At 33.7% G+C, this 72,089-nt stretch overlaps 2 protein-coding genes across 11 annotated transcripts; both read right to left on the reverse strand.

Annotated features, from left to right (window-relative positions):
* Nucleotides 1-4,648: 4,648 nt before the first annotated feature.
* On the reverse strand, nt 4,649-7,345 carry LOC114284157 (uncharacterized). 3 transcript variants are annotated; one of them, XR_003636795.2, is made up of 2 exons: nt 7,215-7,345; nt 4,649-5,281 (listed from the first exon to the last, which is right to left on the reverse strand). XR_003636795.2 is itself a non-coding variant. In XM_028227047.2 (2 exons), the coding sequence occupies exons 1-2, from the start codon at nt 7,300-7,302 to the stop codon at nt 4,825-4,827; spliced, it is 519 nt and encodes a 172-aa protein (XP_028082848.1). In that variant the 5' UTR covers nt 7,303-7,341; the 3' UTR covers nt 4,649-4,824. The 3 variants fall into 3 exon arrangements, 2 of the variants coding, with proteins under 2 accessions (XP_028082848.1, XP_028082849.1); XM_028227047.2 differs by having other exon boundaries at nt 4,649-5,255; nt 7,215-7,341; XM_028227048.2 differs by having other exon boundaries at nt 4,649-5,271; nt 7,215-7,336.
* A 5,629-nt stretch (nt 7,346-12,974) lies between these two features.
* Nucleotides 12,975-34,281, reverse strand: LOC114284159 (Protein kinase superfamily protein). 8 transcript variants are annotated; one of them, XM_028227049.2, is made up of 12 exons: nt 33,899-34,281; nt 33,657-33,785; nt 33,147-33,341; nt 31,948-31,995; nt 31,754-31,882; nt 22,838-22,962; nt 20,281-20,391; nt 15,307-15,415; nt 14,944-15,062; nt 14,254-14,407; nt 13,549-13,693; nt 12,975-13,442 (listed from the first exon to the last, which is right to left on the reverse strand). In XM_028227049.2, the coding sequence occupies exons 1-12, from the start codon at nt 34,010-34,012 to the stop codon at nt 13,369-13,371; spliced, it is 1,452 nt and encodes a 483-aa protein (XP_028082850.2). In that variant the 5' UTR covers nt 34,013-34,281; the 3' UTR covers nt 12,975-13,368. The 8 variants fall into 8 exon arrangements, with proteins under 8 accessions (XP_028082850.2, XP_028082853.2, XP_028082852.2 ...); XM_028227052.2 differs by lacking the exon at nt 20,281-20,391 and having other exon boundaries at nt 13,287-13,442; nt 33,899-34,253; XM_028227051.2 differs by lacking the exon at nt 31,948-31,995 and having other exon boundaries at nt 13,287-13,442; nt 33,899-34,228.
* Between the last annotated feature and the right edge of the window lie 37,808 nt (nt 34,282-72,089).

Here is a 72,089-nt window from a genome sequence, read left to right on the forward strand (position 1 = left end):
GTGGTGTTTTGAGTCCTTTGTGCTTGGTGGTTAGACGGAGTTGTTATACTCTTTTAAGTGATATCGTGTAGGTTTGGTGTGGGTTGTTAGTCCGTGGACTAGTATGTGTTGGTATATAGTTCTGATTATTGTGTTGGTAACAGGAGGTTAGTATTGTGGAGTGTGATTGGTAGGGATGTGAGTTGTTGTTTGACTTCCCTCAAGGTTGGCCGAGTATGTTGGGTCATTTAGGCTTGGGGTTTCTCTTTATAGATGATGTGTGATTGGAACAGGTGAAGTTGTTTTCTATATAAGTTAGATGAAGTAGTTAATTGAATATCTAGCAGGATTGATAGTTGCTTTGAGTAATTAGTTTTGGTTATCTTGTTTTGTAACTCGGGGATAAACGATTGTAATTATTAAATGATTATTTTGTTTTTGTAATCAGTATGATGTGAACCGTTAAAATACTATGACTGTATTCATGCATGTATGATGGGTTATTTATTTTATGAGTTCTTTTCTTTCCTTTCTCGCTTAACCTTCTGAGCTCGCCTCCCTTTCTTTCGTTGAGCCGCCTTCATTTTATAGTCAAACCTGCAAAGAAACAAACAAAATTAATAATAATATAATATTAATAGTTATTATATAAAATATATATTTTTTTTTTTAATTGAGCAGGGAGGTCGGCAGCCGGCGGCTTCAATTATTTTTCTTTCTTTATTTTTTTTTATTTACTTTATTGATATAATACAATATATAAAATATTTAAAATATATTATTTGCACTAATATTTATACAAATATTCAAAATATATAAATATATATATATACAAAAATAGTAAAAATAAATAGACTAATAAAATATATTTTAACAGGTCAAATATGTAACATTTAGGTATCAATCAATTATTAAATTCATACTTTTTATGTTAGACAACCCAATTCATTCGGATTTATCATACTCAATTTTTTACGTATAAACATTTAATATTTGGTCAACCTTAATAAATTGAACAAAATAGTTTTGTTCACATGTAAATATTTGAATAATGTGTAAATTTTCGACCCTGGTTAATCCGAACATATAATGAACAAAACCATCACTCAAGTGATTTTATGAACAAGAAAAACAAAACGAAAAACAAAATAAAACAAAACAGAACAAAATTGCCTTCGTCTAGTTAACTACAATTTTCATTGATACATTCTTTCAAAGCAAGAATTTGAGTGTCATCCATGGGGTGCAAATATTCAAAACCGATTGATTCCAATGTTTTTAAATCCTACATGTTCAAAGATAATAATATTTTGAGTTGGGAATAGAAGTATAATGAAGATGAGAATGAGGTGAACTAATTAATAATTAATGATATCATGAGTGTGCTGTGTTAGATGATAATGGAGAAGATTATGAGTGTTGAACGATGATGTGTAAAGAGTATTTTGTGTTTTGATGTATGAATTCTTTGGATTGATAGAATACACACCATTATTGTCCTTAATAGTTCTTTTACTTAAAGATATTATTATAATATAAATTTAATGTTTTAGTGGTGTGTACTGAGACAATTTATGGTGTGTAACAGAATTACCCGTTACTAAAATATCCTATTTCCGAACCAACCCTTGGTTTAACTTTCTTATCATGTTAGCGTGTGTTTGTACCAAAAAATGGCAACTTGGCGTCAAAAGCAAGAAAGGGCCATTTGGAGCTTGAACTTTGAGGAATTGCCCACATATATTCACGAATTGAGGCCTTCTAGCTATAAAGAAAGCCAATTAACAATGACTAACCATTCTTGCAAGCTTAAAAGGCCTATTGGCAAGTCTGTCTAGCCTTATAGAAATCTGGAATCCTGCAAATTACAAAAATTTACATTCGGCCTAGAGCATGGTGCAGGAATTCACTCACAGAAGTTCTAGACCACGGTGTAGGAATACATTCGACCTGGATCATGGTGCAGGAATTTACATTCTGCCTAGATCATGGTGCAAGAATTTGGAGTCTTCCTAGATATGACGCAGAACTTCATGGACAAGTGGCATAACTTGATTTTTTAATTCAATATGAAAAGTCCTAGTGTCTCGAGTCCATTAGTTTCATAAGCATATGTATCAATGTCGGGACTTGATTGCTAAATACAATAGTAGCCCATTGTACAACTTCGCCTATCCTTCATACTTTCTTTTGGGGCTCGAAGCGATTTATTCTGCAAGTCTAATTAGGCTTCAAAAAGCACCAGATTAAGCCAACTCACCCACGAAGGCTAATTCAGCCTGCAAGTTAACAAGAAAAACATTAGACCGTTGGGTAACACAAGTTAATGGACTAATAACCATTTGGTTCACTAGAATGAGATTGAATGGAATGGAATGGTCATTCCTTAATTTTCCTATTCATTCCCTTGAATTGGTGAATGATAACTTTATTTATAATAAATTTTTCATTATTGTTTTAGTCAACCAAACATGAGAATGAATATTTTGAAGGAATGATCATTCCATTCCACTCCATGTCAAACACTACCTAAAAGCATACTAAGGGGAGCCAAAATATGTAACATTTCAGCACCTATCTAAATATTCTAGAGGGGATTCAATCCTAGGTCTTTAGTAGCACACTAAGGCCATGTTTGTTTGGGTGGACATGAGCTTGGGATTGGACTAATAGTCCAATAAAATTATTAATTCGATGTTTGGTTAAACAATTGAAGTACGGATTAATTATTTTAAACTTGACTATTAGTTAAGATAGGATACATAATCCAACAGATTGGTTGTCCTAGGACTATTAGTCATGGGAATGTTAATTTAGTCCGCCCAAACAAACATGGCCTAAGAGATTTTTTCTAGTAAGTTAGCTGGAACCTTCCACACTCCCATCTTATTCCAAGCTCACCACCCATAACATTTGATTGACTAGTTTGGAGTTTAGCTAGCAAACTAGATTAAGTTGGTTTCAATTATGCATACGTGGCCTGTCATACAAGTGTCTATATACATATATATAGTTGTCTATAAAATTTGACTAGGCTGAAAAACTATATGGAACTTGAGTGTCGGTGTTTCATCAACTTTTGGGTACATCAATATCATGCGTTGGACAACAAAGAGATGATAGGGTGAAGAATGGATTATGATTGATCACATGGTCTAAACATTATTTCGTTTAAGAATGGTTCTAGAAATAAAATAAATAAATCAACCACTTAAACAGATGAGAAAGCCACTTTCTACTTTCAGGCAAAACAAGAGTATGATAGCATTCATTGTGTTGCTGTTACTAGTGTATTTATTTACTGCAGAAACTGCCTAAATATCAGCCCCTCTTTGATTGAACATGCCTATATGCATAACTAATGAGATTATGTTTTTGTTCTGTCTAAATAATTTGCTTTTGCTGCAGGTCTTTGGTTCAAAGAAGGTGAATTATGTCAATGGACACCAGCTAAAGCACCATAGGTGAGGGTGTGATCTTTTACCATCTTATAGATTCATTCACTTTTGTAGATTTCTTTCAACCATCTGTGGAAGATTAATTCATTTGATGTGATTTCAAGCAATATGCTGACAGTTCATGAAGTGGGCATATTCCACCAGTAATTTCATCGGAGAAATTGTTGGATAACTTTAATACTTCATGCCTTTTGTACCTTATTTCTTCTGGAATTTTTGACTCGTTAAATTTCCATCAGAAACCTGTTACACTGCTAGGGCTAAGGACATTATCCTTGAGTTACCCATCAGTAAGGAAATTGTATATTATTATGGTGTGTCAGATATTTGAGTGAATGATGTCACGGGGCTTAGTGTTCATGAACACATTTTGATCATTTGATTTCATTTTGCGACTCCTAGTTAAGATTTTCTAGCATGATATGAAATACCATTTTCCCACTTAAATGTTTGCATCAAGTCATGCTTATGCTTCTTATGTGGTACGTTGATGCCGCCAAGTGCTTCCATTTTCCTTGAATTCCAATCAATAACCTTCTTCCTTGGTGGCCGCATTGTGGGACTTTTAAGTGGAGAATTGGAACAAATTGCATTTTTCATTAATTACATTCATTGGTTCAGGTCAGGACATTTTTTTTTTTTTTCTTGTTCGAGGCAGATTATTAGTTGGTAAGTATATGTTTAAATGAGTATTGAATCTTCTACTGGTATCCGCGTGATGTCTTTGATGAAATATTTTGCAAATAGCAGTATTACAATCAATCACAATGGACAAACATTTTGCAAAAAGGCTTGTGGAAGAAAATGAAAAGAAAATCAACAAAGTTGTTATTGAAATGAGACTGACCTAAGAACTTGTTATGTATGCATGGGTAATTAATTAGGCAGTGAATACCCCCTTGGTTAAGATCTTGGTATGTGAAGTAACCTAAGTTATGATACAAAAATGTGCTCGAAGTTATAATCAACAGCTCAAAGACATGAAGCTTAGCTTGCCCAAAATAAGAAAGAAAAGCTTGTAAATCATAGTACTTGTCCCAATATGAAAAGGGCAAAGAAGCAATAGGCAGTTATATTATTTGCATTATGAAACACTTCTAGATCTACCTTCTATATGCCAATGATATATTCATGAGAGAGGACCTGCCTGCATATATAACACCAACCTTAATCTGTATAGGTTAGAAATTAAACCAGAGGAAAAAAATTCATTGAATAAATGATTACTTTTATAAATAAAAATATATATATATGTATGTGCGTACAACAGCAATTATGTGTTTTTCTTCTACACAAACAAAGATCACAAACAGCGGGAACAAACTGCGCAATCAAACCAGCAACCCCTCTATTATTAGTTCACTAGCAAGGGTATTTTACCCAAAATTCAAATCTTATCTAACATTTGAAAAGCAGGGACAGAATCTACACATTCCTGTTGCAATTGTAGTCCTGTTGTATCACTCCATCTATCCGCAGTCTTTGCACTCAGTGAACTACTGGCTGAACAACACTTATTCTCTACCATAACTGCCTCAGCAGGCAAGCTTAGAGTGTGTTGAGAACTCCTATATCTGGCAAACAGGTAAGTAACAGACCTCATTTTGTTCTGTTGCTCTTTCAAGATGCCCATAGGCCGATAATCACTACAATTTGATGAAATGCTGTTGGAAGAGCAATTTGTATCTTCTGTCATTGCCTCATCATCATAGGGTGAATTGCTTGCAAAATCGCAGCTGACATCTATTTTCATTGCCTGATCTGAGGGTGAGACTGGGTTACATCGAGAACCGTGTCTAAGCTTCACAAGTGTAGCCTCTACATCAAAGTGAAACTGAATAAACCTTCAAGAAGTCATCAGTTAGCACCTACTGTCATAAATGCATAAACTCTTATTTTCTTATGAACTTTTGTGGGGGCTTTTTTTTTTAAAAAAAAAAAATCATGGCTGAAAAGCAACACTGTGTTTGCATTTCCTTATTCCTGTTTGTCACTCTTGATAATAAATTATAAAAACTATTCAAAAGCATCACTATCCAAGCACCAAACACTTAAAAAGAAAGTGAATGTACTTGCAAATTTCTAGTTTAGAATCCGACAAAGGCACATTTCATTGTAAGTAAATTGTAGGATAATATTATTTCCCATGTACCCCCAAAAAAAATTAGGATAATATAAACCATTTTGATTTGTTGCCATCCCCAGCACAAATAAATAAATAAAATAGAGAACTTGTACATAAATTTATCTCCCAACTGCAAAAATATATATATAAATAAATACACGGTTTATATTTTTTCTAGTTATACCACTTTTTTCTTATCCTCTAAAATCAAGATTCATAGTTTAAAATGGCTATCAGTGGCAAAGCATTTTTCTTACAAATGGAGACAGACACCAGTAAATTTCAGATTGTCAGATCACAGTTTGCACTTGGTGACATTAAATTGATTACCATGGAATTTATAGTTGGAGTTGGATATTTGAAATATGGAAACTATATGGGAATGTTTGGTTATTAGGATCATAGCATGGGATTGGAATTGTTAGTCCATGGACTCACAATCCCATGTTTAATTGCAAATTTTATTAACTGAATTACATGTACAGCGGACAAGACAAATTTCTAATATTGAAAAGAAGTAGGATCATAATTTCAAGTATGAAACAAAAAATATTAAAATAAATAGTTATCTCACCAGTTTAATTAGATAACTAATTCTACACTAATTCATGAGATTATTAATCCTTTCAATATTAATCATATGCCTATATGTACAGTGGAAGGAGAGAATGAAACAAGATTTTTCACTTTTATACAAGAATAATTGTATTTGTGCAGATACAATAATACTAACAGAGACAACATCATATCTTCCACACTGTTGTTCTCCAATCAACAAGGAAAAAGCAAATGAGTTAATACATTGAATAAGCTGTCTTAAGAGGGATTTCATTTGTTGTCAATATCATTGCAGACTTTTGGATTGCTGTAACTTAGATCATGCTCTCTCTGTATACTATGAATATGGTGGGTATGGCAAATAGATGTTTGCATTGCATGTATGTATGTATGTATTAAGTAAGGAGGTGCCTTACAATTAATTAAAAAGTTTCCAAGTGCACGGTATTCAGGCTACATGACCGTTGTGTTTGGTTGGGAGATTTGGAAAGTGATTTGAAAAGGAAAAAAAAAAAGTGTATGAAACTAAATATAAATATATTTTATTCATATTTCACCGAATTTTTTCCTTTTTTCATTTTTCTTTCCAAATCCATCAACCAAACACAGCGGACAAGTTATTAGTTTCTCAAAGATTTGTATTCTCACTGAAATCTAGCATTTGCAGCTCTCCAAATACATAGAATACAGATTTAAAGAGAAACGTGGTAGGTGTGATCAGCACAAGTTTAATTGTCAGATTAATAATGGTTTAAAACAGAACATATAAATGCAGAGTATTATTGCAGTCAGTCAGTATGTTTATCAGAATAAATTAAAAAGGGCATGTGAAGAAGTGCAATGGGACATTTGGTTTTTAAGAAATTAAACTAAGATATTATTATGATATGAGTAATCATCAAATTTAACTAAACAAAAGGAGTGATATTGCATATGATAATTTCATCATTACTTTTAACTAAACACAACGATTTGAATCAACACAAGACAGACACACAACACAATTAACCAAACCAACACATTTCTGATTTAAAAATCAAATGCATATGGTGGAGAGAGAGAGAGAGAGAGAGAGAGTAGTTAGTAAGTAGTACCATAGATGGAGAGAGAATCATCTTTGATGATCTTCGAAGGTGGCCTCTCCAGCGAACTAGACGAAGGTGGTCTCACCCTTCCCAGCATCTCTTCTCTCCCTTTAGAACAACTCTCTCTCTCTGTGTATATATATATAGAGAGAGAGAGAGGGTTTCTTTGTTTGAAACATTTGGAGGGAAAAAGGAGCCATTGACGCCGCGGCAACTAAAAAAGGGAGCGGGAAGCAGCTACGAATAAAACTATTATTCAAAAAGTAATTTTAGGAAAATGTATTATTTAAATTAATTCAAATCATTCAAACATATATATTTTGAATTACTAATTTAAATTTTGATTAAATATTTTAAACATTTTTCTCATTTTAAAGATTTTATTAATACCTTTTAAACTATATTAATTTTATAAAAATTAAATTTATATATTTTTTATCAAAATAAAATAAATTTTTTTTGCTTTGAAAAAATATCAAAAAAATAGAAAGTTAAAAAAATAATCATAAATTTATGAAAGTACAAATAATTTATGCACTACATAGTGCACATAAGTGTTGTACTTCCACAAATTTACAATTATTTTTTTATTGTTTATTTATTTTTTTGATATTTCTCCTTTTTTTTTTATTAAAAAATGAGATGAGAGGTAGATGTGACAGGTGTAAGGTGATGTGTCTATGTGTATGGAAAAATTATTAGTGCTCATAGGGATTCATGTGGTGGTTCTCCTCACCAATCATAATTTATTATGTTCTTTTTTATTTTTCAATCACTTAATACAAAATTGTGAATCATATTTCTTTCACAAATCATAATACCCTTAAGGCATCACCTAGCGATGCCCCAAAAACAACCAATAACTTCTCATGTATATGTTGCGCACAAAGATAGAGAGCGGTAATTATATAAGTTTTGCAAAGTGTGTGTGTGATGTGTGTATGAGTGCAATAGGGGTGTAAAATGGCTCGTGGCCCGTTAGCGGCCCGAGGCCACCTGCAACTTGAGGTAGGCCCAACCCAGTTAAGCTCGGCCAGGCCCAAGCCAAAGCCTTGCCCGAGATCTTGGTCTTGGACTTGAGCCGTCTTTTTGGAAGCCCCGCTCAACCTAGCCCAAAAAATTTCACACCCGACTACGACCTACCCCCCCCTCAATGACTCTTTGCCAACAATCACAAAATTCAAAAAATAAATTAAAAAAATTTGAATTCAATTCAAACGGTCAAATGACCGTTTAACACCAAACGGCCAAAAACAAATTTTTTTTTTTTTTATAAATCAACCCCCTCCTTTCAAACTCTTATAAATATCCCCCCTCTCCCATTTTATTTCTCACAAACAATTCTCTCTCTCAAACTCTCAATCTCTCTTAACTCTCAACTCTCTCAATTAATTTTGAAGTCACATCTCTAAGTGACAATTGCAACTATGCAAGAAGAAGCTTCTATCAGAAGAAGATAGTTTTTGCATCGCATTCGCCAATCGGTAACATTAATCAGTTGAATTAAATTTATTAGTTACTCATTTTTTTACGTTAATTATTTCTTAACATGTATTAGTTATTATTATTTACTCATTATTTAAATTAATTGTCCGTTCTTATATATTATTTTACCTACATTATTATGAATCATAATATTCCTAATATTTATGTCTAAATTGATGCATATGCTATACAACATGAATTTGTTGATTCTCCTTCTCATGTACCTAATATTCATCTTCAAATAGTTGAATCATCTTCTAGTTGCACGACTAGTAGTGTTTGGGAGCATTTCGAAAGAATATTTGTAAATAATCTTGATGGTACAATTATAATTAAAGAAAAATGTAAATATTGCACATATTTACTTAGTGTTGCATCTGTATGGGGTACTAATCATCTAAAAAGGCATGCTAACAGACATTTACAAAGTCAACAACCCGATATTAAAAGTCAAATGCAATTAGGAGTTTCATCAACTGGTCATTTGTAAATATTTTTATATGATCCTATACATGTACAAAATTTTGTAATTGATTATATTATTAAAAAAATAAAAAAATAAAAAATAAAAAAAAGAACAACCTTTTACTACTAGTGAATGTCCTGATTTTTTACAAATGGTTCACGAAGGTTTTGCATTTCAATATCAAAAATTTTCAAGAAATACTATTAGAAACAAGATTTTGAAGAAATCTGAGTTGGCCTGGCAAGCCTTTTTTTTTATGAAAAATAAACGATAAATATATTATGTATATATATTATTTATGAGGGATAAAAAAATAAAAGAAAAATTGTACTATAATATTTTAGTTAAGATTAATGAGATGTTTAGTTATGTTTCATGTGTGGTGGTATTTAAATTTAATTGTGTATGACTCAAGTTTTTTTGGTTATGATTAAAAATGTATGAAATTATGTAATTTTCTTATTTTGAAATGAATAATTTTATATATATCAAAATGAAACTTGCAATATTGCAATCATTAAATTAAATAGATAATATTTATTGAATGAATAATTTTTATTTTAAAATAAAAACAAATAAAATATTACAAAAATTTATATTATTAAATAAAATAAATGTAGATTATTAATGATGGTAGAGCAATTGCATCATTATAGGTCAAGTGCATCCCAACTAGGTTGCAATCTACTAGCCTACCAATCATTTGCATTATACTCCATCTCAATAATCTAATAAAAAAAACAACAAAATGAAATAGTGAAAAATAAATTGTTGATCAATCATCGAAGGAGGTAGACAATTCACTCGCGTTGCCCGAGGATATGTCATCTAAATCGGTTTGAATTCTCTCATTTTCACCATAATTTGTCTTCTTGTAAGCGGATATATATGATCTGTGAATATCATCAGTGTCTCAACCATTTGAGGCAAAAGCTTGCTACAATAATCACTCAACACCCATCCACCTGCACTAAAATTTATTTCTGAAGCAACTATAAAAATAGGAACGGTTAGTATATCATGGGTCATCTGTGAAAGTACATGCCACATAGTTTCATTTTGTTTCCACCAATCCAAAATGTCAAAATTTTCGCAATCATCCACTGCTAGACTTTCCAAATAACGTTGTAGTTTAGATTTACTTATGCTTGTATATTGAGATATTCATCTACTTTTTATTGCTGAAAAAACACTTAATCTTCTGCTTTGAGATGAGGTTGTTGGTGTAGTGTGTATAGGTGTATTTGAAGATGCAGTTGTCCTGTATTCTTCAAATAATGTTTTGCGTGTTTTTATAATAAAGGCAAATTATTCTTGATTAGCAAAAATATGTCATAAAAATTATTGTAAACCAATTTCCTTACGCCTAGGATAAATTATTATGACTAAACCTAAAAGATGAGGCAATGGATTAAAATATTAATCAATTTTTTTCTTTCATTGCAATAATAAGGTTATATAATATTCATTACCCATATATTTTACGAAAACTTTTATTATTTCTACTAACATATGTAAAATAAAATGGTGAAGTAGGAATATATATATATATATATATAAGAAAATAATTTTATTGTAGTATCAAAACTTTTAGAAAATTTTTATATAAGGTTACTTGGCACCAATTAAGTTTTGTGGGAGTTAATACTTCTATTGATATTGTTGCAAAAAATAAATATATTTGTTTTTCTTTGTTTACAAGCTCTTCTTAACATATTATATTTTGAATTTCACTTACTATCTATATCTAAAATTAATTTTTTAAATGACATACCTTCTTATTGACAAATTTTCCTGTATTCCAAAGTTCGATTAGCAAAAGACATAATAGTAACAACCGCGCTTTTTTATCACTAGTGCAGAAGTCTCATATACATGTATAGCTTCTTTAACAATCAAGTTTAAAATACAGGCACAACAACGAATATGAAATAAATCATCACCAACAAATAATTGTAAAATTGATTTCAAATGGGGAACAGTCTGATTGTAATATGTTGCCTTATCTAAACTAATGGTAAATATTTTATTTTGCAAACTCATGTAATATATTTCTTATTTCTACACCAAACGAATGACCAGTGTGAGGAAATTCAACTAATCTAAATGAAATAATTTTTTTATTTAATTTCCAATCATTATGAATAAAATGTGCAGTGATACATTAATATTTTAAACCATTGTTTGACTACAGATCAGATGTTAAACAAACTCTTCCATTCAAATTTTTGAAGATGTCAAATAATTCATTTTTAATATCCTCAAATTTCTTTAAAATCCTATTTCTAGTAGTAATATTTCTTGGAAATTTTGATATTGCGATGCAAAACTTTCGTGAACCATTTGTAAAAAATCGATACATTCACTAGTAGTAAAAAGTTGTTCTTTTTTTTATAATATAATCAACTACAAAATTTTATGCACGTATAGGATCATATGAAAATGTTTGAAAATGACCAGTTGATGAAGCCTCTAATTACATTTGACTTCTAATATCAAGTTATTGATTTTGTAAATATTTATTAGCATGCCTTTTTAGATGACTAGTACCCCTGCAGATGCAATACTGAGTAAATATGCATAATATTTACATTTTGTTTTAATTATAATTGTACTATTAGGATTATTTACAAATATTCTTTCGAAATGCTCCCAAACACTACTAGTTGTGCCCCTAGATGATGATCCAACTGCTGAAATAGGGATATTAGGTACATGAAAAGGAGAATCAACAGATTCATGTTGGGTAGTATATGCATCAATATCGACATAAATATTAAAAATATTATGATTCATTGTAAGTAAAATAATGTATAAGAACTAACAATTAATTTAAATAATGAGTAAACAATAACAACTAATATATGTTAAGAAATAATTAATGTAAAAAAATAAGTAACTAATAATTTAATTCAACTTATTAATGTTACCGACTGGTGAATGCGATACAAAAATTAACTTCTTCTGATAAAAGTTTCTTCTTGCACAATTGCAATAGCCACTTAGAAATGAAACTTCAAAATTGATTGAGAGAGTTGGGAGTGAGAGTGAGAGTTTGAGAGAGAGAATTGTTTGTGAGAAATAAAATGGCAGAGGGGGATATTTAAAGGAGTTTCGGGGGAAAGGAGGATAATTTTTTTTTTAAAAAAAAAAAAAAAAATTACCGTTGGAAGTAAACGGTGAAATGACCATTTGAATATTTTTTTTAATTATTATTATTATTATTTGAATTTTGACTGCTTATGACAGAGTCATGGGCGGCAAATTTTTGGACTAGGTTGGGCCAGGCTAGTCACGGGTTGGGCAAGGCTTCAAAATGACAGCTCAGGCTCAAGATCCCGAGCTGGGCTCGGGCCCAGGCATAACCGGTCCGGGCCTACCCCCTTCCGCGGGCAGGTTTCGAACCGTCAACGAGCCACGTGCCAATTTTGCACCCCTAACTTCCACTTCTATTGAAATTTGAGAAAATACTATACTAACTACTTATCCTTTTCATTTTCCACTGGGAAGTAATTTCCCAAACTTCTTAGACCCTTACTAATTAATTTTAAATTTAATAAAAAAAAATTAAGTACCTCACTTAATATTAAAATTAGGACTAGGCTTGAATTTGGGAGGCCTATGGGATTCATCACGACTTCCGTTTTGATAATTTAAATTATTCATTTTGTAGGACCTTCAGCGTATATCATTCATAAAAAAATTAAAGTCAATATAATAATCGCAATATATTCATTTTATTGAGTTTCTCTTTAGAAAAAAGGACAACACCTATATTTTGAAAAGTAGACCATTTATTATTTTTAGAAACAAACATATGAAAATAAAAATATTACAATTATTGAATCAATTTAATTTTTTCACGAATAATACAGACCGAGAGTTTTACAAAATAAATAATACAGTTCATCAAAATTATATTTTTAATGGGTCACACATGACCCTCAAGTTCAAATTTAAATTTCAAAATATCCCAACCCTAAAATAACCATCATCCCCTCAAATTTAACCATCCCACCCCACCCACCTTCGACTGCCACCCCTAACTCTGGCCACCCTCCCCTACCCCTCTCCAACTTTTGGTGCCACCTTACCCCCTCTCGACCTTCCCCCATCACCCTCAAACCCCTATTCTTTTTATTCCGCCACCACTAAACAATCTCTCTCCTCTTAGTCGCTAAGGCTTCCTGGTCAATTCATGCCTACACCTCTTCACAAGGCAACCACTCTCCCAAATACTCTTCTGAAGAGACCACATCTACGTCTTTTAGTCTTGAGATCCTCCCCTGAAACAGTATCAGTTTTTAAAATGTTACAAAACATACTAACTAAAAAATTATAGAACAAGGAAGTTTGCTTTTGAAAATCAAGATTTAATATGAGCCACCTTACCTTTTAGTCTACCAGCAAGATACAATGCTTCTTCTGCAATCGGTCTCCACTGCTCCGCACATGAGTAGTTGATTCCAAGACCAACGCTAAGTCCTCTCAAAATATGCACCGTTCGAAGAATCGAAAACAATTCTTCTGGAAAAACCTACCATTGCCATAACACAATAAGGAAATCTACTGTTATAAGATCAAGGAATATAGTGGAATGAAAAATCCATCGTATAACATGTTTCTTGTTATTAACAAATAAAACAGAGCTTCAAATACGCACTCAACCACACTACTAGAACAAATGTTTATATTCAACAATATTTGGGGTGATATTAGGAAACAAGCATGAAGATGAAACTGATACTCAAGGAAAATACAACCGAACAAAAAGGGTTTTACCTCAATTTTAAAAATTATAAGGAATTGATAAAAATAGCACATCTTCATGAAATATGAAATACTAATTTCTAATGTCACCACACCACAAGAACACAGAATTGTTTTGAATCCTTCGCAGAAATAATGGGTTCCTTTACATCTGGTATCCGTATAGCCACAGAAGGCGCAGAGACACTAATCATTGTTGTTGTTTACTAATAAACAAGCATATAAGCAATGATGATAGGTTCAAGTCCTTTGGTGGGATGTCAAAGAACAGGAAAATGGGAGATATTGAATACCTCATAGCTAATCAATCCAAGAAATTTTGCATACCGGAACGGAAAACTTTTTTATTGAAGATTCATCTGAGAAAGGTTGCAACATTGTTACGCCAGGCGGTAGCTTTGTATCAAACATTGTCTGCGCCAACTTAAGCATTTCCTTCTGTTCATCGTCACACTTGCTTAAGGTATCTATGCCTAGCTCCCTAAGTAAATGAATAAAATGTAAATAATAGTCAAACCCAACAAAGTCAACATTGATATTAAAAAGAAAAAGAAAATCAATCCATTTGTTCTATTGAATAGCTACATCACACACATATATTAGCTATACATATAATCATATACTAATCTGGATTGATAAAACTCGCCTCCCATCCTTTCTCTTTCTTTTTCTTTTGTTCTTCTTCCTTGTTTCTTTTTTCTTCTTTTTTTCCCCTTTTTTTGATTGGCACTAGCGTGTCCGGATCAAAGCCCGACTAATCCCCAAGGATGCACAGGCCCTCGGCAAGAAGTTTCCCGCAAGTACACTACGGTTAATTCAAGGGTTTTTTCCCAGTCCGATGGCCCCAAGGAATTGTTAGCACCTAAGAGATTGCAATCCCTAAACCTTGGAGGAGCACAACCCCAAGATCCAAAGCCTTGCCACCAGGCAAACGCCTTGGGGTTTTTTCCCCCTTTTTTAAACTCTCCCTCTGTGCCAAATATGATAAACAAGGAATCTATGGGCAAATTTTAGTACCTGTAGCTCTTTGATACCCTTAAGGAATCATTATCAGCAATAGCAAGTACCAGATTTGCATATCCAAGCCTTAAATTGTCAGGGAGGTCCTTCACTTGCCCATAGTCAAGCAAGGCAACCTGATCAGGGAGAAAAGGAAGATTCAAATTTAAGATATTTGAATACAAGCATGCAGATAAATGATATTGGAATATGAAGCAACCAACTATGTAATCCATCTTTCTGGCTAAATCATCTAATCATTAAGCTAAAATCACTAATTTGGGAACAGAATTTAGACTATCAACAAAGAGTGAAGAAAGAGAAAATGTTGGGAAGATGGAAGCTCGGTTTTAACGTAGTAAAGTTCGGTTGCTAACTTGCCTCTGACCCTTTACAGATGAGAATATTTCCAGGATGGGGATCTGCATGGAAGAAACCACTCTTCAGTATCATTTGTCCATATGCAAGTGTCAAACTTTTAAGGATGTTCCTGCGTGTGAGATATTTTAGTAAGAGTGTTGAGCTTTTCATCTACTTATGGCATTGTTAAAGGATCGGCGATACCAAAAAGAAAGAACAAGAAGCCACTTTAAAGATGCTTCTTAAAAGAGGAATGATGGCCAGTGGAACATTAAAGACCACATTCAAGAGGGAAAAAATTCCCTTGGTCTAGGGTTTTTTATGCAATGTGGTTGGTAATCTTGATTTTCACCATGAAATTTGCATCCAGAGAATACTATCAGAAATGGCACCTAGACAAAGCAGGCACATTTACTGAGGAAAGGGTGCAAGCTAGGAAGCACGAACACTTCTAAAAATGTAACATGTTGTATCCGACACGACATTCGCTAGACACTTCTCAACAGTTAGACGCACATGAAACACATTACAAGTTTTAATAAAAAAAAACTCCATAATAAAACAAAAACAATGTAAACTATTGACCGAAATATTCCTATATATGACATATAATAATTATTTATCCTTATATATGACATATGATAAATATGGATAATTGGTGAAAAGTCCACACCGACAGGGCCATATGTTATTTGGTCCAAGGTTTAATTCTTTTTTGTGGTAAAGACATGTTTAATGAAATTGTTTGATGAGAAGGACAGATTATTGTTTTGAAGGAATCTTTTTTTCAATTTTACCTCATCACCGGCTGGTTACTGGAAAATTCGTCGGCAGCAAAAAAAATTTCGAAAAATTCGTCGGCGTCTGAAAGCTTCCCAAAGGTGGCCAGCAACGACAGATGATGGTGGTGGTGATATGGACATATAGGTAACACATGGACAAATAATGGACAGCACGTGGGAGAAATAGATGACACTCAGACAAATAGATCAGGTGGACAGATAGATAGGAATAATATGGTCTTTCAAATTATTATTATCCTTTTGGTCCAAAAAGAATAGAGTTTGGGGCTATTGCCCCAACAGTTTTGAAATTGGACCCATGGTCCGAGTACCCTAATAAATATATAAAATTATATATTTTATGTGTCTCCCACATGTCATATCCTACATTTTTTGAAAATTTTTGTGTTGGCATGTTTGTGTCGTATCTGTGTGTGCTTCTTAAGGTGCAAGGGCCAATCTCATGGGTATTTCCCAAGCGAATTACCAAGTAACAACTTGCATTCAAAAAAGAAATCTTGACAGATGACACCTTTTAACTATTTGAATACCTCCTTCACACTTCTAGCCATTACATATTAGAGCATCTTAAGAAAACTTGCCAGGGGTGGCATCACTTAATGAAGAGTGGTGTAAGCCAAACCCCTTCAAAATAATATATCTTTTTTATCTAAAAATAATAATAATACAATTGTCACCACCACTGAAAAATGGGTTTGAACCCCTATATATCTTTAATCTATATGACATTACACAACAACCTTTTGAAAATGTCTTCCTTAGAGCAGTAGTGTAATATTTAGGTTTAGTAGAGGCAAAATAGCAGTGTGGTAAAAAACACTCACTCTAGCTATATGTTTTGCTCGTATCAATCCTATGCCAAATTTTTATACTATACTTTTTGACCAGCAAACTTCTTTCTTCTTCCTTTTTTTATTTATTTATTTTTTTTTATATATATATAAAAATTACATCTATGCATTATTTTTGCAATTTAATTTATCACTAACTACAACTATGTCATGTGCAGATAAATTGAGTAAGAATTAATTTGGCACAAATAAAATTAAGATAAATTAATGTAAAGATAAAAAAAAAAGTACATCTATGCACAAGCCCAATTATTTATTTTATAAATTTGACTTAATAAATTAAAGCATTATTAAAAAAATGGTGGTTGATTGTTTAATGAATAAAAAATAGCATAAAAAATATTACATTGTTGAAGCAGATGTGCTATTTTAGCACAGTAAATACTACACACTACTGGAGTAACTTTGAATAAATTTGTATAAAGTACATTTTTGTTGTGTATAGCACAAACGTACTAAACTACTAGAGATGTTCTTATAGTTTGTAGCTAAGGTTGTTAATCTGGGCCGAAAGGTACCACATTGAGGCCGTCTAAGTTACATTTATAGTCTCTGAGGTACGGTTACTTGCAAATATGATGTATTTCTTGTGTGTGCAGGTTTGACAGCCAGTTCTCAATTAAATGGTTAAAAAGTGGTGGAACTAAAGAGAAAGAGATCACGGAGTCTCTCAGCACGAGCAGCAGGATCTCGGCATGAGCAGCAAATGCAAGATGGTCACTCTCACTGCAGCACTGCTGAGCCGCCGCACGTGCGACCATCCACTGCATGAGCAGCCACCTTAACCGCACGAGCGGCCATTCCTTAAATGTGTACTGTCAAAGTTTCGCATGTGCGGAGAATTTTGACTGCCCTCAAAATGCATGCGGAAATGAGAAATGAGCTTAAGAGAATTCAAGTATAAAAAGAAAAAGAAAAGAAAGAAAGAAAAAGGGTTATGATTTTCTTTGGTTGAAAGAGGGAGGCAACTAGGGCTAGTGGGGAAGCAAACCTTAAACATCCATGGGGCTCACCATCTCCTCCATTTCCTTGTCACTCCTACCTATCTCCATGAGTGGCTAAACACCATACTTAGGCTGCGTTTGGTTTAGTTTTGGAATTGTGATTCTTTTTTTGGGGTTGTGATTTGAGTGTGGAATTGTGTGTTGAGTTTTGAAAAGAGAAAATTTGTTTAGTTATGAGTTTTGAAAAGTGTTTTGAAAGGTATTTTTGAATTTTGAAAAGAGTGGATTGGGTCTACCCGGTCGTCCGCTCGGACATTCTCCCGGAAGTCCGATCGGTTGACCGGAATAGTGAATTTTTTAAATTTATTTATTTATCTTTCCAATTTCAACTTGTTATTTGAAAAAAAAAAATATATATATATATATATATATATTTGTTTTAGATATTTTTTAAATATAAAAATTATTTTTTTTAGATTTTTTATAAAAATAATTTAACAATCCCATCACTAACCATTTTCAACACTAAATCATCAAAAGAGTTTAGTGCTGTGTGTTTGGTTATGAGTTTTGAGATTAATTTTTTAATTGAGTTCTGTGTAATTTTGAGTTGTGTGTTTGGTTATGAATTTTAAAAAGTGTTTTGAAAATTTTTCCTTCCAAAGGCAAACCAAACGGAGCCTTAGGGTTTCAATGAAACCCTACCCAAGTAACCAGATTTTCATCTTGACAGCTTTGTATTGTATTGTTTTAATTGGAATCAATTGTAAAACTTTTGAGTTCTTGAATCAAATTATTTCTATCTTTACTCTTGCTTCAATTTTTGTGATTGCGAATGAATGTTTTACTTTAGTTTTCATTGTTGTTGTATTTGGAACTTGAGACGGACTATGCTCTCACTAGACAAGTTGTGCCACAAACCCTAGTTTAGAGTGGACAATCTGTGCTGGTTGAGATAGGCCGTACTCTTGCCTCGAACACAACATTACTTTTCTTTTCAATTTCCAACTTGTAGTTGAGAAATTTGCTCATTCCAATCAATCATTCGTATAATTTAAGATGAGAATTTAGGTACGGAACTAGAGGTGGATTTGGATCCCTAAGTTGCCATTTCTTATTATTTAACTCAAATGTCCTTGCTTATTTAGTTAGGGTTTCATTATTTGTCTCAACAAACAATTCATCAACAAACTAATTTGGGAATTGATAATTGAAATAGTTATAATTACACAATTGTCCCTGCGGATACGATACCCATACTCTACCACTTTACACATTTTAACACCTTTACGGGAAGATTGATTTGAGACAATCAGTTGTTCCATTTTAAAATTCAAAAATTAGATTTGTTTGCTCCATATTTAAGTTCTTGCCCTTCACAACAAAAGTTCACCAAATAATTTGACTCCTTACCATTTGTTTGTGGGGCTTGATTTGCATACAAAAATTGAGAATCATTTTGTCAATCATTGATGGATTGCTCTTTTTTCACTTGGTTTATATTTAAGCGTTGCTCACAAGTTGTTGGATGAAATAATTTACAACACGGTTTTTTATATGTAGCAAAACAAAATTGGTTGAAATAAAAGGTTTTTTGAATTGATTTATTGCTTGATTGAGAATTTATTTATTTCACTTCTATATCTGTCAACATTAGTTACTCAAAAAGATTGAAGACATAGTGTTTGCCTCTAATGAGTTTCTATCTTCCAAAAAAAAAAAAAAGCCTGATCAGTGGACTTAATTTAAATGTCTAACTATAAGAAATTGACAAGGTAAAAGGGAACAAGGATGCAAGCCGGCCTATCGTAAAAGTTCACAAATTTACATGTCTTGTTAAAATAAAGTACTTATATTAAAATTCTCTTCATATTAAAATTCTCTTTTTGTTTTGTGATTTGAGATATTTAATTTAGTTTGTCGATTTATTACAAATATGTTATGAAATTTAAGAGTGAATTTTCTAAAGAATTTCTAGAATTTAAAATTTTAAATGTCACCACTGATAAAAATTAGCCCCAATGTAATTTGGCAGGCTCTAATGATTTATTGAAAGAATATGTAATGCAAAAAAACAAAAACAAAAGCATTATAAATCATCCTAATGGCCATGCGATGCAAAACTTATACTATGACTCCCTGTAGCCATTGGAAGCTACTCATAGTCTACCAAGGTAAGCAAAGAAGAAACTAAGACTTAAAGCTACCAAGTTATTGAAAGAATATGTAATGCAAAAAAACAAAAACAAAAGCATTATAAATCATCCTAATGGCCATGCGATGCAAAACTTATACTATGACTCCCTGTAGCCATTGGAAGCTACTCATAGTCTACCAAGGTAAGCAAAGAAGAAACTAAGACTTAAAGCTACCAAGTTATGGGATCAAGGGGCTCACTGCTTCGCTGCTGTTGCGATCATACCACGAGGATTTATGCCTCTTTTATCTATTTCATCTCCAAGCTTTAGGATTGGGATTCCATCAATATATTCCATTACCAAGACCCTCCTAACCAAACAATGAAACTCTTAATTACCAAAAGGTGATGTGAAATCACAGCATCAACAATGGTGCAGTATAGAATTTGGAAAAACACAATAAACCAATGTATCAGTGGCCAAAAGAGTAAAGTAAATTCATTGAAATCAATCTAATTGCAGAAGGTGGCATTAGTGAGGTTGTGACAACAGATGATAGCCATTAAGATGAAGGATTGTGGAGGAAAGAAGTGCAACTGCAATCGCTCTCTGTTCATTGTTTGAATTACCAAAATTACTGGCGTAACAGTGTCAGATCATTAAATACAGCAATGCAATCATAGAAACAATATATAACATGAAAAAATGCAACAAGTGTTTTAAACAAAGAGTGGGTTGATATATTAGAGCCTTTACTAGAAAAGACAACGTCATTTTTCATCCATATTATTAACAGTATGAATGATAGTACAGGTAAAAAGTGTTACTAAAATTAGAACTTTAGGGGAGCATAATGTAATTATATCAAATTTGTTGAGCTTATTGTATTTTTCTTCAACCTTTAGGGAGGTTAGTATATTTACCCATTAATAACAGTACAAATATTCTCTTATTGCTTATACCTGTCCTCTCAGTGTTCCAATATTGACTTTTTGAAACTGGAACTATGAAGTTTCATCCACCACTTCATCTTGTCAATAGTTTTTTTTTTCTTTTCTATTTTTTTCTTTTTTTCAGATTAAACATAACATCTCTTCTTACAAACTACATTTTTTACCGCATCCCACTGTTAAATTTTAGCACCTTCTAATATGCAATTTTTTTCTCACTACTTTTCTGCATGTATGTATAGTGAGAAACACAGTGACCTGTAACCTGCCTTTGTGTTCATGTGTCATGCTTGTTATGCAAATGTTAACATGTTCATTTCTGTGTTTGTGTATTCATTCATCTATTTTGTATTAATTATTAATTCTAACAAAAAAGTGAGCAAAACTAAAAAGCCAATTCACAAAGCCCAAACTAAACAGAGAAATCCTGTACAGGTTGAACACACAATACCAATTCTTATATTAGAGATGTGACAATATACAAGATTGGAAGACTTTTATCCATGTCAATTGGTGGACAACCTTACTCCAAATAACGTGAAGAAGACACGAAGCATGAAAGATGTGACACACTTCCAACTTTACTAAGTTCAATTTATGTCTGTGAAATGTATATTATATTTTTGGTATATTATAACATCACTTATAACAAGAGATTCAGAGAGAGCAAACCAAGGAAATCGATTGCAAACCAAGGAATCAGAGAAGAAAATGTTGCAAAATCGGAAAGAACAGACCGAACTAGAGAATTCAGGAATACCTCGAACCAAAGAACAACCAGCATACCAAAGAGCAAACAGCGAACCAGCGACGAACCAGAGAGAAAGAGAGTAGATCGCAACCCAATAGTCCGATCAATCACGACCTGGAGCAACAAACCAGAATTACGGCGAAAAAGATCCCGTCGAACTGAACCAGAGTCAGAAAAACCAGAAACAGAGGTAGGGTTTCCCTGGCTCTGATACCATGAAAGAATCCTTTTGGAGAAAGAATGTATTATTTCTGAATGAATGATTACATAGCTATTGAGTCTCTTAAATATAGACAAGCAAAATCGGAAGAGAAAAACTACTGAATAGGGAACTTCTAAGTTCTAACCTAAATTACAATAGGAAAGATACCAAAAATATAATATACGTTTCACAACGTGCACCTCTCAACCACACCTTATGTCATGCTTGATGCCACCAATATCCTACATTGAATCTCACAAAAATCTTTCCTCGCAAAGAAGATAGTCAACTTCTTCATTCATATAGTAGAAACTAGGTAGAAGATAGAAGGAAGGAATGATCATGGATTGTGTTTACTCTATACCTTTGAAGTCCATATTCTTAAGCATGAAGCTTGAAGCTTACTCAAATCAAATTTTTCCAAAAGGCACAAGGCAACCAAAAGTGGCATGATCATAAACAAAGTTGCTACCTTGTAATTAAATCCACATTTATCATCATCAAATAAAGTGCAATATTAAATTTCCATCTCTACAGCATCAAATATTTATTTTCACAAACATTTATGCATTGGTTGTTGTACCCAAAAGGCACTATTACATACGTGGGCACTAAAGAGTGACTTATTGCTACAGTTTAAGATGTAATGAAACTCAAACATTCACTCATGAATCAAATTGATTGAATCAAGTTAGGAATAAATTACCAAAAAAGCAAGACCACAAAAAATATATATATATATATACCCAAAAGATCCATTTGCACATTCTGGGTGTAATGTTTGATAATTATTAACAACGTTTTTCTGATACAAGTATCAAAAAGTTTCAAAATTAAATTAACATTAAATACTTTGGTCCTAGCTAAATACCACAGAGCCAGCTAGAGGAAAATGAAATACACCACAACATACCTAGTGACCATATCCCGCATCACCCTTGGCACCATGACAGGAGCTTTTTTATTATTCTCAAGCATAAAACGTTTAATTCTTTCCATAGCATCAGCTTCTCTCTTGAAGTCAAATTCAAACCCAATCTTCAATGATATAAATGAAAGCTACATTATCATCTAAAAACAGGATCTGATAAAGTCTCACATAAAGAAAAAGTTTACATTTACTAAATTAGGAAAGAACAGTAACAGTATAAATTTCTACCAACAAATGGGTTTAAACTTGATTTTATTTAGCATTGCTATAACTTCGAGTTATACATATGAGGTCAAGGAAATATTGAAAATTATAAAGTTCAAGATAACCACAGACCTCACTTTGAAACATTAAAACAAATAATATGACCCAGACAGTAGAAACACTGTGTGGAAGAAAATTTGTTACCGGTGGAAGGAAAATCAGTTTTTTCTTCTCTAAAGGTGGTAAATTACTTCCAAAATGCTAGCCACAATGTTTAGAGTTTGGCAGTAAGAAAAAAGATCATTTGAGATTCATTTGAATATCTACCATACCATGATCAGCTCTAAGCGTCAGCTAATGTTTTAAAAGCCAATGTACTTGTACATCTGACTTGTCATGATATGAGAAATGTAGTCACCACATCCACTTTGAACCTGATTTTAAGTTGGCAGAAACTTACCAAGTTAAATTAATCAGATTCCACTATGAGATTTGGATAAAAGTATGTATTGCATGGAGGCTTAGAGCAAGACATATTACCAACCTTTACAGCCACCAAAAAGGGTGTAAGGGTCTAAGTATTACAGACAGTTACAATTCTCTAACAGCCCTAGAAACATATTGGATAATACATCTTGGACATTCCAAAAATATGAAAGTAAATATCATCATTTGGGATACTCGGCTAACACTTCTCAGATTTTCCTCCTTCCATGTCAAGGATGAAATGGACACAATTTAAAATGAGGAAAAAGTAGAGTCACAAGACAACAAAACGAAAGACTACAAGGGTAGTCTATTATAAACATGTGATTATGTATATCATAGTTGTTGAGCTTCACTTTCTACATAATATGTTGTTGTATTCAATCTCTAGATATATATATATATATATATTTGTGTCCTCATTGTATCCATTCCTACTTTTTTATTGGAGTATCTGTTTTTGGTCATGTCTACGTCTCATGTAGGTTTCTGTCCTCATAAGCAAGTTTCATATAAATGATAACAAACATTCAACAGATGCACAACGACGACTTCAAGAAAATTTGGTCAAATTATGGAAAATGCTTTTTCTTTTTTGATCAGCGACCAACAAAGATTTTATTAAGGCACATAGCCAAAAGAGAAGAGGATAAGGCATCCTCTATAAAGAAAAGTACATATAGAAAAGACAAAGCAGTGCGAAGAGACGAAACTCAAAACAAATGGGACACTACATATCACAAACTGACACCCAATCTGCTGCAATCAAAAAAAGAGGAATTCCTTTGATCAAAGGATTCGCTGACACCCAAAAAGAAGCTAAATGTCGAACTTTTTCAATAAAAAAATCAATATCTCGAGATACTTCTTCGAAGACACACCCATTTCTCTCCAACCAAATGACCCAAAAAATCGCAAAGATAGCACTAAGCCAAAGCACCTTGGCCCTCTTTGACCTGCCCAATACTCGAAAATCAATTAAAATCATTTGTACACTATCTTTTGGAGCCACCCACATAACATTCCCCAAACAAAACAACCTTTGCCATAAACTCGCTGCTACTGGACAATGCAGAAATAAATGGTCCAATGATTCTCCGTTCCTCCGACACATTATGCACCATGGAGGATTTAGAGAATGGGAAGGTCTCCTCTTTTGCAATGTGTCATTTGTTAAAGTGCCTCGATGAACTAAGGTCCACATGAACATCTTTACCTTAAGAGGATCACAAGCTCTCTATAACTTCTTGTGAAAAGGAAACAGAAGTATGTGAGGCTTATCAATGAGTTTGTCAAAAACAGATTTACAAGAAAAGGAACCCGAATAATAAATAGCCCAAACCCACTTGTCCTCTAAAGTTAGAACCAAAGAGACATGTTCAAGCCTTGACAATAGATCCATCAATTCCCCAACTTCCCTATCATTAAGATTTCTAGGAAAATTAAAATTCCAAGAAATTAGGGCCAAAGACGAGCATGCCATGGATGCAATAGAGCAATCATGAGACTGAGACACTCTACACAAATGCAGGAAAGACACAACAAAGGAAGAAGAACCCACCCAAACATCCTCCTGAAATTTGGCAACTTCCCCATTACCCACCCTCACAAAAATGAAACAAAGCCAGATTGGATAAATATGAGATATTCATTTCCAAGGAGCACGACCATTACCCCTAGTGACCACCTGTGAGTCTCTACCATTAGCATGAATCTCATACTTGCTTCTAATGACCTTGTGCCATAATGAATCACACTCATTTGGGAATCTCCATAACCACTTGCCAAGTAGAGCTGTGTTTCTAGCCACAGTATTATCGATGGCCAAACCCCCTTTCTCCTTAAGAAAGGAAACTGTCTCTCAATTCACCAAATGATCCTTTCTGCCCCCCCCCCCCCCCTTCCCAAAAAAAAAAAAAAAAAAAAAAAAAAAGAAGAAGAAAATCTCGTATCAATTTTTCAAAAGATCTTGCCACCTTAACTAGGATCTTAAACAAAGACAAAAAGTAAACTGGAATGCCACTTAGAATTGTCTTAACCAAAGTGTATGTACTTGTTGAGAAAGTAAAGCCCTATTCCATCCTTCCAACCTCTTTCCTATCTTTTTCACAACTGGAATCCCAGATGATTCATTTCTAGGGTTACCTCCCAAAGGAAGTCTCAAATATCTAATCGGAAGTGTCTCCACACCACATCCTAGAAGCACAGCCACTCGCTCAAGCTTACTACTCTCTACATTAATACCAACCACACTACTCTTTTCCAGATTATCCTTGAGACCTGAAATCACCCCCCAAAAGTTTCACCACTGAAAAAAGATTTAACTAATTCTTTTTCATCCCCCGAGGAAAAGAAAGCAGTGCCATCCGCAAACTATAAATGTATCAAACTAATCCTATCTTTACCAACATGTAAGCCCTCAAACAAACCTGCCTCTCTAGCCCTATCCACCATCCTTTATTAACATGTCTACCACCAAAATAAAAAGAAAAGGAGATAAGGGATCCCCCTTCCTAAGTCCTTGCGAAGCCTTAAAAGCTCTCCCCTAGCTTACCATTGACTATTACCGACATATTGCAAGTCGCCAAACACCCCCTAATCCATGATCTTTGTCTCTCTCCATAACCTTTCCTTTCTATTACAAAATCCAAAAAATGCCAATTCATGTGATCATACACTTTCTCAAAATCTGCCTTAAAGACAATCCCTTCGTTCCCTAAACTCTTATATTCATCCACCACCTCATTTGCCACCAGAACCACATCTAAAATCTGTCTGCCTTTCACAAAAGCCCCTTGAGATGGGGAAATAGTAGCCCCCAATGAAGACAACCACCTTTTTGACAATACTTTTCCCAAAATTTTATAAAGTGATGTAACCAAGCTAATGGGTCTGAAATCTCTGATTTTGATAGCTCCCTCATTCTTAGGAATTAAACAGATGAAAGTGGCATTTGAGCACAAATTAACCACCCCCATCTCATGAAATTCCGTAAAAACTCTAAACAAATCCTCTTTCACCGCCTCCCAGCAATCTTGAAAAATAGCAATGGAGAAACCATCCGGGCCTGGGTTTTATCCCTCTCACAATCAAATACCGCTTCTCTAATCTCCAATTCCTCAAAAGGTCTCTCTAACCAACTTGCATTTGCCAGATCAATAGACCCCCACTCAAATCTTTCTATCCCTGGTCTAACCATCTCATCCTTCGAATACAACTAAGAATAAAAATCTAAAAATTCCCTTGACTATATGATCCTCCCTTGCCTCCACTATCCTCAGGCTTTCTTTTTCCCATCTGCCACATTATGAAAAACTTTGAATTAATGTCCCCCTCCTTTAACCACTACACATTTTCCTTTTGGGCCTAAAAAAGCTAAAAAAGCTACTCCCTAAAAATCAACTCCTCCAATTTCAATTTTAGCTCATTTCTTTCACTCATTGACCCATCTAGCTCCCCTTGCATCTCCCTTGCATCAATTTCCTCAATCCTATGCTTAATCTGAGATTTTAAATCCACCAAGTCCCCAAAAACCTCCATATTCAAGTTTTTCACATCCTCTTTAATCAACTTCAACTTCCTCATAAATTTAAAACCCTCCCACCCATGACATCTAGCATTATTCCACAATCCCGCAAAATTTTCCTTGATAGAGTGATGATCCAACCACAAAATTTCAAATATGAAGGGAGTCAATCCCTTACCTAAAAGGACAACTCTCTATCATAATGGGACAATGATCAAAAACTAATCTTGGTAATGTTTCCTACCTCACATTGGGAAAGACCCCCTCCTATCCCATAAGAGAATAAAAACCTGTCCAATCTACAACATACCAAATTTTCCTACAAATTTGACCAAGTGAATCTAGCATTAAAGAGAAAAGGATCCATCAACTCACACTCTCTAATAAACCTGTCAAAATCTGTCATTCCTCTATTGATCCTATTCCCAGTGATCTTCTCCGAAATCTTTCTAACCACATTGAAATCCCTCCCTAAACACCAATTTGGAGAACACAACCCATATAGCCCATATAACTCCTCCCACCAATCTGTCCTCCTAGAAGGACCGTCAACCACACTCAGTCCAGATTCCTAAACCTATTGATAATGAGAACTATCCTGCTAAAGACTCACACTCTGAAACAACCCTCTCATCCCACATGATTAAAATACCCCCAGACCTTCCAACTGAAGGTACAAAAGCCCACCGCCTGTGCCTAGATCCCCAGATACTTTTAATAAAATTCCTATCGCACCCTTCCACCTTAGTTTCCTGAAAAATGACAATATTTGGTTGATCTTTCTTTAAAAAATCCCTAATAGCCCCTTCTTCTTTCGAGAGCCCAAACCTCGCACATTCCAAGTAAGAGGGGGATTTATGCCGAACAACGGGCCAAACTATAGCCTTGGCCCGAACTGAAACAACACTAGACACAATGTTGGGCTGAACTGAATCAACATGAGGCACTGTGTTGGGCCGAGCTAACCTAACGCTTGGTGTGGCGTTGGACCGAGCTAAACCTTCACAGTCTCCAGCTTAGTGCCGAAATAAGTCGTGCTTGAACGCAAGAGTGGCTCAAGCAAGGCTTGGTTTGAACCGCAAGCATGGATTGAGTGGAATAATGACAGGACGCGTCTTTGGCCAAACGAGCGACTGGTAGGTTGATTGGTCCAGGAGTATTGTGACCTCGCGGCACTGGTCGGGAATGTAGCCAGCCGGGGAGCCGGCCTGACTTAGCTCAGCACAAGGTGGATCTAAGCTAGCAGTCTAGGGACGCCACAAGTTATTGCTCAGTTGAGACTCCACGTGATCCAATGGCATGAGGAGAGGAATCCACTAGTATACGTCAATACCGTTTGGCGGTTTAGCCAATATTGTTTGGCAATATTGACGCGTACACGTGTAGGGAAAGGAGAGGGCAGTACGGTCCAGGAAAGAACAACAGAGGTAGTGCACACACAATCTGGGGCTACATGGCCAGCCTAAATAAGAAGGGCGCACAGAGTCCGGGAAAGGTATGCAAACTCTTACAATTCTCTCCCTTGCGCTCTACTTTCTCTTTTTTTCTCCAAGAAAGCTAACTTGACCATCGAAGGAGTTTTCAGGCAAACCACCCGTCGGGTAGCTCACCTCTGTTCTATTTGCAGCGAGTCGGAGTTCTGTTAAAGGAGACAAGCTTGGTAGCAAGGTGTACGGAAGGCGATGGATATTTCCTCTCCATACAATTGGCGTCGTCTATGGGAAAGAGGGAATCGTGCTCACAATGATGGTTGGAATGGCACTGAGAGCAGTGATAGGGTTAGGGTTTGATTTCGAGAAAAATGAACAGTGGGGCACATATGACGCGTGAATGGCATATACGTAGGCAAAGATGAAAAGGCACCAACTTTTCAAATTTCGAAGATCGTGTTGACAGCTGGAGAGTCGCACAGAACTAGTAGGAAGATGCCACGTGGCGTGATGCGATGGGTTGTTAGCACGACAGACTGATGGGATGGACAGGTGGCGGTACAAATATCAAAAGTTGACCAAAGAGATAGCTCGGCTATGAAAGGTAATCCCAGTCATGCCAAGGCAGACGAAATTAAGAGGCAATTGAGAAGAGGATTTATGCCGAACAACAGGCCGAGCTATGGCCTTGGGCCGAACTGAATCAACACCGGACACGATGTTGGGCCGAACTAAATCAACATGAGGCATTGTGTTGGGTCGAGCTAAGCCAAATCTTGATGTGGCGTTGGATCGAGCTAAACCTTCGCGATCTCTGGCTTAGTGCCGAAATAAGTCGTGCTTGAACCGCTCAAGGCTTTGTTTGAACCGCAAGTGTGGACCTAGTGGAATAATGACGGGCCGCAGTCTTTGACCGAGCAGGCAACTAGCAGGTTGACCGGTCCAGGAGTATTGTGACCTCGCAACACTGGCCGAGAACATAGCTAGTTGGGGAGCCGGCCTGACTTAGATCGGCACAAGGTGGATCTAAGCTAGCAGTCTGAGGACGTCACAAGTTATTGCTCTGTTGAGACTCTCCACATGGTCCAATGGCATGAGGATTGGACCATGTGGAGAGGAATCCGCTATGAGTATAAGTTAATACCGTTTGGCGGTTTGGCCAATACTGTTTGGCAGTATTGACGCGCACACGTGTAGGAAAAAGAGAGGACAGCCCATGCATCCAGGAAAAGACAACATGTAGTGCGCGCACAATCTGGGACTGCATGGCCAGCTTAGATAAGAAGGGCGCACAAAGTCAGGGGAAGGTATGCAAACTCTTACAATTCTCTCCCTTGAGCTATACATTCTCTCTTCTTCTCCAATAAAGCTAACTTGACCGTCGGAAGGGGTTTTTTGGCAAACCACCCGCCGGCTAGCTCACCTCTGTTCTGTTTGCAACAAGTCGGAGTTCTGTTAGAGGAGACAAGCTTGGCAGCAAGGCATATGGAAGGCGACGGATATTTCCTCCCCATACACCAACTAATAATCTTCATTGAGAAACATCAACACCCCTAACCTTCTCATGTCGCCTATCATAATTAATGGTGCTCACAAAATGGGAAATTCTATTTCCACACACCTAATTAGCTCAGTACATATCTTTTCTCAATACACACACCTATTAATTTGATTATCAATTAATTTTCTCAATTCACACACTTCAAGTTACAATTACACCCTTCACTCATAACCATTATACACACATCACTAACCCTCTTTCCACACACTTTTGATTGACCCTACTTCCACATTGGCCCACCTATGCCCTTGAAGACTATGGTCTGAAGTGAAATTTCCTCCATAGAATACTTACATAGAAGACCTCCATTGAACCTCCATTCAAGACCATTGTAATTCCTCTAAAATACTTTCCATTTTCTTATTACATTTATTATTTTGTTATTGCCTTTATCATTTCGGATCTATGTGCACTCCATTGGCATAAAACCTTCAATTTCAGTCTTGTGAGTGACGGTTTGGGGCTTTCAGCATTGGGTTTCTGAAACAATAGAGTGAATTCGGAACATAACTTCCAAATAAATTGTATTATTTCGACAAATTACTACTAGAAAAAAAAAAAAATTTTCTCAATTATTAGTTTCCGAAGTTGATGAATTTTTTCGGTTCTGTAGTTCTGAAATTATGCCATGTTTTTGACAATTTAGTTTCGAAAATTATGTGTGTTGAATCAATTAACTGAATTGTGAGTACAAAACATTCTTATAGCAACAAAGTAGTCTTAGGCGGTTTATTTTGTTGATTTATTTGATTGATAGCGTACCGTTGATGGAATTGATCATGGTGTGATGATCTCTTTGACCAGGAGAATTAGTGGCATAAATAGAAAGACTCAGGAATTTCCTACCTTGAGCAACACTACAGGCCTAGCAATAGAAGAGTATAGAGTGTGCAACAAGTAAAGTGATAACAATGAAAAAATTAAAGTTTAATTTTTTTTTAACTCAAAAGGTGTACATTGAGATTTTCTTGTTCTTAAAGATGTGTACAGAAAAATTTTTCATATAATTTTATGAGTGTTATTGGATGTCTATTATAGTCATTTTTACTTAGGATATAATTGTCATTAAATTAATATTTCATTAAGTGTGTGCCTTGAGCTAATTAAATGTGCGGAAATAGAATTTCTCTCACAAAATTCCTTAACTCCTTCACACCCCTCCTGCCACTAACCCCTCCTTTTCCAGTTTCCTTTCCCCTTATGACCCTATTTTCCTTAGTACCTAAATGCTATGTTTGAAATAGCAGAAACCAGCAACACTCAAATGAACTTTGTAGATAAGAACACACCTTACTATATTCAATTCAAATAATATCCAGTTCTACCATAGAGTACCTTCAAGGAAAGAGGTATATCATCCAACCCTCTCCGTATATTAAATACCACACCCCATTGGGCTCATTGGTTGAACAACTATCATGTCATCACTCAATGATCACATACATTATTCAAGGTTTGTTTCAAAAGACCAATGGATCTTGTAGTAATATAAGTTCACAAGTTAAAAAAAACATTTAACATATACTCAGCTTTTTAAATTTCTATGTTTTCAATTTTTCCTCCTTTTTATTCTATTTATTTATTTATTTTGGAGGGCTGTATGAACAACAAGCACAAGTTGTTCCACAAAATCTTAGAAAAATAGGGTTAAATGTATCTTCATGGAACACCAACACAGAAACAATGTGCACCTGTTTCTCCATTTCCTTAGCTATAGAGTGGAGATCAAATTTGATATCTGTCTTTTGGATGTATAATGCAAAAGCTTTCAAGTTACGGATATCTGTCATCATCAAATCCTGAACACCAGGATGTTGCACCTGCATTACTGTAGCAATTAGAACCTGGAAACCATAGAGAGGAAGCAAAGTTAAAGCATCCTTACCTTGACTACAACATCAGTTTTATCACCTTTTAATCTCGCTCGATGCACCTAAATTGACCATGAAACATAGGTACCATGTGAGTGTGACTCTCTGTATGCATTATTACAAATTTCCATCCTAAATCCTTCCACCAAGGAAAGCAACTTTTACAACAATGAAATGCAAAATGAATACAATAGCAGAGCGAAACAACTTGCAATTGTGTGGGATTTATCAGAAGATTTTGTTCACAAGTTTGAGTTGAATTTCAGTCACTAAAGATTTAAGAATTATTCATGGAAAATATAAAATTTTCGAACTGGAATCAAAGAATCAATTTGAGTTGTGCAAAACTCCAGCATGCCCCAGCTGGATCTTCTTAGTCTGGGAAGGGTGGGTGAGTTTTTCATCTGTCATGCGAAAGTTTTGTTTGGTTTGGTTTGGTTTGCCTCGAATCAATTTGTTAACAAATGGATTGAGCTCAGGATGACCTTGAACTAAACAGGCCATCCGGCTAGCTTTTTCCTTTCACAAACAAATATGTTCTAGTAGCATCCCCATCTAAATACAGATTTCAAGTGACTAAAAACTTATCAAAAAGTAAAAATTGAAACTACAGGGAAACAATTGCCAGGTCTTGATCATTCAATGAACAAGGAAGATATGAATCAAGCTGGATACAATTTTTACTATATGTTTTCAATTACATCAAATTGCACTAATATGACCAAACACTTGTCAGTAAATAAACTTTCTTCAAACCAACAGGAAGATTTACCTGTGGAACTGAACTCCAAGGCATTTTACTTACATTTAAAATCATGGATCTAACTTCATTTTGGTAAATGTTAGGTTTTCATAACCATATAAGACGCTATCACACTTTTAAATACCAATGACAAATTAACTTCTCCATATTGGTATGCAACTTTTGGTTTGATAAAATCTTACATCACGTGACCTTCACCTCCACACCATTGTTTTCTCAGAAAGTTTTGACTTTTTGTGAGCATCCTACTGCTTATTTTCAAGGAACTTGTATCAATACGAAACATTTACACACACAGAAATCATGGGTCCATGGATGTTGTGTCATGTCTCTTTTCAAGTTCCTCAATTCTTAACATCCTTTTTTTTTGGGTTTTGGCAGAGCTACTCAAAAAATTAAATTACTTCCAACAGCATGGCACTGATAGAAATTTAGGGATAGCTGAGTCACCTGTGCAATTGAAGCAGAACCAATTGGATCAGCATCAAATCTTTCGAACAATTCATCAACACATTGACCCAACTCATTTTCAAGCACAGCTTGGATGACATCAAGCCGGGTTGCAGGAGCTTGATCACACAGCGTAACGAGCCTTCTAACCCATGCAGCTGGGGCCAAGTCAGGCTTCCCAATGACTTGGGCAACCTACATCAAACCCAAACCCAAACCCCATACCATCCCACTAATAAGTAAAATTAATCTACACCACACATACATAGTCATTAAATACAAACAATCAATAATGTCAAGTTTCTCAAGTAACCAAATTAGTATATCAGAATCAGCCTAAATCGTGAAACCCCATTTGGAGAAATAGAAATTAAATAACAGCCAAATCCAATAAACAGGGAAGAAATCAAAATACCCACTAGCATTAGAGCATTCAGAACCCAGAAATGAAGTTAAAAAGAACAACCCATCCCATTTGAGATTGAGATTGAATAACACAAATATATAGACCTTGAGAAAAAAGCCACCAAGGTCAGAGCACATGTGAAATAGCTTGTCAGCAGCAAACTCATGTTGTCTTTCCCACATAGCCTCTTGCTTCCGCACATCTTTCTCGAAACTCACTCGAAGCTGAAACACCTATAAACTCACAACAAAACCGAACATGCCATAAATTACATTTTTACAAATACACACAAACACACACACACACACACACACATATATATATATAGAGAGAGAGAGAGAGAGACCTTGTAACCAGTGTAGATATCAGTAGCTCGAAGCCAGAATTGAATGGAGCGTTGCCATGGCCTGAAGTGGGTGGAGAGCTTCTTTTGAAATTCATTGAGATCAAGACAATCCATTCTCCCTCTCTCTCTCTCTCTCTCTCTCCCTGCCTCCCTCTTGCTAGTACTAGTAGTAGCGTTTCGGCGGCGCTATATTTCGTTTTCAATTAGCTTCAGTTCCCCCCACGCACGCGTCCCTGGCCGTCTTGCATATTGGGTTGCTTTGAAAATGGAAAAGGTTTGGACCCACGACAGAAGATCCCAATATCTCAATAAGATATTGATTGTTAATGCGTTTGAATTTTTTTTTAAAGGTGATATAAATAGATTAGATTATTTCGAAGATTGTAACGATTGTGTTTTGTGAAACTCTTTATCATTATTATTTGAAAAATTGATTAAAGTTAGTTTTTTAATTTTTTTTAAATGTTTAAAAAATGTAAAAAATGATATGATTTAAAATAAGTTAAAAAGTAAGAGCGACTTTAGAGTTGAGAAATATGAGTATACTTTTTGATTTTTTACGAAAAAACGTGAAATATAAGTTGGATTTAAAATGATATAATAGAGAGATGATGTGATTTAAATGAAATGATATCTATACTATATATTAAGTAAAATGGGGTTTTTAACCCCCAAAGCCTGTGGGAGTTTTAATATCCCAATCTGAATTTTTTAAATTTTTTATTAAAAAAAAAAACTCAGCATTTATTGATTTGGTCAAAATCTCTGATCAGCATTTATTAATTTTTTTCAATCTACATATCTTTCCACATGCCTGCATTTATTGATTTGGTCAAAATCCGTGATCAACATTTAAAATTCTCCCATACAAATAATTTTAGATATACTCGTGCATAGTTACTGCAGTAGCATTTTTAATTTCTCCTATACACTATTGTTAGTGATAAGATTGTTAAATTATTTTTAAAAAAAATCTTTAAAAACATAATTTATATATTAAAAAAATTTAAAACAAATATAAATATCTATAATTATCCCGTGTATAGCACGAGTGATAAGCTAGTAAGTTAAATAGGATAGTGACTTTTTAATTTTTTTATATCATGCCAAACTAAACCTTAATCTATTTCTCAAATGAAGCCATTGCGCTTTTCCTTTGCTTTGGTCACAAATCCCTCCTCTCTCTCCCTTCCTCTCGTGTATGAACTGGTGTGGTTTATAATTTCAGTGAGTTATTTTTAGCTTATTTGAAAAGTGAGTTAAAAGTCACTTCTCATCTTTTAATTTATTTCTTCTCTCACCAAAAAAAAAAAAAAAGTCTAAAAACTATAAATAAAAAAAAAAACTAAAAAGTCAATTTTTAATTATCTTTTCAAAACACCCCATAATTAGTATTTTAATTTGGTTAAAATAATTATATTTAAAAGTTGGTTGATTTTTTTTATATAATTAATTTAATAATTGTAGCAAAAAAAATAAAATAATTATAATTTATTTTAATTTATTAATTATTTTATCTTATTAATTATTTTAGTTTATTTTATTTTTAAATAAATTATTTTAGTCTAATCCCCTCCCAATCACTCCATAAGTTTTACGAGTTGTGGCTCTCTGCGGTACCAAATAGTGATTAAAAATTGATTCGATCTGAGATACCAAAGAGTGATTAAAAATTGATTCGAAAGTGTTTTATTGCAAAAACGAGTTCACTGGTGGAGGTTCTTCTATGTGTATAGATTAAGAATTTTTTTTAACAACAGGAATTTCCTTCGCTACTTGTGTGCCATACACTTTTTAGGTACATGTTGACATGATTTTTAGGTACACTTTTGATAATTTGTGACCAAAAAATAAAGGACTATTTTGAAAATTTGGTTAAAAGTCACTTTTTTTGGTTTGTAGTAAAAGTCAAAAGTTGACTTTTTTGTCTTTTTTTTCATTTGGGAAGTTGGTTTTTAGCTAACGGTGAAATTACAATTTTACCCTCATGGATCAAAATGTGTTACATAGGTGAAGTCGTAAATATTTTAAATAAATGGGGGTAGTTTGGTCATTTTATTATGATTTGACATCATAAACAAATATTAATCAAAAAAGTCAAAAGTCACTTTTTACCAACTTCTCAAATCATTTGTCTAAAAAAGCCAAAAGCTTGGTTAAAAGCCAAAAAGTCACTTTTTACCATCTTCTCAAAATAAGTCAAAAATACGTAAATTGTGATGATTAATAAATGTTTCAACAAAAACATATGTAATATCGTCACGTAATTTTTTTTTTGAATTAAAAATTAATATAATTCTATCACAAAATTACATAACACTTGAGCCTTATTTGGAAATAAGTTATTTTAATAATTTTTGACTTTTTACGAAAAGATATACAAAAAAGTAGAGAGAGTGATGTAACAACTTATAGTAACTTTTTAACTAAAACATGTCATTACCAAACAAGAGCTTATCATGAAAAAAAAAAAATATATATATATATATACCAAAAAAGCATAACACCACCGTTATAGAGTGGGTAATATCGAAGGATTTCCTAAATAATAGTTATATACATCTAGATAAGTTATCTAAAATAATACTTAAAATTCACAAACTAAGGATTGGTTTGGTATGCTTTAAAAAAGTACATTTTTTGATTTATTGGTTTATATGGGTTGGATTTGATGTGATGTGTTAGAAAAGTGGTGTGATTTAAATAAGATAATGTGATTTAAATAGGATAGTGTCTTTTTTACTTTTTGTATTATTTAGGTTATGTCAAACTTGACCTAAATTTATTTTGGATTCAAAGGAGATTAAGTTCATTGTAGATTTCAAAGCTAATGCAATTTTCTCAATAATTTTTAAAATAGTAATTTTTTTAATTTTTTTTTAGTTTAAGGCAGAGAGGTTTTATAGAAGTCCCCATATTATTTGGTTTAAGTTATGGATGTCTATGCATATTTAGGCTCCGTTTGGGGGAAAAAAACCAGGTTTTTTGGGCTAAAATAGTCATAAAAAACAAAATAGATTTTTTAACCCAATAAAACAAAACATCATATCCAACCTATAATCATTACATTCTTTTTCTCTCAAAAAATCTAAAAAAGTCAAAAGCCCTTCCCAAACGAGGCTTTTTGACCCCAGACTAAACTAACCAAAAAAGTCAAAAAGCCAACCCACTTCCCAAACGAACCCTTAGTATAATTTATACTGTTTCATAAATCATTTTTAAAGCTTGTTTGATAACACAATTCAGCAATCATTAAAATTGAATCAATTAAGTAAAAATGAGATAAGTTGATTTGATAAACAAAATTTGTACCACTTAATTTAACAAGTTTAGCTTAAAATTATTTTAAAAAATTAAGGTAACGTTTGGTAGAGTTTTAGAATTAAGAATATAGTTATATTTTGAGTTTATGAGTTTTGGAATTATGATTTAAAAAAAGAAAATTTGTTTGATTATGAGTATTAAAAAGAGTTTTGAATTGAGTGTTAAATTTTTTAAATGAGTTTTAAAATAAGAAGTTTGATTATGAGTTTTAAAAAAGGTTTTCAAAACTTAATTCAAAAACTTACAACTCATAACCAAACACACAACTCAAAACTCTGTTGAAAATTCTATTCAAAACTCATAACCAAACTCTTTTTAAATTTCAATTCTAAAAAATAACTATTGAAAAAATTTACTTAATTTTTTTTTTCACATAACAGCTGCAACAAAAAAAAAAAACCAAATTCAAAATTCAAGTACTCTGTCGACCACCCATATTCTGGAAAGAGTTTTCAAACATGGGTGTAGAATTAATTTTTGAGAATTATATCCAAACACAACACTCAAATATAAATGTGAAATCATGATTACAACTGTACACCAAACACAGTATCTACTACCCTACTATGCTAAATGTATAAGATTTTAGTATTATTTTTGTGTATAATGTTTTTCCATCAAATATTTTCCTGATAAACCTCTATCATCACTGCCACAACTGCAACCACCATATAACCACCGCACCTCCACCACCAAAGCATCGCTACAATTACTATTGCCACGATTACAACCACTATATAATCACCACACCTCCACCACCAAAGCACCACCACTACAACCACCATTGCCACCACTTATAACACCATCACTTGCCAAATTATTTTTTTTTTTTTCAACAAAATAAAAAATTTCATTAAAAATATGAAATTTAAAGGTGTAAGGAAAAAAAAGATACATTGAGAGAGATTCAAAAAGTGCAAACTCTCCTATTATTACAACTCGCATCCATACAACTAACCCTTTAGTCTCACAGTTATTTATTTATTTATTTATTTATTTATTTTTATATATATATTTTAGTTAAGAAAAGAAAATTAAGAAACAAAATAAAAAAGATCAAAACTACTGTGACGACCCCGACATAAGTATTATGTTTATATAATATTTCATTAAGCATAATTGCATGATTATATGTTTAATTTGTGCCTATTTGTTTGCTTGTGAATTATCTGTTAGAATACTAACTTGGAATTCGAAATTGAGATCCGAAACGGATTCAGAAACCGAAATTGATTAGTTCAATAGGCTAATTAAAATATTTAGAATCATATGGTAAGTTTAATTAAAATTTGATTCGGATCAAAATAATTAGAATAAAGTGATTAAGATTAGTTAGACTTAGTGCCTGTTTGGTAGAGCTTAATTACAGCTTATTTCAGCTTTCAGCTTAATTTAAGCTATTTTGATGTGTTTAGTTTAACTTATAGCTTATAGCTTATAGCTTTTTGGAAGTCAGAAATCAACTTATTCTTTGAGTGGGGCAGGTCCCTGTTTGGTAGAGCTGTGGGAAAGTGCTTATTGCTTATGCCTAAACAGCTTATAACTTATAACTATGAACATAAGCTGATTTCTGACTTATTCTTAAAGCATCTCCTGCCCCACTCAAAGAATAAGCTGATTTCTGACTTCCAAAAAGCTATAAGCTATAAGCTAAACCAAACACATCAAAATAGCTTAAATTAAGCTGAAAGCTGAAATAAGTTGATTATAATTTCTGCCAAACAGGCACGTGATGCTTTAAGAATAAGCTGGAAATCAGCTTAAGCTGAAAGTTACAAGCTATAAGCTGTTGAGGCATAAGCTATAAGCACTTTCCCACAGCTCTACCAAACAGGGCCTTAGGCCTAATTAGTTAAGACTAATCTCATTTAATTAACCTAACTTAATTAAACCTATAAATATGGGATATAGGCTTATTGAGTTCATATTCTTTGACTAAGTAGCTGAAATTAGAGATGGAGTGGAAAGCTCAACACTTTAGAAAGAGAAACGAGGAAATTCTAGAGAATTGAATGAAGATTGAAGGGAATTAAGTTAGTAACATCTCAATTTAAGCTCTAGGTATAATCTTTAACCATAATTCATGAAGATAATCCATGTAAAAATTGAATTCACTTAGTTGTAGAATTAATTGCATGTAATTTGAAAGGAAATGTTAGAAACAACTTGAATATGGTAGAAATGAGCCAACTGAGTACATGCATACATAATTCTCCATCTTTGAGTGTAGTTTTCTACAAATTCATACATGCATGGGACTTACACTTATTGTTTCTTAAGGTTCTTCACAATTTTATACTTGTCATCTCATATATTAGTGTGTTGAAAAGAAAGGAAGACAATTCATTACATGCATGAAGAATTTGGTTTCAAACTTGGCAGTACATGGTGTTTTTAAGCTCATAGTTTCCAATTTAGTATATATACATATTTTTTTATGAGTTTTCATGAATTTGGAACAACTATGCAAGTTATGAACATGAAAGATATACTTTTGAACTTCAAATTCTGTTTTGGAATTTTCAGAATTCGTTCACTTCGCTTGAGCAGTGAAGTCGTCACTTGAGCGCACTTTGCATGCTCTTAGTATTTTTACAAACTTTTGCAGTTGGCTCGAGCGACCCAAGTGTATGCTCGAGTGAACTCGACTTTACATTGCACTTGACTTGAGCGAATGTCGAGCCTACTTTGACACCATCTAGTACTTTTACAGTCAGACCACTCTGCTCGAGCGACTAAAGATGTGCTCAAGCGAACATGCTCTTTTAGGCATTCTTAAGAATCATTGAGACATCTTTAGCCAAGGAATAAGATTGAATTATGATACGCTATATGTTGAGAACATGTGCTTCACTGTGAGTAGTATATTTGTAAAGATATGTTAAACTATATTTTCAATTTACTGTAAAAATGTTATTTTGAAATGCTATTTTGATAAGAATGAATGGTTGTCTCTTTTGAAAAGTAATTGTGGCATCCTTAGTGTAGCACATGCCTGGGGGTAACAATACAATGGCCTTTTGCTATATGGCTCTTGCCCAGGGAAAACAATACCGCAACCCTTCGTTAATAAGGCCCTCGCCCAAGGGAAATAATACCGTGGCCCTTTGTTATATTTGCACAAAGATCTCTAATGTTGACCCAAGTGATCCCTTTGCTTGACCTATATGGTCTCTTTGTTAGACCCGTGTGGTTTCTTTGTTATGTCTTCGGGCTCTTTGCTTTGCACTATTGGATGCACCACATATGATTATGATTTGTGAATTTTGATACGACAAGTACTCATCTATGTTTTACTTCGGAACTCATATGATATAATTTTGTATTATGATAGACATCATTCATTCAACCTCTTTATACTGATATTACTCACTAGGCTTTAGCTCACCCTTTTCCCTATATATATGTAGGTGAGAAAGTGGAGCGTCGAGTTTAGTAAAGCCTCGGAAGCCCACCCCTTTTGTGAAGCTTCTTTGAAGTGCCTCCATGACGGGGTGTGCTTGGACTCAAGAGGAGCCGAGCTATGTTAACCTTTTTGTTAATTTAATTTATTTATTTATTTTCTTTTCTTGGAACTTGTTATGTATGGGTCTTTTGTATAAGAGTTTAAGATGTTGCGATGCATCTATGTACTTATAACTTTGTAAAGAGGTTGAAGTTTTTAATATCATGGAATTTGCATATATGCACTGCTTGATGGACACAATTATGTTTTTATAATACTTTCGTAGTGCCCCCGCTTACTGTTATTAATTATCTGTTTTGTCTTTGAGGCCGGGTAATCTATGATTACTGGCGGTCACAGCCTAAACCGCTAGGGGCTGGTTCAGGTCATGATAATTACAAACCAAACTTTGGAGCCCCACTCAAACCCAACAACATCCATACCACACTGAAACAATTCCCAAGACCACATACATCCCAAATAACATTGCACGCTTGTCCCCAAACACACTACCTAAAACATTGTTCCAAAACCCCAAATACATTCCATTTTGCTGCTCCACATCCACACGCACCTCCCAGGCCTGCTCTGTCTCCCATTCTCACTATTTCACCTCCACGTCGTCTTATCCAACCGCCACCACGAGCATCCACTATGCTTCACCTCTGCCAACCACCATCCATTAAAGAAAATCCACCACCTACACTAACGCTGAACACCCACAAAGAAAACCTACCACTAGAAACATGAAATTGCCCTCTGAGTACAGAAATTGTCGCACCAAGCCATTGAAGACCCAACTCTGCTACTCTAAAGCAACCCATTGAAGACCCATGCTTCACTGAACACCCATAAAGAAAACTCACCGCCAACTCCTCCCCTGTATCGACCACCCATTGAACCTTTATATCCAAAGAAAATGCCCATATTCAAGCACCAAATCCCACCGAATGGAGACCCACCATGTAACACCCTGCAAATCATGTACATGCATGCATACATGCACCACAACTAGCATAACAAATAATTGAACTAAGGTTCAAGAATCATGGTTTACATTCTCAAGTTCAATAAACTAGATGACTTTACAAAAGAGAAAAGCCCTAAGGGCATACATGACCACAAGACATTGGTCTGTACAACAAAATAGATTTAGAAGTCTACATACAAACTTTAAATTTCAAATAACAAATGTTCTTGAGCCTTCTTTCCCAAAACTAAACAACCATTTACTCCAAACCATCACTGCGATGGCATTTCGTCATTTCCTGAAAAATTAGTTAGGGTTGAGCTATATGCCCAGTAGGAATACTTTTAATCAAGTATTTAATCGTTTGAATAAGCCCTCGATATCATTGAGACAAGACAATGCAAGCAATTAAAATATATATTTACAAACATAGCTCATTATGTAAACGAGTACACCGTGGGATAATCACATTTCCAACTCAGACCAATCATCATCATATTAGATAGGAAAACATACCATGAGTCCTCCATACGAGTCTGAATTAAAATTCAAAACACCTTTATTTAAAAACCATCCCCATAATTACCGACTATTATACGACAGGACGTGGGCACTCAAAATCATCTGTTTTTTCACTTTTACCGACTATGATACGGTAGGACCAATGGATATCCAAAAAACATTTTTCCACATTCGTCCGACGATAAGGTCAAGCAGGGCAATTGGGCACCTTGACTCCCTGTGCGGGTACCAACACACACAACCACATCAAAACCAACTCTTAACCCGGGACTCATGCTCAATATGCCAAACTTTCATTTAATCAACAAGTATTCAACATGATATAGGAAGAAACACAAACACAATACTCAAAAAGAATTAATCTCCAAGCCACAATTTTATTGTCCTAACAATATTCATATCTTTATTCTTCATTGTTTCCAAGATTCCAAAACTGAGGAAATTCCAATCAAAATACTACTTTCTACATAGATGGAAATTGGGGTTTTTACTCAAATTTGGGGCTTTCTTCCTATTTTTATATATGTTTATGAATTCTCAACATCAATATTCCTATTTTAGGTAAAATGATAAGAAATTTTTAATAAAAATTAAGTAAAATGCCCCCCTTTCGTTAAATACATGATTTAACCCAACTCAATCATTTAATCAAGCCTTAAAATCACAACAATATCATATAAACTTCTCCAAAACAAAGAAATACTAGGTTAAAAATAACCCTACCTCAAGTTATGAGCAAAAGACCAAGCTTCTAAGAGAATCTTTCACAAAAAATGGAATCCAATTGGTAAGAAGAAAGATATCCACTTGTACTCCACTCCTTGCAAGCTATTTAGGTTAGATCTTAGGAAAATGAGAAGTGTTTTGGGGTGAAAACTAGGGTTTTTTCGGAAGGAGGAAGAAAAGAACGGAGAGAGAAAGAAAAGAGTAAGAAAAAGATCTAGAATGTCCATTTTTTAAATCGCTGATTTCGTGCAGACTGCTCGAGCGCAATTTCCTTCGCTCAAGTGGAAAGCACAACTACCAAAGGATCGCTCGAGTGACAACTCTATCGCTCGAGCGAAAAATAACAAGTCCTAAAAGTTTTGCAGAGCTACATTGAAACTACTGGAAGCTCACATTCTACGCTCAAGCGCAACTTCCTATGCTTGAGCAGTCCCGCTTGTAAACTTGCGAGATACTGGGAGCAACAATTCTCCGCTCGAACGCAACTTCCTTCACTCGAGCGGTCACCTGGAACAAGATGTCACACATCATGCTTTGAGACTGCTGGAGATGATAGATCTAATGCCACCCAAGAAACACCCAACCAAAAATCCCAAAGAATGCCAATAAACAATCATCTAACACTAAAACTAAAGAACATAAACAATATCCGAAGCAAATCTAGAGATTAGATTTGAGAAGGAGATGGTGGAAAACTATGGGGGGTTCAAGTTTATTAAGAGGAAAAACACGCATACACATAAGAAGCTAGGCCAGCCGACTGCCATGGCTATTGGCGGCGGCCGACAGGCCAATAGTGGGGCCCTAGGGTAGAGGTTTTTTAGAGAGAGAGAGTTTTTAGAGACAACATTTGAATAATTTTGTGCACAACATTGTCTATTGCCAAAGTACCACTGTCGCCGCCACTTACACCATTATCCAACCATTTCTACCCAACACCACCATCACTACTACCAGCATCACCACTTCCTTACCACCACCACTACCACCCCTCCATTGCCAAAGTACCACCCTATCATCTTCTACCATCGCCATTCCACCTCCTCTACGACATTTCGCCATCGTCCCCATACCTTAACTAATCTTTCATCTACCATTGGGATTTGGGATAACTGTCATCCCTTATAAGTACAATATCGTGTTGTGAGTCTTTAAAGGCATGTCCCAAATTTATTTTAATAATTCAAACTTTTCATAATGTAAAGTTTGTTAAGAGATCATCCATAAAAAAATTTAAATTAATTAGACATCTGTAACCTACAACATGACCACGTTTATGTTTAGAAAAAATAAACGGTTAACATGATTTTAATAATTTTTTAAGGTTGTTACTCGGTTTGATCATGCGATTATACTTATCCGATTAAATTTATTTTTTATATGAATGGTATACTTAACGAACCCTATAATATAAACGATTTGGTTCATCAAAATATGGTCCAAATAAACCACACGGAGTGTAACAGCACCGGTGTTATCACAGCACCTACTCCAAATCCTTAACCACTGCCAACACTGTCACAGCACTACCACGTCACCATAAGAAAATATAAATTTTAAAAATTAATAATAACAAATTTTAATTTTTGATTCTTATGTCAAATAAATTATTTTGGGCCAGGCTTGTCTCCAGCCCACTTTGTGGACTAGATGGTGATGTTGGGCCTCTGTGGCCCACCACAGGTCGTTTTTCAATAATCCGAACTGTTCAATGTGTAGAGCTCATTGATTACTTTTTTCTTATAAAAAATCACGTTGATCGGATATCGATAGCTACTTGATCGAGTCAGATTTGTGTTAACAATTTATTTCCAAATTATATTTACCATTAATAGAAATCTGATTCAATCAACGTGATTTTTTTACAAGGATAAAATACTCAACGAGTTCTACACATTAAACAATTCAGATTATCGAAACAGGACCCATGGTGAACCTCCACGAGCCCAACAACACACTCTAGTCCAATCTTGGAGCCTGACGTAATTATTTTAGATCAACACTTAAATTTTAGGAAAATTTATTAGAAAATCCTTTTTCAAGTGTTTGTATTTCAATTAGTTCATAAGATATTATTATATTCTAATAAGTCTTATTATTTGGACATTTGATCTACCAAATCCTAATTCTCATATTTAAGGTATTTTATGGGCATTTCTAACCTTACAAATATTTTTTGAACGGTTAGCAATTTGGTGATGTGAACATATTTTATAATGTGAATATTCACATTGACATGTTAATATTCACATTGATGGAGTGAATATTCACATCACGGAACATTCACAATGTAAATGTGAATATTATTAGGGGTATTTTGGTAACTATGTCTCCCATATGACTTATTGGAACATAAGAAAATAATAGAGACTAAATGAAATATAACTAGGAGAAAAGGGATTTATGAAAAAGTATCCCTAAATTTGATCACACTTTCATGAAACTACTACTGGGTAGTCGTTCCTCTCATTTCTCTTGGACCTCGAACAAAAATCAATTAACATTTCAATTTAAAAAATTAAGGATCGAACTTTTTAAATTTTATTTTCAATTTTCAATTTTTAATTTTATCAGACACGTTCGCATTAGAGTAACATATCATAAGAGAAAGAAAAATACTTGAGACGCCCAAAATGGGTGACCTCCATAACCCCCAATTGATTGGTGACCATTCATTATATATTTTTTTTCCCTCTCTATCTCTCTCACAGGTGCCCGGTCGTGGGGATCGTGGGAGTCTATAGCACTTCTGCAAAAGAAATCACAAAAATAAAAGAAATTTAGTCAAAACTCCTTCATAATAAAACTTTAATGCATTAATGACAAGCATAAAAAGTTTTTTTTTTAAAAAATCCAACACATACCATTATTACTAAAATATTAAATTTTAAAATAATATAACTTTTAATTTAAATGTCAATTTTTAATAAAATTAGTATTTTTAGAATCATCTCATCAAGATCTATCAAATAAGATCCATATTGATTGTAAAATTCTTATATATATATATATATATATTACCGTCGAAATTGATGTAAATAGCGTTACTGTGAGACATAGTAACATGTAATGTTACTCTGGTTCACAGTAACATGTTATTCTAGCAATATTATCAAAGAAAAAAATGATATTTTATTTTATTCTTACTCAATTGTGCAACCCTTTCTTAAGAAATTTATGAAGTAAAATAAATTAAATTACTTTTTTTACTAAAGAAGAGTCCAAATGGAATTTTTTTGCGAAATTTCCCAAAAATAAACGGACAAAATAAACTGCCTTCCATCCTCAACGTACATGGTACAATTTCTGTCTGTGGGTCACTTTAGGAGGGTTGGGCTGCGTGTACCAGGATGGTCCTGCACCAAAATGAATTATTTGAGGTTGATGTTACTGCCGCAGCTTAAGTTCATTCACATTTTGTAACTTTTTTTTTTTTTCATCTGTTTTAATTAAGGGTATTTTTATTTGTATATCATACAAACTCTCAGTACATATTGTAAATAATAGTATTTGGATATAAGTTTATAAACATAAAGTAGTTGTTTGAATATAAACAATTGAACATGGTATATATTTGAATAATTTAATTTTATTCATAACTTTAAATCCAAACATTTAGCCTTTGTTTGGTTTGTATCTCAAGATATAATTTTTGAGAATTTTTTTTAAAATTTTGTTTGGTTTAGATTTTTTGAATTTTTTTTTTAAAATCACTTTTTCTCTCCTACACGCCAATCAATCATTTTTTCTCTCTTTACTCTCCTTCTTAATAATTTTTTCTCTCTCACACATCTATTCAACTACAACAAAATATTAAATTATCCCAAACTCCTATACTCCAAAACTATTTTCAAAATATACAACTAAATAAATCAAAAAAGTTTCTAAACACTCTCTCTAATTTTTTTTTTTTTAAAATTTATCTCAAAATACAAATCAAACACATTTTTAACTTTTGTTTCGAAATCTATATTCGAACACCATTTGTGATGACTTAAGAGTTTGTATGGAATGAAAATAGAATTCCCTTTAATTAATGAATTTTGTTGACAAGCACACTTAGAACACTTGTTAAGGAGGTATTCGTCTCGTTTGGCAATATCACTTTTTAGTTTAAAAGTCAAAAAATTACTAAAAAAAAATTAAAAAGTCAAAAATCTATACTAAAAAATTAAATATTCTCTTTTCTATCTACTTTTTGTATATCTTTTCGTAAAAAACTAAAAAAGTCATCATAAACATATTCAGTGTGTTTGGTTTGAGTTTTTTGGATTAAGTTTTTTGAAAACTGACTTTTTTGATTTTCGTATTTTTTTATTTTTAGTGAATATTTTTAAATTTTTAAACATTTTATTTATTTTTTTAGATGCACCTTACTTAGATGTATCTAAAAGTAAAAAATTTGTAAAAAAAATATTTTAAAAAATTAATAAATACATAAAATACAAAAAATGTACTGAATTTTTGTATTTTTTTTGTATTTTTGGTATTTAGTGAATTTTTAAAAGATTTTTTTTATAATTTTTTTTACTTTTTAGGTGTATTTATGTTAAGTGTGTCTAAAAAGTAAAAAAATTGCTAAAAATATTTAAAAAATTCAGTAAAAACAAAAAAATATAAAAAATAAAAAAGTGCAATTTTCTGAAAAGTATTTTTTGAAAAGTGAAAACAAGCAAGGTGATTAATTTTTTACATCATATTTTAATTAAAAAATCAAAAAATTATTGAAAAAACCTATTTTTAAACGAGGCCTAAATGTACCTAACTAACTCCACTATCATGAAAAAGTAAAAAAAAAATGCAATAACTGTCTAGTTGTAAAAATTAAGATGGCCAAAATACCTTACTTATTCATTTTTATTTTTGTCTCTTTTGTTTTTTGTATTTTCATTTCCCACCATCCTAAAACCTTCTAACTGTGATGGACTTAACTTAAATGTACAATTTTAAAATCTAAAATTCTGGAATTTTTTGAAAAAAATTTAGAAAAAAAAGAAGCTAGTTTTTGTAAGCTTTTATATATATTGAATTTGATTTATTGTAGTCTTTATTAAAATATATTTTTCTCAATTTTTAATTTTTAAAATTGACACTTTACTTTTTATAGTTTTATGACAACAAATTTTTATATAAGATTTATTATTGGTGATAAATTAAAGAATGAATTTTTTTTTTTTTTTTTTGGTGATAAGAACATATTTATTGATATATCTATAAACATACATATTGTTGGGCATGAGTGGGACAGTAGGACTGTGTATATATATATATATATATATGTATATAAAGATCAAAATAGAGAATTAAAGAAAAAGGGTAATTTAGTCCTTTACCAAATATAGTTAATGTATTTGCTCTTTTTCATGATAGTGGAGTTAATTAGGCATATTTATTGCATAACAAAACCCTTAATTAATTAATAAAATATCATTTGGAGCACAACATATATTTACTCTATGGTAAATTACAAATATATCCCTCTAAAAGTTTAATTAAAATACAGATTATTCCATTTAGTTACAAAAATGATATCATACCCTTTCAAATTTCTAATTGCATATCAAATAATCCTTTTTATTAATAAATTATCAAGTCAATTAATTATTTTTAATAATATCATAAATATATTTCAATTAATAATTCAAGTAATTTTATTATTATATATGAGAATAGTTAGAAATTTTATTTTCTCCGTTAATTTTGTTAAACAAAAAATTATAAAAAGAAATATTTGTAATTTTTAAAATAATAAAGAACAATCTGTATTTTAAGTAAATCTTAAGAAATATTTTTATAATTTACCCTTTACTTCTAATACTATGAATCTATGATATAATTTTTCATCAAAATGAGGCATTTCAACTAAGCCAAAGCCACATTAGCTATTAGGCCAGCGTGTGGATCCTCTAGAGTTGCTTCTCTAAAGTTGTCATGCAGTTCATTGAAACAAACCTCGTTTTGATCAAAACAATGAAGTTTTACTTGGTGCTTAAAAAAAAAAAAACCTTATTCTTTCTTCCACTTCTCACTAGCGGCTGGCAACCAGCCATCCTCTACATTTTCAAGCCACTGGTGGCCACTCTCTCTAACCTTAAGCTACAGTCACCACTGCCGCTCCCTCTTTTTTTTTTTTTTTTTTTTTTTCTCTTGCCACTCTTCTCTTTCTCATTCTCCTCTCAATTCTCCATTTCTTCTTCATCCTCCTACTTTTCCCCCACAAACCTTAGGTCTAGCCATCTTCTTTCCCCAAACTTTAATCCAAGCCTCTTTTCTACTACTTGCAGCCACTACGAACCTTTCCTAACCTCCTTTGCCTCTTCCACCCTAAACCAATAATCACTTCAGACCCCTACTTCCCACCACCAATACCTTACCTAAATCTTAATTACTAGATCTGGTGGTCGTCGATGGTGCGATAGTGGCTGTAATTGTGCAATGGTGGTTGTGAATGTGGCGACATAGGAGGAGGGGAAAGAGGGCGGATTGCGGAAGGAAGTGTTAGAAAAATGTTATGTACTAATACAATTTAATTAATAAAATGATGAAGAAATTTACGATAAAAATATGAAAATAAGTATAACAATTCCGGTTTATTTCATGCTTTTAGATCTAGGATTCCGTAATTTTAATTGTTGTTGATACCCTTCGTCATCTTATTGGTAGTTGAGTTAGGTTGTTGGTTGCGTTTGAAATAGGTTGGGAGTTAGTTTTCCAATAGAATTGCTGTCTAGTTTTCTTCTTGTTCTCTTGAGCGGTGTTTTGATCGCATGAGCGGTCTTTGAGAACTCCCAGTTATAGACACCCCATTTTGGTCAGCCCTAAGACTTAGGCGTTTTCATTTGATTGCCTGATGATGAAAACAAAAATGTGTTTCTCACAAAATTCTCAATAAGAAAAATGGAATTTGTGCTTGATTTTCAAACCTAAGCCAGTTTTGGTCAAGTGTTCAAATCCATTCAAAACTCTTTTTTGAAACTTTCTTTCTGCGCTTTATTCTGAATATTTTCATAGTGTTCCAAGGCTCACTTTTAAACTTCAAATGAAACATTTTCTTAGGAAATTGAGCAAAGAACAGTGTGGACATAGGAGGAAAGGACGAGAATTCCGTCGAAAAATTCTATTTCGAGCAAAATAATCAGCCACGGCCGGCCATCTTTTTGGCCGGCCAGGCACGAAATTGGCCAGCCAGCCAATAAATTGGTTGGGCGACTAATTTGCCCAGGGGCAGAGCAGTTTTGGTAGAATTCTTGTTGAATGCGTGTGGGTCATGCCCTTCCAACTATTTCTTGACAGATTCATAAATGAGATGTATCTAGGCCTCCTCCATTATCCTCTATTTGCCTCCATTGCTAAAAGGGAGGTTGTCTTCCACCCTTATCACTCCATCAACCTTGTCTCCCACTTTCTTGACTTTGCATTCCATTGATGATCTATATAGAGAGGAGAGAGTTAAAGAAAGATGATAGAATTGAATTGAGAGAGAAAAATTGAGAGTTAACTTAAGTTTTGAGCCAAAACTTCCATACACACTGATATATCATCTTTCAATATATCAAACCAAGCCCATAAATTTTGTCATAGCTATATTCTTGAGCCTTGATCAAAGGAGAGTAAGTGTCTGTCATGACCTAAACCCGTCCCTATAGGTTTAGCATCGTAGCCGGCTAGTAATCCTGGGTTTATCGAAGGCCTCTGAACAGATTAACAAAATAAAGGACTAGCAGAAACAATTATACAAACATATAATGTCCATAAAGCTGTGCAGACATATATGAGACAGAAAATTTAAAACTTATATTCACAAATACGTAACGTTATGTTTACATTAGTCTTATGTCACCCAAAAGAGGATAAAAAAAGACAAGACAAGACTTAGCCTTATAAACAGTCTTAAACAAAAGTCTTGTCTCTAAAGAAAAAAGAGAATAAAAAGATAAAACAGATGCCATGTACATTTGATTTGAACGCTTGAAACACTTGGGAACCTTTTCAGGAGGCACTGTGTGTTTAGTTTGACAAAATGAAATTCCAAGTAGCAACTTAAGCCTGGTCTCACATCAAATTACCTATATACATAAATAATACAGTGAGTTGAAGCCTAGTGAATAACAACAAAGTAAAGGGTTTATGAATGATGTCCAAAATAGATTCAGAAATCATATTACAGATCAGAACAAATTCAGATTCACATGCTCATATAGATTTCATAAACAATTATATGTGGTACATCCATTAGTTAACAGATTAGATTGGTTATAAAGACCCACATGCAGAGGAGGTGGTCATTAAAACCATAGTCGGTTCCAACGACCATAAAGGTCAACATCTTTGTGCACATATAGCCATGGTATTGTTACCCCTAGGCGAGGGCCACATGAACATAGGCATCGGTATTGTTACCTAGGGTAAGGGGCACATGAACATAAGCCACGGTATTCTTACTCCCGAGTAAGGGTCACGTGAACTAAGGATGTTCACTCATAATTCATAAAATAGCACTTCAGAAAACAAATCATATCATTTCAATCACAAAATACTTATAATCAAACATAGCTTTATAGAATTGTTACTCATAGATAGCTCCAGTAGTAGAACAGATCACATGGACAAAACAAATTGATCAGGCGGTGCTAACACGTGACCTACATAAACACGTGACAGACACACTTGAACATTTCACCCAAAAGTGCTTAACTTATCATTCTTCTGTCTTAGGGTGTGTTTCTAACTCTTATCCTTATTATTGTTACTTATTCATGGCCTAAGAATGCCTTAGATGCAATGAGGACACAAGGATGCACTTGGAAAACACTTAGTAAAAGTTCTGAAATAGGGCAGTTCGCTCGAGCGCAACTTTTTTCGCTTGAGTGAACCGCTTGGTCTGTAAAACTTCTGAGAGCTCTCATTTTACACTCGAGCGCAACTTCTGGTCACTCAAGCCAAGGTTCAAAACAAAGGGTGTTCGCTTGAGTGCAACTTCGTTCACTCGAGCCAACCCCCAAACTTTGTAAAAGTACTAAGAGCTCCCATTATTCGATTGAGCGCAACTTTCACCGCTTAAGCGAATAGTGCGAATTTTGAAATTTTCAAATTGCTCTCTTAGTTCCAAAACTCATTTTCGATGTATCAAAACTCATTCTTTTAGGCCAGAACTTGTGAAAACACTTGTAAACCTATACAACATCATGAATTAAAGATCATTTCGCAAAATCAAGGCCCACAAGCATGCCAGTTGTTCAAAATCAAACTTGAAACTTTTAAAACATAACATGCATAAGTTGATATCCACCTCAACCTTCCCAATCATGATCAAATAAGGTAAAATGATATGGATTGTGATGAATTCTCAAAGCAAAGCTAAGATAAACACATGCATATGAGAATTCTTTTGAAAACAACTTCAAAACTTCATGAAATGCACATGTATGAATGAAATGTTTAGTTTTTCTTCTTCTTTGGCACAATTCTTGCATCAATCACCTCATTCCTCTTGAATTCATGCATTACACAACTCTAATACATAATTAAAAGGGTGAATTCCTACCTTAAGCCTTGAATTCTCAAGTGTAGAAGCTTAATCTTCCAAGTTCTCTTCAATTTCCTCTAAATTTCTAGCAATTCTCTTGTTGAGTTCAATTTTCTTCCTACTTCCCTCTCTCTCAAGTTTTTGTTCTCAAGGAAATGAAGATGAAATGTTATTGAGTCCATTAGCCTTATATAGGCTTGATTAGTGGGTTTTCATTAGGCTGGGCTTAAGCCTAATTAATTGGTCTTATTTTATTCTAATTATTTGATTCCGAATCGAATTCTATTTAAACTTACCATAGAATTCTAAAAATTCTAAATAACACAAATACGTCATCAATTCCATGTTCGGATGCTGATAAGACTTTCAATTCACAAATTCAAACAGATTACCGATCGATATTCCTACAATAAACAGATGTAAACACAAATAATGTATAGAATGCACAATTAATTCATAATTTCATCTTGATTACTTGTTAAGCATTCTTAATTAAGGATTATACGCTAATCATAGGTTGGAGTTTTTTTACAGCGTTCCTTGAAAGAGAGAAAAACGAAGAGTCGTAACTTTCCCTCTCACACTGTTAAATAGCCCAAAAACACCATTCCAACTTGGATTTCGAATTTTCAATTTGAGAATTGAGAACACACTTTCCAAGCTTAAGGGTGATCAAAAGGAAGTTTGGAAATCAAATCCTTCATTGGAAGATAAATTTTACTCACTTTTCGTTTTCTAGTATTTCTTGCATTTTCTTTCTTGTATTGTTTTTTTTGTTTCAATTTCATGTTATAAACTTGTTGTAAGCTAACTAGAAGTGGTTAGTTGATCTACTTGCATATTTTTATTTTGTTTTTTCTGGTGTTTGAACAAAACAGAGCTTTTGGCCTAGCCTTATTGGTCAGATGACCAATTTATTGGCTGGCCAGCCAACTTTTTGGCCGGCCAGCTTATCTTTTCGCCGACCAGCCAGTTTCCTCGTGGACAGAACCCAACAGTCTTCTGGCTTCAAACAGAACAATCTCCGATGATCTTCGAAGCCTTTTGAAGTTGCTATTTTTATTGTTTTTAGTTTAATTAGAGAGTGCATATGAGGATTTAATTTTATTTTGTAATATTTTATTTCTCTCCTCCCTTATTCGGATTTGTAATATTCAAAGATGTAATAATTCCCCGCCCCGTTTTGAGATGTTTCATTCGCTTTCCTTATCTGTAAATATGCATCTTATAAGCTTTTGTCATCATATCCTTACTTTGCATCCATGCTTTATGCCTTAAGATTTGGCTCAATTTACATTTGTGAGTTTAATTGATTATTATGTGATTTTATGCGCTACCTCATGTTCTTGAGATATTTCACATGTCATATATATTAGAAGCCAGATCTGTAGTTGCATTTCATGAACGAATTGTATTAGGATTTTGTATATAAGATCATGCATTTGTTTACTAACTTTGTTTTGTAATTATTTGCGAGACGTTTGTAAATATATAAGTTTTCATGCTTTAACATCCCATCTATGTGTGATTTTCTTACTATGTTTAGTATGCTACCATGTGGCTATGTGCTTATTTGATATAACTCTATGCATGCCAGTGGGTGAAGGTTGTGTTATTTAATTTGGAATAAAATTGATTTTCATGATTGCACTATTCAAAACACTTTCAAAAATACATGAAATCGAATTGCTCCAAATTGAACGACATAGTCTATATTTGCTTTGCTTCACATAGTAAATCTTAGGATTTAATAAATAATTGGTATATGAATATATAAAGCTAATAAAATTCATATCATGGTTTAGTAAAGGCCAATCTTTTGATCAGGTGAATGGGAGTGCTCAATTAATGACCTTCCCTCTTCATACCTAAGGTTCCGAGCCAAGTATCCTTGGTTACGACGACAATGGCCTTGGCATAAGTCACGAGTTTCCTAATTCTCCTAAAAGGTGACTCTGAGATTTGATGACGCAGTCCATTTATGGCAAATATTTTTGCAATAAAATGGATTTTCTAAAAGTTTCCAAATCTGGACTCCCATCTATATTTCACATTGCACTTGTGAGACTAGATCTAAGAGACCGAGGGTTCGAACTGTTAACATGCATGGGTACCCCCCGGGCATGTTACACTAGTATTTTTACAAGTTTGGAAAACTTCTAGGAGTAGAGTGATCTTCGCTTGAGCGGTCATTTTTGCATTCGAGTCGTCTTCTGCAATTTGCAAAACTTTTAAGAAGGGGTCATTGTGTGCTCGAGCAGTCTGTGCTTATATCAGTTCTGGAAAAGGGGTTTTAAAATCACTTTTTCATTCCTCTCTCTCTAAAACTTCCCAAATCCTAATTTTTTCCCCTTCTCTCTCTAGTTCTTGCTTACAAGCTCAGATACTCCATCATCCATTGATTTCTTCACTGTTGCTCCTTGGAGAAAAAGGTAAAGCTTGTCGAAAGCTTCATTTTAATCAAAGAGAATCTCATTTTCGGTTCCATTAGAATTTCACTCTTGCTTTCTTCCTCTTCTAATCTTAAGGTAGGGATTTCTTCAACTTTAGTATAATCCTTAGCTTGGTTATTTGCTCTAGAAACGGTTAATGATTTAGGGATTTTGGGTTAAATCTAGGGTTTGATTATGAAACATAAAAGAGGGATTTTTCAAATAAATACTTGAGAAGGGTGTGTACATTGATGGGTTGTGTTGAAATATGGAAGGATCTTTCTTTAAATATGATTTTTGAAAATAAAAGAAGTTTTGTTTGAGGATTATTGATGTTTGTTTTATGAAAGGAAAAATGGAGGATGTTACGTTTTTGAAAAGATATGGAAAATGTATCTGTTGATGATGAGAGTGGAGTTGGATATGTATTATCTCTCTCATTTTGAAATTTATGAGATTGTGTCTGTTATTTGAAGGGTATCTGTTGAGTAAAAATATTTGTTTTGGGTTATCGGTGGATGATGACATTGATTGTTTTAGAAATTGCATGAGGATTAGGTCAATTAAACTAATTACTAATACATCTTATATTGAACATTCCCTCATATTTAATCATTGAAAATGATTATTTTGAGAAAAATTGGTGTATACCTTGGTGAATCTAGTTAGGGGTGTGGTTGTGGTTTATATAGTTGGCTTGTATATCCTTGGTGAAAGTGTAGAACTCGCGCGGTTAGGTGCCAATTCTTTCGATTAGTACAATAAAATGGCTATGGTAGTGCTTATATAACCTATTGGCAGACACGTACCTTGAGATTCCTAATGTTTTGTCTATACTGTCTTGTTTTCTTATATAAAAGTATATTTTTCATGAATTGATATATAATCTTGGCATTGCATTGTTTTGAGATGGAAATGAAAAACGTTTGACAAATGGCATGCATATGCATTCACCTTATGACTTCGTTAAGTTTTATATATTGTGTTAAAGTATCTCAACTGGGCTTTAGCTCACCTTACGTAGAAAATAACTTTCAAGTGCTGATGGTATGCCTCCACCAAGGACATAGCTTGGGAGGACTTGGAGCCAAGAGCTTCTTTTATTTTCTTTGATGTAATTATTTTTGTACAAGCCATGGGCTTTAATTGTATTGAGTTGATCTCACTTTTATTGTACCTAAGCATTGACTTGGAAAGATGTAGCCATTAAGGCAAGCTTATCTATATCTCCTATTTATTTCTATTCATGTACACATGTCATATACTATAGATTCATGATCTAGGATTTATGAATGTATACACGCATATGTCATCTTTTGTAACTGTAACGCCCTAATTTTCATACTCAAATGATAATACAATGCTCATGGTTTTTTAAAGTAAAACTGAATGTAAATCTTCACGCTTGCAATACATGATACAAATAATCCTCATGTGACACTACATTCACCTCAAATTAAGATAACATTAACAAATAAATACCCTCATGGGTTTACAAGTTTCCAAGGCTTAGGCCTGGTTACACAAATCGGCTATTCAAACCCACACAAGTATAGCCCTTGGATTACAAAACAGAGTCACACAAAATAAGAGCATTGTGCTCCCTTTATACACACTTCCATGCCCTTAGTTAGGCGGAATTACCACATCATTTCCTGCACAAAAATCTCGTAGGGTGAGAATAAAGCCTGGTAGAAAATTCTTAACAAAATATATACATTTTATACAAGTCTCAAGGGATAAATGCACATGCCATGCTATGCCTTATTGCAAATAAATCACGTCTTCATCTTTTGAAAATCATCATGCTCAATGATGCCATGCAATACCATTGTTCAAAAGTTAACAATTTAATTCATGGGGCGGTAAATACAACTCTGGTAATCCCTAGGCACGTGTCTGCAAGTAGCTTATACAAGTACGATCAATTTGTCATTTTTACCGGTATTAACTGGAAGGCTCGACACCTATCCGCGTGGGTTTTTTGGTCTTTCACCTCGGATACTCAGGCCAACTTATCAATTTCATCTACACCACCTTCCAAGACTTACTACTGTATTTACCTCAAAACCATTTCATGAAAACTCGTTTTCCTTACATTCTTTTCTCAATGCAAGATTTTCAATTTATGTTCAAAGCTCAACATAATCAAGTGAATTGATATGCCCATGTGATGATTAAATGCAATACAACATTTCTTTCATGTTCAATTCCTCCACACAATATTACCATTGTGATCACAATTGCCAATACTTTTTTCAATGCGATTTCGCAAGATGAATATATAAACTTTTATATCAAATTCATCCAAGAGATAAACATAATTACCACACTTCAAGCAATCTCAACAATTTAGTCTTTTCAAGACTATAACAATATTTTGAACAACAATTCCCAAAGAACATCAACAATTCTCATATTCCATGAAAACTCATCATTCATATGTATATAAATAAGTACCTTTCAAATCATCTATTTATGTATACAAACTCATCATTTGTTTTCAAAACATTCCCAATTTCTAGGTTTTTCTCTCCAAAACCCGTTTATCTTTAAATGTTGAGAAAATCTCACCAAAAACATCTTTTTTCAATTAACATAGTTCAAAACCCTCAATTTCTATTTAAAAGGAACAAGAAAGTAAACCCACTTTCAAAATCACTCTTTTTCTTGAATCAACAATCAATTTTTCAAAACTAATCAAAGGATGATTTCAAAAATCATCTAGATCTTGCAAATATATATATATATATATATATAACTCAAAGAAAATCCCTACCTCAAGTATTGAAGAAGAATAGAGATGAAACCCCAAAATCAACAACGTCGAAACATGATCTTTATCGCACACAATGAAGCCCTTGAGGAGTTAACCAACTTTGATGAAGAACTTAGGTCTAAATCCCAAAGGATTTGAAGAAATCGAGGATCTTGTGAGGTTTTTGGTAGAAAATGTAGAGAGAAGAAAGAGAAAATGTTTTTAGAGAGAGAGAGATATACAAAAGTGACACTCAATCAGCCCAAAAAGAGAAGAAAAAGAGCAAAATTTGGATCTACCTAACTTCCCGCACGTGAGGAGCCTTTTCCCGTACGTGCGGCGCGTTCTCCCGTACGTGCGGCACTCACCCCCGCACGTGCGGCCTCCTTTCCCTACACTTCACCCCGCACCTGTCTTTTTAGCAGTGTGCAAGCTACCCATACCCTGAAATCCGCACATGCGGCTTACTCTCCCACACGTGTGGCCTTGGTCCTCAGCTCGGGAATGTCTTGACTCAACTTCCGATTCTCCAGACTCGACCTCGCACCCTCTGAGACGTGTGAAACTTGACACGGAAGCAAACAAGGACAAGGATTTTGAGAACAACTTCTAAACACAACAAACTCCAACGAACAACAAGGCTCAAAGTGAAACTCGTCACTCCAACAAGGTAAACCCAAAGGTAAACAAAAAGAATAAGAAGTGCACAACAAAACCAGTCGTCACAGTAGCATGACGAAGTATCAATGAAATGTAAAATATAACACTAGTGGCACATTCTACGGTATATTATGATGTGAGTTGTTGTTATAATTTCAGGGCATTACAAAATTCATATAGAGTAAGAAAGAGTTGGCCTTCCTCCCAACATAAAGGTACAACCAGAGTGCAACGACTCCAAAATACAACCCAAGCGCTCATAACCTTCCTCATCTGATGTTCACGTCCATTAAGAGGAAATGAATGAGTTACGAACCATAGTTGCCCACAAAAACATAAAATAAATAAAGTACTCTCATATTAAAACTCAATATCTCATTTACATATGTCTTCTTATGTTTCTTGTGTGTGTCCTCCATTTATAGGAAAAATAGGATTATACAGGTGAAAATCTTCTAAGAATTAACACATAACAATTAATCATAACATAATTACAATAATAATAATATCTTTGTAACCAAAATGTTTAAAACTAATATAAATGTTAATAACAATCAAACAAATTAAATAGAAATTAATTTTATTTTTATTAAAGTCCAACATTCCTCCACTTTTAATAAAAAATAATTTTTTTAATAATAATACAATAAAGTTCATATTATACCCCCACAATTTTAAAACTTTATATTCAAAACAAAATAAATATGTATATATATATATATATAAGGGCAACTGCATACTGCACAATAGGTGTGGGAGCCTTCCAAGCTTGAATCGCACTTAGTGTTGACAATTTTCCTCTGAAAGATCATAGTGAAATATATCTTGAACTAGACCCTTTGTGCCAAAGTTCAACTTGTCACACACACAACACTGGTATTGGACATCAATTCACGGGTTAGTGCTCTTAAAGGCCATGCACTAGATCTTGATTCTCATAGGGTTACTAAAGACCAGCCCAAGTCTCCAAGTCGCGACTTCACGACAACTCCAACTTAGTAGAACCCTTCAAAGGTATAGTGACAAAATGCACTTTGCAGGAGATTGCCTGCCTTGGATTCATTCAAGGTAAAACCCTTCCTAACCAGTCACTTCTTCAGCACTATTGCCTTAGGGATGAGTAGGAGATCAACCTTTATAGGGTGTCTCACAAAAAATGAGTGCTGAAATCAAGTCACGCTATATAGATTGTTTTTACCCATTGAACTTCCTAATACTCATCCCTCTCGACAAATAACAAATCTAGCCTCAACGCTAGTCCAGAGACAAAAATTTATCTTCTGGCTTCTCAAGCCAAACTGTTGATTAATAATCTATTTCTTCATCTCATGGAGTATATAATTATTAAGCCTGTTCTATTGCTGCACACTTCTGCTTATCTTTGCATACCTGTAAAATTTTCAAACACACTTCTCAAATAAACAAAATTTGTGTACCCTCTCATGATAAATATGATTTTAAACCATTACAATTACAAAATAATAAAATATCATATTTTCTTTCAATTCGCGTAATCACCTCAAATATTTGTAACTTATGAATTCAGTTTACCACAACTAATGAGAATGATTTCAGAGTAAAAAAATATAAACATTGATCAAGCCCCAAACTAACTGTTCAAAATAATTTTCCCCCCACATTGCAATCCTCTTTTTAAAATAAAATTATTAATTTATATAACAACAATTATTTTTCCTTTTCGAAATCAATCAATAAAATTATACTAAATAATGATGCGAGGTTAAAATTATACTAGTGCTTAGAACAAACCAATCTCAAAATAACAATTTGTAAACATACAAATAATTGCATTCACCACATTCCAATAGCCTTTTTTTTAAAAAAAGAAAAAAAGAAAAAAAGAAAAAAAATATAACATTAATCTATATTAATCTCAAAATATTCTCACCAATAAAAATATCAAACCAAACAAGTGAGACAAATAATTTAAGCAACATGCATATTAAAAGGCGACCAGTTATAAAGAATTAAAATCACATGAACCTATAACCACACGCTACATTAGCCCATGTAATTTATGTTATAGAATATAGTAAACTTTCAAAACATCTATAACCCATGAACTCCAAAATCAACCAATTGAATGTCTATCATGAATTTTATTATTAATACAATTATAAATATGTAACATCTCATACTAATGCTTCAAACATATTATAATATCAATTACACCTCCATAACTTCATGTAACATTTAGTAACAACCTTAGGACACTTGTATGAAAACCATGATACATATTAAGGCCTCGTTTGGAAAGTGGCTATTTTAGTAGGCTATTTGGCTTTTTGGCTATTTTAGTAGGCTATTTTAGTTTTTGTGTTTGGGAAGATGAGATGGATTTTATTTGAGTTAAAATGATGTTTGAAATTAAAATGACAAATTTGTACTTAAAAAAATATTTTTTTAAATTGCTATCAAGGAGTAAAATCGTAAAATGTTCATTGATGGAATAATTTCTCTAGCTGACAGTGTAGGCTGTGCCTACACTGCCGGCTGTGCCTACACTGCCGGCTGTGCAGTCCTATATATATATATATATATATATTTTTTTTTTTCTGAAAAAGCTTGCAAAAGTGGCTTTTTGGCTAAAAAAATTTTTTAGGCTATAATAGCCTCTTTAGGCACTTCCCAAACAGCGCCTAAGATAATTCTTGTCAAATATCACTCTTCATTAAAAGAAATAGTCAACTAATAACAGTTTAAGTATATCATAAACGATGACACCACCCATGAGTATAAAATCTAATTATCATATATTACAAAAGAAATTACATATTACATAGTCTTCTCATTATAGATTCTATATTTTTTTTTCCTTTAAACTTTCCACAAACAACTAAAAATTAATAAAGAATTAAAATTTACTATAGAGTTGATAAGATAGAAAACAAGACAGAATTCTAAATTTATTTATGACAATCTGTAAAATCACATTTCCTGAAAATAAATTATTATAAAATTAATAATAATATTTTTTTTCCCCATAAATTCTATTATCATGACACACTTTAATTTTAACAGTTACTCAACAAAATTTAGAATACAAATTGACGCAAACACTAACATCACCAAATTCCAACAATTTAGTCAACAAAATTTAAAATCAATTAATTGATAAACTTATTCTCATAATGATTATATGACATTAATTCCATTATGTCCATGTTTAGTATTAGCAAATAAAAATTCAAGATCAAACCTAACTGATAATAAATTATAATGAATTATTTATATATCCTTCTATAACACATATTGACTAGTTTAATTTGAAGAGGATTCAAAATTTTCTTGCATTCTCAAGGACAACCTATAATAACTTCTACAAATAACAACAGTTTTATTTATTTTTTTATTTTTTAAGACAGAATGATACATACATGAGAATTCTAAGGCCATGTTTGTTTGGGCGGACTGAATTAACATTCCCATGACTAATAGTCTTAGGAGTACGAATCCGTTGGATTATGTATCCTATCTTAACTAATAGTCAAGTTTAAAATAATTAGTCCGTACTTCAATTGTTTAACCAAACATCAGATTAATAATTTTATTGGACTATTAGTCCAATCCCAAGCTCATGTCCATCCAAACAAACATGAGCTAAGGGTGTTGCCAAGTACTAGTCAAGTAACCAAATATACAAGAGTCCACAGGTTTATAACAATTTGCATAATTAGATAGACTTAATTTGTGTCAAGACATATGACTACATAGAAAAGAAATAACACTAATAAGAAATAATAATATAGTTCTAATTTTTCCTTTTAACCTCGACTTTATGCATCCTGACTTTTCCATATAACACAAGGCTAAAGACCACTAATTCAATCAAAATGCATATGTCAACAGTTAACTACTCATATGAATTAACACTTACATCAATGCACCATAACAAAAACATAAAACTAATTGTATCAACTTCTAGCAAATATTGCAAATGAACTAGAAATTCTAATTCTAAAACTCAAGCAATATTTATAATAACACTAAAATACTAATTGTACGGCTTATTGATCCTTCACTCTTTTAGCACATTTCATGTACATGTTATATCAACATTAAACATACAAACCATTTTGTTTTTCCTGAAATTTGAAATATTATTTTAACAACAACGACTTTAGATTGTTAGAAAAATGTTTTGCACTAATATAATTTAATTAACAAAATGATTAAGAGATTTACGATAAATAAAATATGAAAATAAGTAAATTCATATAGAGTAAGAAACAGTTGGCCAGTGAGATTGAGAGGCGTGTAGTCACTGTTCTAAAGCCATTGTCCCTCCCCATATATTCTATTCTTCGTCTTAAACACAGCCTATGAGAGAGTAGAGCACAGAGCTACAAATTACCCCTAGCTCCTCTAAATCTCGGCAGAGGGCCCTTACCCCTATTCTTAATTTTCCTATGCTAATGGCAGCGTAGTCTGATATTGATGGTAACCACTTCACACTGAAGTCTTGTGTGGAGACGGTAACTGCGGTCTCCAATTTGTCCCACCGGCTGTAGAACAGGACAAGTGAGGTGTACTGATTAAACGCCTAACCCTCTCTACTCTAGAGTATGTACAAGGATGCTCGAACAGAGATTAGCGAACTAAAGAAGCAAAACTAGGTGCAAAAATAGCAGGCGACCTCTGCGGCCCGATTCGTGTCCCAACAAAATAAAAGAGTCCCTCTCCTTTTCATAAGGGCGGTTATACATCACCGATTTGTAAAATTGTTAAATAGGAATGAGCTAAATGCCCAGTAGAAATACTTTTAACAAAATATCTAATTATTCAAAAATTCATATGGCATTATCACAACCAAAACATTTTCTTTGTTCAACTCATGTTAAGCAATGAAACTTAGATATTATAATTTCCATGAAAATCACATTTCAACACCGGAGGGTAAATACGCCATGAAGTCCCCAAAGAGAATCCCAATACATATATATATATATATATATATAGGTTCATATCCAAAATGTCCCCACATTTGCCGACTACTAATACGGTAGGGAATGGGCACCCAAAATCATCCGTTTTTCTACTTTTACCGACTACAATATAGCAGGGCCAGTGGACAACGAAAAATATTTTCCCACATTCGTCCGACGATAGGATCAAGATAGGACAATTGGGCACCTAGACTTTCCCCCGCATGGGCACCAACAACATGCAACTCTTTCCAAAAATCGACTACCTATTTGGACTCACATGCTATTTACCACCCTTAAACAACCTTTCCAGGATTTCCAAGTATTCATACATCCTTTAGGTAAAGGGTAATGTACACCACTCAAGTAATATAAAGAAGTAATGAGGAACAATATTCATAATTCAAGAAAAATCTCAAGAGGTTTCAATTTCTCAAGTCTCAATCAATACATATATTTAAAACATCATAATCCATTCATCAATTGTAAAGAATTAAAATCAATTTCATCTTTTCCCCAAATTTTATAACTAGGGTTTTCAGATATTTGGGGCTTTTACCCCTAAATTATGTTAAATGCTATTTCTCAACTAAAATCTTCATAATCCATAGCCATTAATAGAAATTTTAAGAAAATGTAGAGAAAATTTCATTTTTGACACAAAACCCAGATTTGTAAACTCAAACATTAAATTATAGCATCAATGTCATAATAGCACCACATAAACATCCTCAAAATAAAGAGATATAAGATTGAAAGTAATCATACCTCAAAGATAAAAGTAGAGAAGCAAGATTAAAGAGATTCTTTCGAAAAATTCAACATCCAATCGGTTAAAATGTTGATCTGCACTTGTTCTTCTTCTTTAATTCAAGATCTATGATGGATTCTTGGTGAAAAATAGATAAAATCAAGGTTTGGAGGTCTAGGATTTCGGATATGGGGGAGAGGGATAAAAGAGAGAAAGAAAGAATGAAAAGTTTAGGCCAAAAAATGACTTTAAAGTGCCTAACTTTGAACAGACCGCTCGAGCGGTCAAAGCTTGGCTTGAGCAATGAAATTAAGCTCCTAGAATCTCAAAATCCAGCATAGACCGCTCGAGCAGTCAAAAGTTTGCTCGAGCAGACTTGCTTCCAACACAGGTACTCAAATTTCAAACGGGCATAACTCCCTCATTTGGAATCCATTTTAGGTCGTTCTTGTGAGGTCCTGGTGTCCCATATCGGGAATGGAGGGGGAGTTCCTGGACTATAACAATAAAAACCTGGACCCTTATATAGCATCGAGGCATTTTCTCGAGTGATCAAATTCTTAACAGAACTCCGCAGTTAAGCGTGCTTAGGCTGGAGTAGTTCTGGGATGGGTGACCCACTAGGAAGAACAAATCTGTGCGGGTGTGGCCCAAAGCGAATAATATCGATGACATGTGAAGGGTTGGGGCGTTACAAATGGTATCAGAGTCGACTCTTCGGAGTACCCAGTGTGGGCCCCTAGCGTCTTTCGATGCATGTGGGCGGGCTTATAAGCTAGCAGGCTACTATACGGGGACGTGCAGCCCTAAGGGGGATGGATTGTAAGGTCTCGGTGTCCCATATCGGGAATAGTGGGGGAGTTCCTGTACTATAAAAATAAAAACCTGGACCCTTATATAGCATCGAGGTCTTTTCTAGGGTGGTGAAATCCCTAACAAAACTCTGCAGTTAAGCGTGCTTAGGCTGGAGTAGTTCTGGGATGAGTGACCCATTGAGAAGAATAAATCCATGCGGGCATGGTCCAAAGCGGACAATATCGATGACATGTAAAGGGTTGGGGCGTTATAATTCTTGTGTCCAAATCGAAGCCCCTAGAAACAAGCTTTTCAATGGTTCTAGCCTCACAAAAAAAAGATAAAAGAGTGAAGACTGTTTATGGAACAATTATCTGAATCAATGTTTTTTATTCAATCTTACTTTACCATAACGAAATTTCCCCAATCAATACTCTAAAATCAATCAAAGAGACTTCAAGTACAATAATAAGAGAGTCGAAAGAAATCCTACTAGTACAAGGAGTACGGAGTGTTACAATGGCCAAGCATCATACCACTCCCCCTAGGTTATAATGAGAATCAAATCAAATATTCTCTAAAATCATGATAAACAAATCAAATTTATATATATATATATATATATATTTGTACCTTAATTCAATCTTTGTCTACAAATATTACATCAAATTGTACACATAAATTCCCCAAATCTTGAGCACATGGCCTTTCTGTAACGCCCTCAAAATAATAACAATAAACCCATCAGATAAAACATGCATTTACATATAAATTAACCACACTCTTATATTCATTAGAGTTCCGTTAAATAAATATTACATGTTAACCTCATAACAAAATGCCCTACGGGCTTACAGCTTTCCAAGTTAACACTTGGTTACAACAAAGAGTTCTAACTCGTTTACACATTAAGCCCTTGGCTTGAAGTTACATGTAATACATCAAAAGTAAACTGACAAAACTATGCCCGCCACTAGCCTCCCAGCTAAGTCCTTGGAGGTGGCATGCTTCCTGTACCTGAAAATGATATTCCCATATAGGGTGAGCCACAGCCCAGTAGAAATACACTAAACCAACCATGGACAATGACTAAAACATTAGCAATTGATAGTTGGTCAACACTGATACAATCACATAAATTACATATTTATGTCAACGACTTACAAGTCCCAATTACTTTTCATTTTCCCTTTTTCAACAGATAAGCATGCTAGCTCTATCATCATTTCCACAGATATGTATAAAAACTATATCTCACATTCAGATAAGCATAAAAGCTATATCCACATTCTCAACAGATATGTATATCAACAATATCCACAGATAAGCATACAAGCTGTATCCACACTCAACAACAGATATGTATATCAACAATATCCACAGATAAGCATACAAGCTGTATCCACATTCTACAACAGATATGTATATCAACAATATCCACAGATAAGCATACAAGCTGTATCCACACTTCACAAAGATAAGCATATGAGCTCTATCTTCACTTCTCTAGACAAGCATATGAGCTCTGTCTACGGAGTTCATCCCCTATCTCGTCCCAATACCTATCCGGTTTAGAGGTACATCCCCTATCTTCCCCTAAACCGCGGAGTACATCCCCTATCTCCTCCTCTACACATAACGTATATAAACACATTGGTTCTATATACAATCACACAATACACACAATTAATGTATTCTATCAACCGTCAAGTTCCATGACATATTCCATTGATTAGTTTCCGTTTACCTAATCATCATGCATTGTCTACAACAATCTCGACTATCCTCCACCGATAGCCCAAAGCAGTTATTTCTAAAACAGAAAATAATTGCACAAGTAGATATTCAATCAACATTTCATTTCCTCATTTCTCACCAATTAATTATCCCAATTAATTAAACAATGTAATTAGGCCATTTTCCATAATTACCATTTCAACCCTTAGGTTCCATTTTCATCAATGATTCAACAATCATTCCATTTTTCTATGCCAAACATGCATCTAGGTTTATTATGAATAAAACCCCAACCTTTGTAAAAATTACACAAAAGCCCCAAACCTTTACAAGATTACCAAACCAAGCCCAACATCTCAAAATACCAAAATTTAAAGACAAAACCCATAGAGAGGAGTAGGATATCCCTACCTCAAATTCGGAGTCCCAAAGGAGAAGACGACAAAACCCAACGTGTTCCAAAACCCGAGATTTTCAGATTAAAATGAAGCCCTCGACGATCAACAACTTTTTTGTAAAGGCCAAAGGTGAGTAAATCACTCCTACTAGATCAAAACCTAGAGAGAAGGTAGAGTCTAGAGTGAGAGGCTCAACAATGGTGATTTTGGAAAAGTAAGAGAGAGAAGAGAAAGTGAAAAAGTGATTTGAAAAGTCACAATTTCGGGACTTAAACCCAGTCTTCCGCTCGAGCGTAAAACACCCCGCTCGAGCGGCCACTCACAGACTTCCGCTCGAGCGGCCAACCTCCCGCTCGAGCGCATAATGCACTCGTCCAGCACTTTTGCAGAACCAGGACTCCGCTCGAGCTCCCAACCCTACGCTCGAGCTCACAACACTGCACAACAAGATACTGGATGGACGTATTCCCCGCTCGAGCGCCAACACCTCCGCTCGAGCGGACAGGCCAAAAATCTGGGCAACTAGTTTTGGTTTCTAAACTCAACCAACCTGTAACAAACCCGCTCAACACATCCTATAACTCAAATACAAAGTAAAAGGATGTAAACAAAATAATAAACAACTACCAACATCCACGGACACAAGTCCGGATCACTGTACAACAAAGGTAAACCCGGGATCGCTATACTTTCACTTTCCCCTCTAGGATACACTAGGATCTTTTAGGATATACTTAGGACAAAATATCCCTGAAATCTTGGAAGCCATGATGAACATGGTACAAACTAGATTTTGATATATATATATATATATATATTTATATATGTACTTGTAACTAGAAGGCACTGAATTAATCCTAAACCTATTAAAAATAGATAATTAAGATCCTGATCATCCCTCATTCCATTACATTCCAACTAAATACAACTCAAATCCATTCCATTCCAACCAATGGTCATTTTGGACTTTTCACACCAAATTCTCTATAAATACACCTCTCCCCTCCTCATTTGAGAAGCACAAACACACCAACACACTCCCACATTTGGCTAAGAGAGAGAGAGAGAGAGAGAGAGCAAAGGAAAAAAGAGAGCTTTTGTGGTAGAGCAGAGGAAAAAATGGAAGAAATTGAATAAATACTTCACTAGGCAATCAAATAAGCCATAACACAACCTTCTATTTTATTTTATTTTTTTCAAACACATGTTCTTAGAGGTTCTAAACATTATTTGCATATGTGTTTTGATGGTGTTCTTGTGTTAAAAATGAAAAGAGTTAAGTCTTGTTCCACCCTTAGTTGTGTTTTCTCTTAATTGGTGCAAAGCTATCTTTTCCTACACCTATCTCTCATAATTTCCAAAGGCACACCTTCGATTCCAATTTCTAAAATTTATATATATTATTTATCATTTTTTCATCACAATATAAGTGAAAAATTATCCATGCTTACCCTCTTTTCTTACCTTTTCTCCTATTCCATGTTTTGTGCTCAAAGAACTAGTTTTTCATCCAACTTGAAACAATTCCAGAAAAATGCATAAACATCTCCTTAGCCTTATTTTTATGTCAAAACCTTTCTTTAAGTTTTATATTTCATGGAAATAAAGTTTCATCGAAAAAGAGTGAGTGGTTTAAGGGAAAATTCGTTTTTCGTAACAATCGACGAATCTGAACAGCGCTGGAGTATTTCTTGAATAACTAAAAATCTAGGAATGCTATGCCACTTTTGAAAGATGTTTTGAAAACTAGATAAAATTGTTTACAAACCCTAGGAAGGCCAAGTTTATGAAAAATCTAGAAATGCCTCTTTAATTGCAATCTTTAAAGTGCACCAAATCTGAAAATTTACTTTTGTTGGTGAATTGATGTTCTTGACTTTATGGATGTGTTTATTATCAATTGTTCACGTCTGGGTAAGATATTGCATGTGTTATGATTATGTTCCTTATCTTATTTATTTGATGATGCTCATGCTTATGTAGATATTATTATCTTGATAAGTTGTTCTAATTTTAATTTAAGCTATCTAACTCAACGGAAAACTTAATTGGGGGTGGATTAGGTTTTCAATCACTTGAATAATGAAGAGATAATAATGTGTTAAGTATGGATTGATGGGATTTGTTCCCTAACAAATGGTTAAGTCTTGCACAAGCATTTATCGCGTGAACCCTGGAATAGACGGGCGTATTTGAACTCTTTGCGATGGTTTGATTTGGTGAGATAAGATTAGGTCTAGATAGGACATTCAGGAGGATAAAACTTTTTTTGGAAGGATAAGGTTGGATTCAGGATGATAAAATACTTTTATTTTCGCCGTCCCTTTTGAGGTCCACCGATGGCACTGCACGGTATATAATCATTGCAGGCATCTGTGGTAAGTTCTACAAAGCAGCAAAAAGGGGAGTTTCGAATAGTTCGATGTCCAATTCTTGCGGTTGGAATGATGAATCTCTTTGGAGGATTCCTAGAATACTAACATCTAACCTTTTAATCCTTTGTTATTGACTTGAATATCGTGTGTCATTACTTGCTTGTTATAAATGTGATGGTGTATTGGATTGAGAAAAATGGACGGGTGTGTGTGCGTTTACTGGGCATTCAAAGCTCATGGCATTTCATGCCAAGTATTGAAGACTATTAGACTAGTCAAATGTAAAGCTGAAGCATTTGAGGATGTACGTCTACCATAGGAGAATTAGAAACTAGTTTTGTAAACATGTTTTGAGATTGTAAGTGATAGATTGCTTGTTGTATTTAGACATAATTTTGTAATTATTTTATATCTAAGCATATTTTTTGTATTACCTATTCCTTATTTTCTCGTCAACTCATGTAGACATTATGTTAATACCTTGTAAGATTTGTCAAAAATGTAGCTTTACTATCTATGGTGGTTGGATTTCAAAGGAAGGCTATATTAACTTCTCCAACCTTCTTAGGATCTTACTTGGTTATTAACCAAATGACTCATTAGTGACGTTTCATACTCTTGTAACCTTAGATAAATCCAATATTTATTTGTTAATATATTCTCTGATATTCCCTATTTTTGGGGCATCACAAGTTTTTTGCCATGAAATGCTTATGAAATATTGAGTGATATGTGTTATTTTCTGACTGATTTAATTCCAGTGTCATGAGATTTAAATAGAATTTTATTTAAAAGTTTGTGAAGTTTTAATTAATTTGTGGTAGTGATTATAACATATATACTATTACTAATGGATCTCTTTTAAAGTACCATTATATGGAAAAGTATATTTTATGTGTAAATGACTTGTCACTTGGTTGTGGTAGTATTATCTTAGTTTGCAATGTTAAATCAATCGTTGACATTGAAAAAGTTTAAATAGTTGCACTGTTTTATTTAATTGAAAGTGACTTTTGAGTTTTATGACGTAGTTCGTCAAAGTCATAATTATGAACATTGGTTTAACCATGAACCATCATGAATTATGAAAAGTAAATAGTAACTCATGTGAGAGTTTACCTCTTGGAATGAAAGAGAAAATTTAAATTTTTTTTGTCACAAATATTTGTTTTGAATGACTAAAATATTATTTTATTTGAAATGAGTTATTAATTGTGACAGTGACACTTGTTTGAAAATGAGTTATGTTGTTTGTGTTAATTTTTCTATTAGCACAAATGTGGGGAGGAGAAGTAGAATTGTTTGCTGATCATGATTCATGACTAGTTATCCATAAAAACCCGAACAAGAAATACTCAAATTCAAGAATTAGAATATGAATTTGGAGGTACAAATACTTTTCCTTGAATGCTTTGCAAGGATTCATACACTCAAATGAGTTTGAATTATTTGGTTCTTGGGCAAAATCTTTATGGGGATATGATTTTATTTAAGCATTAATTTGATTTCATAATTATTTTGGGTTTTCTATTTCAAAAATTTTGATTTAGAATTTTACTATTTAAGCACATCATAGTCAATAAGTCATGGACGTTATATTCTGATTTATATCAAAATTGTGGGAGTATATTGATATTTTCGTGTGGTAATATCCTAACAAGGAAATTAATTTTTCTTAGAGTATTCAAAATGTGAGGGTGTTTGGAGGACTTTACTAAAATAACAGTTCCGATAGTAGGTTCACAAAGGACCTCAATTCTTTGTCTAAGACAAAGCTGGAGGAAAAATGAAAACGACTTTATCAACTTCTAAAACATCTCTATGTCTATTAATTAATTAATTAATTTTAAATATGGGAGTGACATAAAGTAACTGTAAGTCTTAATATATTCAAAGTCTTAATACCGTAAAACATTTGCTCTTAGATGTGAGTATTGTTTAAAAACAATATTAGTGGATCCACTAACTACTCAATAATATATAAAGAATAAATTCAAATAGAAAATAGCGGCCGCTAAACAAAAAGTTTGACCACAGAACAAATGAGAGAAAATTCATTGAAGGGAATGTGATTAAAGCCTATTAATTTTGAGTCGCATGATTGGCAACCCAACCTAGTTGACTGAAGATTCCAAAATTTAGATTCAAAGGGACAACCGAATTATGGATAACTTACCAGAAATTACTAAGGGAGTCTATCTCCTATTCATTCCTATGATAAGAGTGATATTTGCAATATGTGTTGTATGCAAGGGACATAGGGCAAGTTATGTTTTTAATGATCACTTATATCTTGAAAAACATAGAGGGGTATCTTTCAAGAGGAGTATCTAAAAGATTTGAAATAAAGATCACATATATGAGTGTGAAGAGGCCACTTCTATGAGATTTGATCAAGACTAAATTCTCTAAAGCACTCACGAAAATCAGGAATTGCCCAAGGCTAAAACAGGTACAACCGAAAGAATCGAGCTGTGATTGGAGATATTTTGTGTGAATTTTATTGTCTTGGCTTACATAAATGACTGAACAGTTTAAAGCATCATATCCACTGATTAGCCAAGTCCAATAGTTTTTCACTAAGGAAGGTTCAAGGTTAAAAGCTACTTATCTTGATGTAGTATATTTCCATTTTTTACTATATCTGTCAGTGTTTGCATTTCATTTGCATTATGTTGTCAATTTCATTCATGTGGGGATCGTTGAAAAATTTAGAAGTGAATGGAATTGGACACCACTCGAATGAAAATGTGCAACCCTTGATGATGTCTCTTCATATGAAAGGGTGTGACCCTAGAGTCATGACTTTTATGAATAGTTATGAAT

The sequence above is a fragment of the Camellia sinensis genome, chromosome 15, assembly GCF_055761805.1.
Source record: "Camellia sinensis isolate YWXY chromosome 15, ASM5576180v1, whole genome shotgun sequence".
NCBI classification, from domain to species: domain Eukaryota; kingdom Viridiplantae; phylum Streptophyta; class Magnoliopsida; order Ericales; family Theaceae; genus Camellia; species Camellia sinensis.

What these genes read in the sequence shown, in the direction of transcription:
- LOC114284157 (XM_028227047.2), bottom strand. Translation starts at nt 7,302, where the DNA reads ATGCTGGGAAGGGTGAGACCACCTTCGTCTAGTTCGCTGGAGAGGCCA. An exon ending in TGATTCTCTCTCCATCTATG is followed by an intron (nt 5,256 to 7,214) that starts GTACTACTTACT and finishes ACTTTGATGTAG; the next exon opens with AGGCTACACTTGTGAAGCTT.
- LOC114284159 (XM_028227049.2), bottom strand. Translation starts at nt 34,012, where the DNA reads ATGGATTGTCTTGATCTCAATGAATTTCAAAAGAAGCTCTCCACCCAC. An exon ending in ATGCGGGATATGGTCACTAG is followed by an intron (nt 20,392 to 22,837) that starts GTATGTTGTGGT and finishes TTGTTTGGTTAG; the next exon opens with GAGGGTCTTGGTAATGGAAT. An exon ending in ATCGCAACAGCAGCGAAGCA is followed by an intron (nt 15,416 to 20,280) that starts GTGAGCCCCTTG and finishes TCTCACACGCAG; the next exon opens with GAACATCCTTAAAAGTTTGA.